The sequence below is a fragment of the Triticum aestivum genome, chromosome 6D (assembly GCF_018294505.1).
Source record: "Triticum aestivum cultivar Chinese Spring chromosome 6D, IWGSC CS RefSeq v2.1, whole genome shotgun sequence".
NCBI classification, from domain to species: domain Eukaryota; kingdom Viridiplantae; phylum Streptophyta; class Magnoliopsida; order Poales; family Poaceae; genus Triticum; species Triticum aestivum.
Window position 1 is genome coordinate 313,421,576 of NC_057811.1, and position 72,089 is coordinate 313,493,664.

The window sequence follows — 72,089 nt, forward strand, 5'->3', positions numbered from 1 at the left end:
CTTTATATGAATCATGGAAGAACATCATGATACGGAATACAAAGTTAACAATTGTGGACAACTTTCAAAGCAATTGGTTTTGCATTTGGTTGCACTGAGGGTTCTTGTTTTTCCAACGTTCATTTCATTTTCTTTTTCGTAGTACGATTTGTGGGCATTCAATGAAGTCAGACCGTTTATCTAAAAAGAAAGGTGAAGAAAAGTTGGTAATTATGCAATCCTACTGACCTTACATGCTAGAATGAGTATTTTTTTAAGAATAAAGTACATATGCAGAAGCTTACAAACACGTACATACACTCATGACACATCTCTTTGGACACATGCAAACATATCGAGAGGCTGAGTCGGCAAGTGTTCAGATTGACGAAGTCACTACAGACGCCTTGCTAACGATGAAAACATCGCCTCCCACTGAAAAAATGTTCCGCCTTTATTAAACAACAAAGCGTCAAACCCGAGGTTTAATTTTTTGTGGACTAGGGGCACTACTGCCCTCCTAACCATCCAAAGCACATCCGATGAAGAATTGCGCACATGAATACAATTATATTGAGTTGCCAGTTACAGAACATATACTGAGAAATGGCATGGCACTAATGTTCATTTTTTCTGTCAGCTCATACAGTAATGTACCTCCGGCAACACCAATGACCGATTAACCATAGTTCGACCGGGTTGCTATTTTAATGAACGAACAGCGCCCGTTTAGCTTAAGCACGGAATGGTACATTCCATCGTTTCGAAAAAAAGGAATGCACCACTACATTCTGTGGACGCTACGGTGAGTTACTGGCTCAGAAGGATAAAGCTTAACCCTTCAGAAAACTACTCACTAAACTACACAAACTACACAGGCACACAGCACACACCAAAGCAACCTATTTCGACTGCAGTGGTTGCGACGCCCCTTTCGTGCCCCGCCTAGCCCGAGCCGTATCCGCATGTTCTCCGGCACGGCACCACACCATTATTGTCGAATAATTGATTTCCCCTTCGAGCTTTGTAAGCGCATCCGATGATCCAAACAGTCAGGTCAGCCACCAGAGGACGTGCCAGGTACAGCACGCTCGTATCGTCCATGGTCTCGTGCCGAGCAAGGCCAAAACGCACAATGCACATGCGGACGTACGTGCTCTAGGACGCAACAGTGGTTTGTATCGTACCATCGTTCTTTTGCCGGCAGCTTGTGTAGGCACGAACAAAGCTCTCACGCGCACGTACGTCCGAGCTGTGTACCGCACTTTCCGTCACGTACCGCGCATCGGTTTGGCCATTCTACGGAGATTCATCCCGTGATCCAGCAATAGGGGAGATACTCCTTGTCCTTGGCAAGGTTGCGCGGCTCAGATGTATGCGATTCCAGTGGTGAGCGTAGTGACATGTAGTGCAGGTAATACGCTCACAAGGAGAGACAGATCCAGGGCGCATGTTAGGGCCGGTGCCAATCTTGTTGTCTCTGGTAGCTGGTACCAAGCCAAGTTGTCTCTTGTTTGGTCACTATTGGAAGGGTTGGACAGTTTTCACTGCATCGTTCGTGTTGTTAGAATTTCATAATTTTTGCTTGTTATTTGCTTTGCTGCGTGTGAAAGATATTTTTTATATAATGTTGTGTTTTGGTGGGCTTTTTTTACGGTGTGATCTATGTTATCTGCTAATCAATCCATAAGTATGTAGGGAAGTTTCTTGCGCTAATGTAAGAAATTAATGCGTTTTTACGGTGAGAGGATGCGCGAGATTAATGTGTTTTTACAGGTTGTGGTTGCTATCGCTTAATATAAGAAATCGTTGACTCAGTCAAAATCGTATATCAAATTCAAAGCTAACACCTCAACCGAATGAAAGAGCTCCTTGGAAATTCACTGACCTGATTAAAATTCTACCAAATCTAAAATTAAACACCTTAGTTTAATGAAAGGACTCTAAAATTAGGAAGCATAGTGAATTGAAAGATTGACACCGTGGAGATAAGAAAAGGAGTTCGACAAAGTATCATAATTCTATCTCTCTGTTCCAAGATATACGGTGCTTTTGATAATATTTCTAGTATTCATTGACGATTTCAACTGTATTTTTTTAAATTATAACACGTGTACATCTTTAGTAAAAGGATACATCTTAAAAGTATTTTTGCAGACAAAAGAGACAATAAAAGAAGTAGAAGGTATATTGACATGAGCTTTTCCAAGCTTGCCACTGATAAGAGAATAACGGTGGATCACGTTATCAACTAACCATGATACTTTCGTTCTTTTTTTTATTTTGTATATTTATTTTCCTAAGTCTAACTTTAAGGTTTGATCATGTTTCAAAATATGAATCTGCAATACCAAATTAATATAGTATGAAATATATATTCTCTGACGGGTCTAATGATATGAGTTTAGTATTGTGAATGTTGATAATTTTTTTTTGTAAATTTCATCAAACTTCAAGAAGTTTTCTTAAGACAAAACTAATATGCAAAATAGTTCTAGTAATGGGTGATTTTCTTTATATGAGCTTGCACCCTCGGTCGTTGCATCAGTAGTGCACATGCCTTGTGTACTAACTCTCAAAAGAAACCAGCTGGCTCCTCCCCCAAGAAAAGTTTAGGGTTTCTCTGTCTCTCGTCGGCGCCGCCGGCGGTCCGCCTCGTCTCCGGTGGCTTTAGGGCCATGACGACGCGGTGGATCCCAGCCCTTGCCGGCAGGAGGGCTTTAGATGTTCCGTCGAGTCTTGTTAGGGTTTGTCTCCTGCTCAGGAAGACGAGACGGCGGCAGCTCCATGAAGATAGAATAAGGTTCTCCCCGTCTAGCCTCTGTCTCGGTGGTATGTTTAGCATCGTCGGTGGATGTGTGGAGGTGTGTCTCCGACGGATTTGTCCTTGGTGGATTTGCTCGGATCCTGTCATAGTTCGCCGATGTTTGTATTTTTTAAGGTTGGATCCTTCCGATCTATGCTACTCTCCATCGGCGGGGGTTGCTGTTCTGCTGCGCTGGTCCTATGGGGCCTTAACATGTCGACTTCCCGACTGTGTACTACAACAAGTTTTGCCCGGCTCCAGCGAGGGAGGGGCGATGACAGCGGCGCACCTTCGGCTCGCTTCAGTGCTTGTATTCGTCGCTTGGTCTATAGATCTGGATGTATTATTTCAGGTGTTCATTGTACTCTCATGATTGAAGATGAATAGGTCAGAAGTTTTCTCGCAAAAAATAAGCAGGGAGATTAGTAGGGATGCATAATTTTGGGTCATAAGTACACTTTCTTTTTTGTTTAAAAAATTAGAAGTACCTTTCAAGTTTTCAAAAGTACATATAATCTAATTTGTGGTTTGTTTGGAAAGACAATAATAAGGGGCTCAAACAACTATTCCTTTTCCATCATTCTTTTTTTCTTCGCACAACACACAAAAATGCATGTCCAACTAATAAACACACACATAGAAACGAACATTTATCATACAAATGCACCATGTATGTCATGTTTTATATAGGTGTAAACGGTCTCAGGTTAATTGGTTCCTCTTAGTTGTTGACATGGTACCTCAAGTATCATTTTGGCTACTCTTTTGTGGTAACAATGAAAAAAGGAATTGTGAATAAGTACTCAAGTGTTAATTGAATTCCATCCATATGATTGTCCACTCATAAGGATAGATCGGCCTAACTTAGCTGTTCAAATCCGAGTACTTTTTCAAATAAAAAAATCAGAGTACTTTTTCCGGAGTAACCACCCGAGGGGCTATCCACACCAAAAAGCTAACAATGAACCATAAGAACACTCCAACGGGCCGATCCAAACAGATGCATGCTTTGTCCGCTTTTTATTTGTTTGGGTCGGCCGCGCTGACAACAATGTTCGATTTTTCATTTGGGTCGGCACATGCACCCAACACTGACCCAACCCATATTTTTTGAACGCTGACTAGAAAAAACAATCAATGTTCAAACTTAAACATAAATAAAGCAATAAAACCAGTCAGCCGCCGGCCAAAGTCCATATTTACATCAAACTTTAATTAAAAAGAAAATAAAAAAAGTCCGCGCCGCCATGCACGGTGCCCTAGGCGTCCTCGTCGTCCGAAGAAACGCCGGTAAGGTCGACCAGCTGCGGCACCGGGCCAGCCCACGGGAATGCCACCTCCCAGGCCAGGGCCACGTCGCCCTGTTGCGCCGGCTGCAACGCCTGCTAGACTGCTCCGGCGCGTGCACGACGCTCCTCCTCCTCTCCTCGCGCTCCCTCTGCATGAGACACTCGCCGTCGGCGCGCGCTGCCTCCAATGGTCGAGGTACGTGGCCTCCTGCGCCAGCTCGCGCCGAGCCAGATTTGGGGGGGGGAGGGGTGGACCCACTCGTGCAGCTCGCCTATCCAGACGTAGCGTTCGGTGGGCTCCTGCGTCGATGAGCCTCGCCGGCGACAACGGCACTATGCAGTCACTAGCCACAGAGAGGGCGAGGGCCTCCGTCAGCCTTGCCTGGTAGTCCGCCTCCGCCTTGCACTCCTCCTCGATGGAGGTTTCCAAGGGCGCTGCTAGCGCTGCCTGGTATGCAGCTGCTGGGAAACGTTGCATGGAAAACAAAAAAAATTCTACGCACACGCAAGATCTATCCATGGAGATGCATATCAACGAGAGGGGAGAGTGTGTCTATGTACCCTCGTAGACCATAAGCGGAAGCGTTTGACAACGCGGTTGATGTAGTCGAACTTCTTTCCGTTCCAACCGATCGAGCACCGAACGTATGGCACCTCCGCATTCAGCAAACGTTCAACTCGATGACGTCCTCCGCCTTCTTGATCCAGCAAGACGGCGAGGCAGTGGATGAGTTCCAGCAGCACGACGACATGGTGACAGTGATGGTGAAGTGATCTTTGCAGGGCTTCGCCTAAGCACTACGAAAATGAAGGAAATATGCCCTAGAGGCAATAATAAAGTTGTTATTTATATTTCCTTATATCATGATAAATGTTTATTATTCATGCTAGAATTGTATTAACCGGAAACTTAGTACATGTGTGAATACATAGACAAACAGAGTGTCCCTAGTATGCCTCTACTTGACTAGCTCGTTAATCAAAGATGGTTAAGTTTCCTGACCATAGACATGTGTTGTCATTTGATGAACAGGATCACATCATTAGAGAATGATGTGATGGACAAGACCCATCCGTTAGCTTAGCATAATGATCGTTTAGTTTTATTGCTATTGTTTTCTTCATGACTTATACATATTCCTCTGACTATGAGATTATGCAACTCCCGAATACCGGAGGAACACTTTGTGTGCTATCAAACGTCACAACATAACTGGGTGATTATAAAGATGCTCTACAGGTGTCTCCGAAGGTGTTTGTTGAGTTGGCATAGATGAATATTAGGATTTGTCACTCTGTGTATCGGAGAGGTATCTCTGGGCCCTCTCGGTAATGCACATCACTATAAGCCTTGCAAGCAATGTGACTAATGAGTTAGTTACGGGATGATGCATTACAGAACGAGTAAAGAGACTTGCCGGTAACGAGATTGAACTAGGTATGATAATACCGGCGATCGAATCTCGGGCAAGTAACATACAGATGACAAAGGGAATGACGTATGTTGTTATGCGGTTTTACCGGATCTTCATAGAATATGTAGGAGACAATATGAGGATCTAGGTTCCGCTATTGGTTATTGACCAGAGATATGTCTCGGTCATGTCTACATAGTTCTCGAACCCGTAGGGTCCGCACGCTTAACGTTCGATGACGATTTGTATTATGAGTTATGTGTTTTGGTGACCGAAGTTTGTTCGGAGTCCCGGATGAGATCACGGACATGACGAGGAGCCTCGAAATGGTCGAGAGGTAAAGATTGATATATTGGACGAAGGTATTCGGACACCGAAAAGGTTTCGGGACGTTTCAGATATTTATCGGGGAACCGAGGGGTTACCGGAACCCCCCGGGGAAGTTATGGGACTTGATGGGCCATAAGGGAGTAGGAGAGGGAAGGCCACAAGGTGGCGCGCCCCCCTCCCCAAGGCAGTCTGAATTGGACTAGGGGGAGGGGGTGCGGCCCCCTCTTTGCTTTCCCTCTCCCTCTCCTTCCCTCCTTCCCCCTCTTGGAATAGGAAAGGGAATCCAACTATGATTGGGAATCCTAGTTGGACTCCTCCATTGGCGCGCCCTCCTTGGCTGCCGGCCTCCTCCTCCCCCTCCTTTATATACGTGGCCAGGGGGCACCCCAAAGGCACAACAGTTGTTTCTTAGCCGTGTGCGGTGCCCCCTCCACAGTTTACCACCTCGGTCATATTGTCGTAGTGCTTAGGCGAAGCCCTGCGCGGATCACATCACCAACACCGTCGCCACGCCGTTGTGCTGACAGAACTCTCCCTTGACCCTTTATTGGATCAAGAGCTCTAGGGACGTCATCGTGCTGAACTTGTGCTGAACACGGAGGTGCCGTACGTTCGATACTTGGATCGGTTGGATCGTGAAGACGTTCGACTACATCAACCGCGTTATTAAACACTTCCGCTTTCGGTCTACGAGGGTACGTGGACACACTCTTCCATCTCATTGCTATGCTTCTCCTAGATAGATCTTGCGTGATCGTAGGATTTTTTTTGAATTACTACGTTCCCCAACAGTGGCATCCGAGCCAGGTCTATGCGTAGATGTTATATGCACGAGTAGAACACAAAGAGTTGTGGGCGATAATAGTCATACTGCTTACCACCAACGTCTTACTTGATTCGGCATTATTGTTGGATGAAGCAGCTCAGACCGACATTACATGACCGCGTTCATGAGACTGGTTCTACCGACGGGCTTCGCACACAGGTAGCTGGTGGGTGTCTGTTTCTCCAACTTTAGTTGAATCGAGTTTGACTACGGCCATTCCTTGTTGAAGGTTAAAACAACACACTTGACGAAAAATCATTGTGGTTTTGATGCGAACGGTTCTTGCTAGAAGCTTGTAGCAGCCACGTAAAACTTGCAACAACAAAGTAGAGGACGTCTAACTTGTTTTTGCAGGGCATGTTGTGATGTGATATGGTCAAGACGTGATGAGATATAAATTGTTGTATGAGATGATCATGTTTTGTAAAAGTAATCGTCAACTGGCAGGAGCCTTATGGTTGTCGCTTTATTGTATGAAATGCAATCGCCATGTAATTGCTTTACTTTATCACTAAGCGCTAGCGATAGTCGTGGAAGCAACAGTTGGAGAGACGACAATGACACTGCGATGGAGATCAAGGTGTCAAGCCGGTGACAATGGAGATCATGACGGTGCTTTGGAGATGGAGATCAAATGCACAAGATGATGATGGCCATATCATGTCACATATTTTTGATTGCATGTGATGTTTATCCTTTATGCATCTTATTTTTCTTAGTACGGCGGTAGCATTATAAGATGATCCCTCACTAAATTTCAAGGTACAAGTGTTCTCCATGAGTATGCACCGTTGCTACAGTTCGTCGTGCCGAGACTTTACGTGATGATCGGGTGTGATAAGCTCTACGTTCACATACAACGGGTGCAAGCCAGTTTTGCACGTGCAGAATACTCGGGTTAAACTTGACGAGCCTAGCATATGCAAATATGGCCTCGGAACACTGAGACCGAAAGGTCGAACGTGAATCATATAGTAGATATGATCAACATAGTGATGTTCACCATTGAAAACTACTCCATCTCACGTGATGATCGGACATGGTTTAATTGATATGGATCACGTGATCATTTAGATGACTAGAGGGATGTCAATCTAAGAGGGAGTTCTTAAGTAATATGATTAATTGAACTTAAATTTATCATGAACTTAGTACCTGATAGTTTTTGCATGTCTATGTTGTTGTAGATCAATGGCCCATGCTACCGTTCCCTTGAATTTTAATGCGTTCCTAGAGAAAGCTAAGTTGAAAGATGATGGTAGCAACTACACGGACTGGGTCCATAACTTGAGGATTATCCTCATTGCTGCACAGAAGAATTACGTCCTCGAAGCACCGATAGGTGCAATACTCGCTGCAGGAGCAACTCCGGACGTTATGAACGTCTGGCATTGCAAAGCTGATGACTACTCGATAGTTCAGTGTGCCATGCTTTATGGCTTAGAATCGGGACTTCAAAGACATTTTGAACGTCATGGAGCATATGAGATGTTCCAGGAGTTGAACTTAATATTTCAAGCAAATGCCCGAATTGAGAGATATGAAGTCTCCAGTAAGTTCTATAGCTGCAAAATGGAGGAGAATAGTTCTGTCAGTGGACATATACTCAGAATGTCTGGGTACCACAACCACTTGACTCAACTAGGAGTTAATCTTCCTGATGATAGTGTCATTGACAAAGTTCTTCAATCACTGCCACCAAGCTATAAAAGCTTTGTGATGAACTATAATATGCAAGGGATGGACAAGACAATTCCCGAGCTCTTCGCGATGCTAAAGGCTGCGAAGGTAGAAATCAAGAAGGAGCATCAAGTGTTGATGGTAAACAAGACCACTAGTTTCAAGAAAAAAGGGCAAAGGGAAGAAGGGGAACTTCAAGAAGAACGGCAAGCAAGTTGCTGCTCAAGTGAAGAAGCCCAAGTCTGGACCTAAGCCTGAGACTGAGTGTTTCTACTGCAAAGGGACTGGTCACTGGAAGCGGAACTGCCCCAAGTATTTGGCAGATAAGAAGGATGGCAAAGTGAAAGGTATATTTGATATACATGTTATTGATGTGTACCTTACTAATGCTCGTAGTAGCGCCTGGGTATTTGATACTAGTTCTATTGCTCATATTTGCAACTCGAAACAGGGGCTACGGATTAAACGAAGATTGGCTAAGGACGAGGTGACGATGCACGTGGGAAATGGTTCCAAAGTCGATGTGATCACCGTCAGCACGCTACCTCTACATCTACCGTCGGGATTAGTTTTAGACCTAAATAATTGTTATTTGGTGCCAGCGTTGAGCATGAACATTATATCTGGATCTTGTTTAATGCGAGACGGTTATTCATTTAAATCAGAGAATAATGGTTGTTCTATTTATATGAGTAATATCTTTTATGGTCATGCACCCTTGATGAGTGGTCTATTTTTGTTGAATCTCGATTGTAGTGATACACATATTCATAATATTGAAGTCAAAAGATGCAAAGTTAATAATGATAGTGCAACTTATTTGTGGCACTGCCGTTTAGGTCATATTGGTGTAAAGCGCATGAAGAAACTCCATGCTGATGGACTTTTGGAATCACTTGATTATGAATCACTTGATGCTTGTGAACCATGCCTCATGGCCAAGATGACTAAGACTCTGTTCTCCGGAACAATGGAGCGAGCCACTGACTTATTGGAAATAATACATACTAATGTATGCGGTCCAATGAGTGTTGAGGCTCACGGCGGGTATCGTTATTTTCTGACCTTCACAGATGATTTGAGCAGATATGGGTATATCTACTTAATGAAACATAAGTCTGAAACATTTGAAAAGTTCAAAGAATTTTAGAATGAAGTGAAAAATCATCGTAACAAGAAAATAAAGATCCTACGATCTGATCGTGGAGGTGAATATTTGAGTTATGAGTTTGGTCTTCATTTGAAACAATGTGGAATAGTTTCGCAACTCACGCCACCTGGAACACCATAGTGTAATGGTGTGTCCTAACGTCGTAACCATACTTAATTAAATATGGTGCGATCTATGATGTCTCTTACTGATTTACCGCCATCTTTTGGGGTTATGCTTTAGAGACGGCTACATTCACGTTAAATAGGGCACCATCTAAATCCGTTGAGACGACACCATATGAACTGTGGTTGGGCAAGAAACCTAAGCTGTCGTTTCTTAAAGTTTGGGGCTGCGATGCTTATGTGAAAAAGCTTCAACCTGATAAGCTCGAACCCAAATCGGAGAAATGTGTCTTCATAGGATATCCAAAGGAGACTGTTGGGTACACCTTCTATCACAGATCCGAAGGCAAGATATTCGTTGCTAAGAATGGATCCTTTCTAGAGAAGGAGTTTCTCTCGAAAGAAGTGAGTGGGAGGAAAGTAGAACTTGATGAGGTAATTGTACCTTCCCGAATTGGAAAGTAGTTCATCACAGAAGTCAGTTCCAGTGATTCCTACACCAATTACTGAGGAAGCTAATGATGATGATCATGAAACTTCAGACCAAGTTACTACCGAACCTCGTATGTCAACCAGAGTATGATCCACACCAGAGTGGTACGGTAATCCTGTTCTGGAGGTCATGTTACTTGACCATGACGAACCTACGACCTATGAGGAAGCGATGATGAGCCCAGATTCCGCAAAATGGCTTGAGGCCATGAAATCTGAGATGGGATCCATGTATGAGAACAAAGTGTGGACTTTGGTTGACTTGCCCGATGATCGGCAAGCCATAGAGAATAAATGGATCTTCAAGAAGAAGACTGACGCTGACGGTAATGTTACTGTCTACAAAGCTCGACTTGTTGCGGAAGGTTTTCGACAAGTTCAAGGAGTTGACTACGATGAGACCTTCTCACCCGTAGCGATGCTTAAGTCTGTCCGAATCATGTTAGCAATTGCCGCATTTTATGATTATGAAATTTGGCAAATGGATGTCAAAACTGCATTCCTTAATGGATATCTTAAAGAGGAGTTGTATATGATGCAACCAGAAGGTTTTGTCGATCCTAAAGGTGCTAACAAAGTGTGCAAGCTCCAGCGATCCATTTATGGACTGGTGCAAGCCTCTCAGAGTTGGAATATACGCTTTGATAGTGTGATCAAAGCATATGGTTTTATACAGACTTTTGGAGAAGCCTGTATTTACAAGGAAGTGAGTGGGAGCTCTATGGATGACATATTGTTGATTGGAAATAATACAGAATTTCTGGATAGCATAAAAGGATACTTGAATAAGAATTTTTCAATGAAAGACCTCGGTGAAGCTGCTTATATATTGGGCATCAAGATCTATAGAGATAGATCAAGACGCTTAATTGGACTTTCACAAAGCACATACCCTGATAAAGTTTTGAAGAAGTTCAAACGGATCAATCAAAGAAAGGGTTCTTGCCTGTGTTACAAGGTGTGAAGTTGAGTCAGACTCAATGCTCGACCAATGCAGAAGATAGAGAGAAAATGAAAGTCGTTCCCTATGCCTCAGCCATAGGTTCTATCATGTATGCAATACTGTGTACCGGACCAATGTGTGCCTTGCTATAAATTTAGCAAGGAGGTACCAAAGTAATCCAGGAGTGGATCACTGGACAGCGGTCAAGAACATCCTGAAATACCTGAAAAGGACTAATGATATGTTTCTCATTTATGGAGGTGAAAAAAAGCTTGTCGTAAATGGTTACGTCGATGCAAGCTTTGACACCGATCTGGATGACTCTAAGTCACAAACCAGATACGTGTTTATATTCAATGGTGGAGCTGTTAGTTGGTGCAGTTCCAAGCAGAGCGTCGTGGCAGGATCTACGTGTGAAGCGGAGTACATAGCTGCTTCGTAAGTAGCAAATGAAGGAGTCTGGATGAAGGAGTTCATATCCGATCTAGGTGTAATACCTAGTGCATCGGGTCCAATGAAAATATTTTGTGACAATACTGGAGCAATAGCCTTGGCGAAGGAATCCAGATTTCACAAGAGAACCAAACACATCAAGAGACGCTTCAATTCCATCCGCGATCAAGTCAAGGAGGGAGACATAGAGATTTGCAAAATACATATGGATCTGAATGTTGCAGACCCGTTGACTAAGCCTCTTCCACGAGCAAAACATGATCAGCATCAAGACTCCATGGGTGCACTACTGCAGGATGCTGCTAACGCGACACTACGATTAGAGACCCTTCGATGAAACTGTGTGCGATGCCATAATCGCAAATGGTGGTGTAAAAAACCGTCAAAAAAGGTGCAAAACGTTTGTGATGGAGGATGCATCAAACACGGTTCAGATTTTAGTTGCATGTGCGATTCAGGGCATATGGTTCAGTTCAATTAACCATTTTCGATGAGGAGGAACAAAAGAAACGGGCAGCCAGATGAAGGTGTGTGTGCGATGTACAACATACAATTCACTCAAATGAACTGTTTGTGATTAGGCAACACAAAAGAAACGGTCAGCCAGATCAAGGTGTGTGCGATGTACACCATACGGTTCACTCGGATGAACTATTTGTGATTAGGCAACACAAAAGAAATGGTCAGCCAGATCAAGGTGTGTGCGATATACGACATGCTGTTCACTCGGATGAACTGTTTGCGTAGAGACAAGAGAACAAAAATGGTTCAATATAACAAATACCATAAATATTGCAAGGTTCAAATTCAAAGATTACAACGCCCAAATTTAAACATTGCACACTTCTTCATTTCTGAAAGGGGATCAGCCGGTGACAAGTCATGTATGAGTTTGACACAATGACTTCCAATTTCTTTGCCATATGGTCTTCCAATACGAAGTTTGGCATTTTTGGAGGCTCTTCCTTTCCGCAGTACCTGTCGGCTCTGATAATCATACCATTCATCTTTCCTAATTAAATGCGTGTTCAACCTCAGTACCCTCAGCACCTTTGCTCTGGCAAGAAAGAACCTGGCGAGTGTAATCTCCGGTAAGGTCCCTTGGTAGGAGTTCAAAGTAATATTTGAGAGATGCAGATCCACGCATTCGATGTGATTGTCGTTATAAACATTATCCACCTCCGGGCCTATTATTATCCGCAAAAGAAGAGAACGTGTTAGTGCCTGCATGCAGTTTTGAACACTGCTACACACCCATTTGGTTTGCAGGATTTGTAAATGCACCAACGTGCCATCTTCGACCTGGCATGATTAACATGGGCATTTGATTACAATCTAGAAACATGTAGGCTTCTTCACAAGAGGTTGGATTGGATGAAAAATTCCCTAAGAAAACTAGTACAGATGAATCCAAAGGAGAAATGCTTATGGACGATTGTAACCATATGAATGAAGCAACCAATATGGGGTGGGGGTGTATGTCCTAAAATCCTCCAAAGTTCCTTCAGAAATCGTAGTACATTGTCATTGTAAACCTGGGAAAAGGTGCAAAAAAATTGAACTCCCTTATGGTTAACATTTAACAGGAAAGGAACATCACCTCGATATACAGCTTCTTCAGGCACGGAAAGCATCTCAGGCAACTGACAACTTGGTCTAGGTTGGGGCCGACAGATTCTAGTGCCAAGACCTTCACTGTGCCCAGAGTCTGGCTGAAGCTTCGCTGGATGACAGATGAACATACATCTTCAAAACTAGAAATAACGTTGATATCAAGGAGAGGTATAAGGCGACTGTTGTACCTGAAAGTTGTAGTATTTGACAGACGAGTATCCCACCACTTTCAATTTCGGCGCAGAAATGACATTGATTCTTGTTGGACCTTGTTGATCAACTACATGTAATCTCTCAAGTGAAGGTGTGTCCTGGATGACCATATTGTGGTCCACCTTTCGTGATCTCTCATTGCAGCACCAGCAACACACATAAATAGTCCGGAGAGTCCCGGAGGTGATGTGCATGGTACTCGACCAATTCATCGCCTGAAGACGAAGGAACTCGAGTGTAGTACAGCACGGAGCAGGCGCTCCATGTCATCCTTTGGGATGCGGACGGTGACGAGCACGAGGTGCTTCAGTTGTGGTAGAAAAAGAGCGGGCATGTCATTAGGGGGGATGGCAGTTCATGAACTTGGTGAGGCGCAGCATGGGCGCGAAGCGAAGTGCGGACGTTGGCAGCAAGCACATATGCCCATCATTAAAACTGAGCTTCTCGAGCTGACCTATGGCGGGCGATCGGAACCACTCGTCAAGCTTGGCTCGGTCCTTGCCATTGGAACGGAACTTGCCCGTGATAAGGCCTTTGATTGGGCCACGGTGACTGCCGAGGATCTGGGAGAACACATCCAAGCTTTGGCGATAGCCATGGCAGAGCTTGTGGGCGTCGAGGAGGTTGAAAGGGGTGAGGAGCCATAGGGGGCGCCACCGCCGGGAAAGGGCGGCTGTCCTCGCCCGATATTTGATTGGGAGGAGGGATATGATGACTATCAACATATCATTGGGGAGGTTGTTGATGAAGTCTAGGCCTATAGGAGTCGCTTGCGGTTCTTTCTCGACCCGCCTCCGCTTGTTGGCAGCCTCGTTCTCCACCTCGTTGGCGGCGACGGAAACCTCTGTCTCCATATTCACGCCGTGCTCCGGTGCTTCAGCAGCCCCGGCTTCGCCACTCCCTCTGATGGGGCGCTTCGGCGGCATCCTTGTACACTGACGGCTTTGAGGACTCAGAGCGGCGTCGAGGATGCGGGCGAAGAGAGAGGAATTGTGTGTGTAGCGAGGATGGGGGGTGCGGCCGCTCGGCGGCGCCATTAATATAGACCAATGGGAGCGAGGCGGGCGGCGGTCCAAGGCTGTGTCTCGCTTCCCGGTGAGAACGACTGCTTAATCTCTAGTATGAATGAAATCTATGCTTAATTACTGAATTTAGTTGCAAAAAATAGATAGTGCTATTGATTTTTAGCTGCATATTTTGAAAAATCGCAGTGTCTCTTGGCTTAGCGCCGAAGTCTGGCTTTAATTTGCATACCGTAATCTGAACCGTTTGCGTTGAAGGGATGCACAGATCCTGCGTTGAACAACTTGTACGCTTCCCGGTGAGCCTGCGCACCGGACTGCGCTCGCACGCCTCCCGTTCAGTCAAACAGCTGTCCACACGGCACCTCCTATAGCCATTAAAGTCAAGACACGTGGCGTCACGTGAATGGTTAACAGAACACACACGTTTTGAATTATACAAACATTTGAGATATTAAAGTGGCAACTATTTTTTCAAAATGCCTTTGTTAGCTGTCATTATTCGAGTGCGCCTTCTCTCAAAATGGACACGAAAAATACCACAACACGTCGGGTGCCATTCCATGATAGCATGCAAAGTTTCATGAATTCCAGACAAGTTTTAGATTTACTAGAATTTAAAAACAAAGTATCTCAACATTTTGCCGGCAATCAACGGTGCCCTGGTGTTTGAAATTCATTCCCATTTCTTGCATGGGACCTAAGCATGCACCCAAGGACACATACTTGATTTCTTAACCAATTTATATGCACTGGAGCATGTGCATGTAGTTCAAATTTGAATTATGCACATAAATGCATTGATAACTATGTTAATGCATAAAAATGTCCAAACGAACCCCGAGAAATCACGAAAATTGACACAACACTCCTGTTGTTCTATGTTGACACGATAAAATATTTGAAAGCAATAAGAGGCAATGGATATCATTTCGTCCCCAAAGGTGGGACGTTCCCTATCGAAACCATTATGCTAGTTGTAAGGAGCTCTGGTTTGTGGGAAGCATATACCCAAACGTACCCCAAATGGGACAAAAAATTTACCACGACATGTTGAAGCCGCTCCATGATACCATGCCAAGTTTCATGAATTTCACACGAGTTTTGGATTTACTAGAATTTAAAAACCAGGTATCTCAACGTTTTGCGGGCAATCAACGGTGCCCTGGTGTTTGAAATTCATTCCCATTTCTTGCATGGGACCTAAGCATGCACCCAAGGATACAGATTTGATTTTTCAACCAATTTATATGCACTGGAGCATGTGCATGTAGTTCAAATTTGAATTATGCACATAAATGCATTGAAAACTCAGTTAATGCATAAAAATGTCCAAACGAACCCCGAAAAATCACAAAAATTGACACAACACTCCTGCTGTTCTATGTTGACACGTGAAAAAATTTGAAAGCAATAAGAGGCAATGTATATCATTTCATCCCCAAAGGTGGGACGTTCCCTATCGAAACCATCATGCTTGTTGTGAGGAGCTCTGGTTTGTGAGAAGCATATACCCAAACCTGCCCCAAATGGACAAATTTTTACCATGGCATGTTGATGCCGCTCCATGATAGCATGCCAAGTTCCATGAATTTCAGACGAGTTTTGGATTTACTAGAATTTAAAAACCAGGTATCTCAACGTTTTGCCGGCAATCAACGGTGCCCTGGTGTTTGAAATTCATTCCCATTTCTTGCATGGGACCTAAGCATGCACACAAGGACACATATTTGATTTTTCAACCAATTTATATGCACTGGAGCATGTGCATGTAGTTCAAATTTAAATTATGCACATAAATGCATTGAAAACCCAGTTAATACATAAAAATGTCCAAACGAACCCCGAAAAATCACAAAAATTGACACAACACTCCTGTTGTTCTATGTTGACACGAGAAAAAATTTGAAAGCAATAAGAGGCAATGGATTTCGTTTTGTCCCCAAAGGTGGGACGTTCCCTATCAAAACCATCATGCTTGTTGTGAGGACCTCTGGTTTGTGAGAAGCATATACCAAACCTGCCCCAAATGGGACAAATTTTTTACCACGGCATGTTGAAGCCGCTCCATGATACCATGCCAAGTTTCATGAATTTTAGACGAGTTTTGGATTTACTAGAATTTAAAAACCAGGTATCTCAACGTTTTGCTGGCAATCAACTGTGCCCTGGTGTTTGAAATTCATTCTCATTTCTTGCATGGGACCTAAGCATGCACCCAAGGACACAGATTTGATTTTTCAACCAATTTATATGCACTGGAGCATGTGCATGTAGCTCAAATTTGAATTATGCACATAAATGCATTGAAAACTCATTTAATGCATAAAAATGTCCAAATGAACCCCGAAAAATCACAAAAATTGACACAACAATCCTGTTTTTCTATGTTGACACGAGAAAAATTTGAAAGCAATAAGAGGCAATGGATATCGTTTCGTCCCCAAAGGTGGGCGTTCCCTATCGAAACCATCATGTTTGTTGTGAGAAGCTCTGGTTTGTGAGAATCTTATACCCAATCCTGCCCCAAATGGGATAATTTTTTTACCACGGCATGTTGATGCCGCTCCATGATACCATGCCAAGTTTTATGAATTTCAGACGAGTTTTGGATTTACTAGAATTTAAAAACCAGGTATCTCAACGTTTTGCCGGCAATCAACGGTGCCCTGGTGTTTGAAATTCATTCCCATTTCTTGCATGGGATGTAAGCATGCACCCAAGGACACATATTTGTTTTTTCAACCAATTATATGCAATGGAGCATGTGCATGTAGTTCAAATTTGAATTATGCACATAAATGCATTGAAAACTCAGTTAATAAATAAAAATGTCCAAACGAACCCCGAAAAATCAAAAAAATTGACACAACACTCCTGTTGTTCTATGTTGACACGAGAAAAAAAATTGAAAGCAATAAGAGGCAGTGGATATCGTTTCGTCCACAAAGGTGGGACGTTCCTTATCGAAACCATCATGCTTATTGTGAGAAGCTCTGGTTTGTGAGAAGCTTATACCCAAACCTGCCCCAAATGGGACAATTTTTTTACCAGAACATGTTGATGCCGCTCCATGATACCATGCCAAGTTTCATGAATTTCAGACGAGTTTTGGATTTACTAGAATTTAAATACCATGCATCTCAACGTTTTGCCGGCAATCAATGGTGCCCTGGTGTTCGAAATTCATTCCCATTTCTTGCATGGGACCTAAGCATGCACCCAAGGACATAGATTTGATTTTTCAACCAATTTATATGCACTAGAGCATGTGCATGTAGTTCAAATTTGATTTATGCACATAAATGCATTGAAAACGCAGTTAATGCATAAAAATGTCCAAACGAACCCCGAAAATCCACAAAAACTGACACAACACTCCTGTTGTTTTATGTTGACACGAGAAAAAATTTGAAAGCAATAAGAGGCAATGGATATCATTTCATTCCCAAATGTGGGACATTCCCTATCAAAACCATCATGCTTGTTGTGAGAAGCTCTGGTTGTGAGAAGCTTATACCCAAACCTGCCCCAAATGGGACAAATTTTTTACCACGGTATGTTGATGCCGCTCCATTGCCCCAAATTCCAATTCTTTTACAACACACATATAGTTGCATGTTCATTGCAGATAAAAGGTCTAGCAATTCAAACAACGTCCATTGCCGTTGTGACCCCATTATGTTATTCAAATCAAGTAGAGCTCACACAGTTTGTTATCACCAACCGTGTGAGATGTAGTACAAAATATCTTGGAGCACCGTCGGTGTATAGTACGCCTATGGCTTACGCGAGAAGGTGCGTCGGCTGCAGTCCACAGCCAGTGTGTCAAGCACACTAGCTCGCTCCCCAAATACTCCCGCCTCTGCATCCCTCGCAATCTCGAAAATATTACTGCCTCGTAATCTCGAAAATATCTACCGCTTGGAAGGTTTTAATGTTTGATAGCACACGATTAGTATGTGCGGACCGTGTGCGATGTCTGTTACTCCTGCTCTACTTCAGTCCCTTGATTCAAATTTTCAGTAGCCCCGGTATTTTACTCCCGCCTCTGCATCCCTCGCAATCTCAAAAATATCTGCTCACCCTTGATCCAAATTTTCAGTAGCCCCGCCTTGTTACTCCCACCTAGTAAAATTTTCAGTTGCCGCAGTATTTCCTCAAACACAACCTTGCCCCCCGCCCCCCTCCACACACACCCCAAAACCTCTGCTCACACAGACACACACAACCCTCGAAACCATTGGTAGGTCGCCGCCATCGCCTCCATCCTCAACCTCTGCCTGTGTGCCAGGGAGCTCGAGGAGCCAATGGCCAAAAAGAGGTTTATAGCGGCCTTTTTGCCCAATGCTGGCGAGGTGGCCGCCGAGGTGTCCCCGTCGTCCTCCGCGGGCCCGATCCGCCGTCGCCGGTCCCCCGATCCGCCCGCCGTCGTGCCCATACACTGGTTCGAGGACTTCCCCGTCCTCCCTCGGACCTGGCAGCCGACGAGGTCCTACCTCGGGGTCCGGCAGCGGCGGTGGGGGACGTGGGTTGCCGAGATTATAGATCAAGAGACCCACACCCGCCGGTGGCTCGGTAGCTTCCACACGGCCGAGCTCGCGGCCATGGAGTACGACCACTGGCAGGTCCGCTACCACGGCGTGGCGGCTAGGCTCAATTTCCCCTTCGACACACGTCCGGTCGACCTCGTTCCTACGGAGCCTGGGGTCGTGAGCTCGGCTATGGCGTGGGAGGACCGCTAGGCGTGGGAGCGCCTCGAGGCCGAGGCCGCCGACGAGGCCTACATGCAAGAGCTCCGCCGGCAGCACCCGAAGCTCGTGGAGGCGGAGCGGGCGATCTTTGCCGGCGCGGAGGGCGGCGAGGTTATCGCGCTCTCCTCCGATGACGAGGTCGAAGGCGGCGAGGATGACGGCGCGGAGGGCGGCGAGGTTATCGCGCTCTCCTCCGATGACGAGGTCGAAGGCGGCGGCGACGGTGGCGCGGAGGGCGTCGAGGACGAGGAGATCGACATCGACGAGTGGAGGTGTGCCTTCCCAACGACCCCGACGACGGTACCGGCCCGGACCCGGCTCGCGGCACACCGTACATGACGAGGAAGGATTGGCTCAACCTCTACTTCGACCGAAAGTAGTTTAGCTTAGTTTAAATTTATGTTTTATGTTCGTTTATGCAAAACTATCTATGTTTATGTTTTATGTTCGGTTATGCTTGATGCAGTTAACACACGTTTCCACTTCTTGTTTTGCTTAAGTAGCGTGCTTAAGCCTGCACACTAAAGCTATCATTTGTAGATTATGTTGTCTACCATGGATATATTTGGTTGATGTTTAGCCTGTTGTGCTTAACATGCCTTTATATGTACTCATGCAGGACAATATTGAGAACAATGTTGTTTTCCATCGAGGTTAGTTTCATCGCATTGCTTATATGTACTCACTGTTCAGGATATCGGTAGCTGGTACCATATAGCCTGGGGCTGATAAGGGATTAATCGTCGAATCGGATATTTCACTGAATATATCTGTAACCCATTTATCAGTAGGTTAACTAGGGCCATATTTAATATATCTGAGGCTACATAGCAACATGCATTGTACTGAATGACTAAATATGCAATCCCAGGCTACATAGGAACAAGGAAGAGTGTTACCTTAATGTTCTGATGATGTCTAGATATACATGTAATAAAATCTTATATAATGGGATGGAGGGAGTGTTGTACTACATCATTTTTCAATTGTTGTTTGGCTTCTAATACTAACTTGGTGCTTTTAGGTACATATATCATTGCCGAAGATCCACACTTCGACCCTTTCTGCGTATGGGGCAATGAGATATTCATGAACCAGCATCAAGGGAGGAAACTAATAAAGATTGTTATTAAAATGGGTCAAAAGTGTCAATTGCACTATTTGTTTACACTTATGCAAGACAACAGTGAACTGCAGGATGGTAAGTAAGAACCCTATAGCCTTCTTTTTACTGCCCGTAATGAGTTATGTTAGATGAAAATATCTGAATCTTTTTTCTTTTGCACTGGATCCTGAAGCAGTTTACTCAAGATTACCTCTCAAACTACATGATTGGCGGCCGGCCATCACAAGGGGTTGGACTAGAGTCCTGCATGCCTTCTGCATCCAGGAGAGCACAATAGGGCCATTCCGCTTCACCTTGTTCAGCAACCGGAATGTATGTCGCCTCTTTCTTTACCATCTGTAATAGTACAAGTATAGAACCCTGGTTCATCATTCTTTATTTGGTGCTTATGTAATTCTTAAACATATGTACCTGTGAATCGAATAATGCATTGGTTGTTTGAACCTGATGGATATGAATAAAGCTATATCCTACTTTCAATTTTAAATTAGGTACAATTTTAAATAGCAGCAATTAAATTAGGGCGAAATTACATTGTGCAGGTCATTACGGCACACACGGTTGGTAAAACACAAACGTTTGCGATATACACCATAATCCGAGACGTTCATAGAGAGGAAACTGTTGGAAATATGCCCTAGAGGCAATAATAAATGGTTATTATTATATTTCTTTGTTCATGGTAATTGTCTATTATTCATGCTATAATTGTATTGTCCGGAAATCGTAATACATGTGTGAATACATAGACCACAACGTGTCCCTAGTAAGCCTCTAGTTGACTAGCTCGTTGATCAACAGATAGTCATGGTTTCCTGACTATGGACATCGGATGTCACTGATAACGGGATCACATCATTAGGAGAATGATGTGATGGACAAGACCCAATCCTAAGCATAGCATAAAAGATCATGTAGTTTCGTTTGCTAGAGCTTTTCCAATGTCAAGTATCTTTTCCTTAAGACCATGAGATCGTGCAACTCTCGGATACCGTAGGAGTGCTTTGGGTGTGCCAAACGTCACAACGTAACTGGGTGACTATAAAGGTGCACTACGGGTATCTCCGAAAGTGTCTGTTGGGTTGGCACGGATCGAGACTGGGATTTGTCACTCCGTGTGACGGAGAGGTATCTCTGGGCCCACTCGGTAATGCATCATCATAATGAGCTCTATGTGACTAAGGCGTTAGTCACGGGATCATGCATTGCGGTACGAGTAAAGAGACTTGCCGGTAACGAGATTGAACAAGGTATTGGGATACCGACGATCGAATCTCGGGCAAGTAACATACCGATTGACAAAGGGAATTGCATACGGGATTGATTGAATCCTCGACACCGTGGTTCATCCGATGAGATCATCGTGGAACATGTGGGAGCCAACATGGGTATCCAGATCCCGCTGTTGGTTATTGACCGGAGAGGCGTCTCGGTCATGTCTGCATGTCTCCCGAACCCGTAGGGTCTACACACTTAAGGTTCGGTGACGCTAGGGTTGTAGAGATATATGTATGCGGAAACCCGAAAGTTGTTCGGAGTCCCGGATGAGATCCCGGACGTCACGAGAGGTTCCGGAATGGTCCGGAGGTGAAGAATTATATATAGGAAGTCAAGTTTCGGCCACCGGGAAAGTTTCGGGGGTTACCGGTATTGTACCGGGACCACCGGAAGGGTCCCGGGGGTCCACCGGGTGGGGCCACCTATCCCGGAGGGCCCCGTGGGCTGAAAGTGGAAGGGAACCAGCCCCTAGTGGGCTGGGCGCCCCCCTGGGCCTCCCCCCATGCGCCTAGGGTTGGGAACCCTAGGGTGGGGGGCTTCCCCCTTGCCTTGGGGGGCAAGGCAACCCCTTCCCCCCCTTTGGCCGCCGCCCCCCCTTGAGATCCCATCTCTAGGGCCGGCGCCCCCCCAGGGGGCCTATATAAAGGGGGGGAGGGAGGGCAGCAACAACAGCCTTGGGCGCCTCCCTCCTCCCCTGCAACACCTCTCTCTCTCTCTCGCAGAAGCTCGGCGAAGCCCTGCCGGAGACCCGCTACATCCACCACCACGCCGTCGTGCTGCTGGATCTCCATCAACCTCTCCTTCCCCCTTGCTGGATCAAGAAGGAGGAGACGTCGCTGCACCGTACGTGTGTTGAACGCGGAGGTGCCGTCCGTTCGGCACTCGGTCATCGGTGATTTGGATCACGGCGAGTACGACTCCGTCATCCACGTTCATTGGAACGCTTCCGCTCGCGATCTACAAGGGTATGTAGATGCACTCCTTTCCCCTCGTTGCTAGTATACTCCATAGATGCATCTTGGTGAGCGTAGGAAAATTTTAAAATTATGCTACGATTCCCAACAGTGGCATCATGAGCCAGGCCTATGCGTAGTTACTATGCACGAGTAGAACACAAAGCAGTTGTGGGCGTTGAGTTTGCCAATTCTTCTTGCCGCTACTAGTCTTTTCTTGTTTCGGCGGCATTGTAGGATGAAGCGGCCCGGACCGACCTTACACGTACGCTTACGTGAGACAGGTTCCACCGACTGACATGCACTAGTTGCATAAGGTGGCTAGCGGGTGTCTGTCTCTCCTACTTTAGTCGGAACGGATTCGATGAAAAGGGTCCTTATGAAGGGTAAATAGAAATTGGCAAATCACGTTGTGGTCATACGTAGGTAAGAAAACGTTCTTGCTAGAAACCTACAAACCACGTAAAAACTTGCAACAACAATTAGAGGACGTCTAACTTGTTTTTGCAGCAAGTGCTATGTGATGTGATATGGCCAGAAGATGTGATGAATGATATATGTGATGTATGAGATTGATCATATTCTTGTAATAGGAATCACGACTTGCATGTCGATGAGTATGACAACCGGCAGGAGCCATAGGAGTTGTCTTTATTATTTTGCATGACCTGCGTGTCATTGAATAACGCCATGTAAATTACTTTACTTTGTTGCTAAACGCGTTAGCCATAGAAGTAGAAGTAATCGTTGGCGTGACGACTTCATGAAGACACAATGATGGAGATCATGATGATGGAGATCATGGTGTCATGCCGGTGACGAAGATGATCATGGTGCCCCGAAGATGGAGATCAAAGGAGCATAATGATATTGGCCATATCATGTCACTATTTGATTGCATGTGATGTTTATCATGTTTTTGCATCTTATTTGCTTAGAACGACGGTAGTAAGTAAGATGATCCCTTATAATAATTTCAAGAAAGTGTTCACCCTAACTGTGCACCGTTGCGAAGGTTCGTTGTTTCGAAGCACCACGTGATGATCGGGTGTGATAGATTCTAACGTTCGAATACAACGGGTGTTGACGAGCCTAGCATGTACAGACATGGCCTCGGAACACACGCAATACACTTAGGTTGACTTGACGAGCCTAGCATGTACAGACATGGCCTCGGAACACGGAGGACCGAAAGGTCGAGCATGAGTCGTATAGAAGATACGATCAACATGGAGATGTTCACCGATCTTGACTAGTCCGTCTCACGTGATGATCGGACACGGCCTAGTTAAACTCGGATCATGTTTCACTTAGATGACGAGAGGGATGTCTATCTGAGTGGGAGTTCATTAAATAATTTGATTAGATGAACTTAATTATCATGAACTTAGTCTAAAATCTTTACACTATGTCTTGTAGATCAAATGGCCAACGTTGTCCTCAATTTCAACGCGTTCCTAGAGAAAACCAAGCTGAAAGATGATGGCAGCAACTATACGGACTGGGTCCGGAACCTGAGGATCATCCTCATAGTAGCCAAGAAAGATTATGTCTTAGAAGCACCGCTAGGTGATGCACCAATCCCTGAGAACCAAGACGTTATGAACGCTTGGCAGCAGCGTGCTGATGATTACTCCCTCGTTCAGTGCGGCATGCTTTACAGCCTAGAACCGGGTCTCCAAAAGCGTTTTGAGAAACATGGAGCATATGAGATGTTCGAGGAGCTGAAATTGGTTTTCCAAGCTCATGCCCGGGTCGAGAGATATGATGTCTCCGACAAGTTCTTCAGCTGTAAAATGGAGGAGAACAGTTCTGTTAGTGAGCACATACTCAGAATGTCTGGGTTGCATAACCGCTTGTCTCAGCTGGGAGTTAATCTCCCGGATGACGCGGTCATTGACAGAATCCTCCAGTCGCTTCCACCAAGCTTCAAGAGCTTTGTGATGAACTACAATATGCAGGGGATGGAAAAGACCATTCCTGAGGTATATTCAATGCTGAAATCAGCGGAAGGGGAGATCAGAAAAGAACATCAAGTGTTGATGGTGAATAAAACCACTAAGTTCAAGAAGGGCAAGGGTAAGAAGAACTTCAAGAAGGACGGCAAGGGAGTTGCCGCGCCCGGTAAGCCAGTTACTGGGAAGAAGTCAAAGAATGGACCCAAGCCCGAGACTGAGTGCTTTTATTGCAAGGGAAGTGGTCACTGGAAGCGGAACTGCCCCAAATACTTAGCGGACAAGAAGAAGGCCGGCAACACCAAAGGTATATGTGATATACATGTAATTGATGTGTACCTTACCAGTACTCGTAGTAGCTCCTGGGTATTTGATACCGGTGCGGTTGCTCATATTTGTAACTCAAAACAGGAACTACGGAATAAACGGAGACTGGCGAAGGACGAGGTGACGATGCGCGTCGGGAATGGTTCCAAGGTCGATGTGATCGCCGTCGGCACGCTACCTCTGCATCTACCCACGGGATTAGTTTTAAACCTCAATAATTGTTATTTAGTGCCAGCTTTGAGCATGAACATTGTATCTGGATCTCGTTTAATTCGAGATGGCTACTCATTTAAATCCGAGAATAATGGTTGTTCTATTTATTTGAGAGATATGTTTTATGGTCATGCCCCGCTGGTCAATGGTTTATTTTTGATGAATCTCGAACGTGATGTTACACATGTTCATAGTGTGAATACCAAAAGATGTAAAGTTGATAACGATAGTCCCACATACTTGTGGCACTGCCGCCTTGGTCACATTGGTGTCAAGCGCATGAAGAAGCTCCATGCAGATGGACTTTTGGAGTCTCTTGATTACGAATCATTTGACACGTGCGAACCATGCCTCATGGGTAAGATGACCAAGACTCCGTTCTCCGGAACAATGGAGCGAGCAACCAACTTATTGGAAATCATACATACCGATGTGTGCGGTCCAATGAGTGTTGAGGCTCGCGGAGGATATCGTTATGTTCTCACTCTCACTGATGACTTAAGTAGATATGGGTATGTCTACCTAATGAAACACAAGTCTGAAACCTTTGAAAAGTTCAAGGAATTTCAGAGTGAAGTTGAGAATCAACGTGACAGGAAAATAAAATTCTTACGATCAGATCGTGGTGGAGAATATTTAAGTCACGAATTTGGTACACACTTAAGGAAATGTGGAATAGTTTCACAACTCACGCCGCCTGGAACACCTCAGAGAAATGGTGTGTCCGAACGTCGTAATCGCACTCTATTGGATATGGTGCGATCTATGATGTCTCTTACCGATTTACCGCTCTCATTTTGGGGCTATGCTTTAGAGACTGCCGCATTCACTTTAAATAGGGCTCCGTCGAAATCCGTTGAGACGACACCGTATGAATTATGGTTTGGGAAGAAACCTAAGCTGTCGTTTCTAAAAGTTTGGGGATGCGATGCTTATGTCAAGAAACTTCAACCTGAAAAGCTCGAACCCAAGTCGGAAAAATGCGTCTTCATAGGATACCCTAAGGAAACCATTGGGTATACCTTCTACCTCAGATCCGAAGGCAAGATCTTCGTTGCCAAGAACGGGTCCTTTCTAGAGAAGGAGTTTCTCTCGAAAGAATTGAGTGGGAGGAAAGTGGAACTTGATGAGGTGATAGTCACCCCTTCCGAACCGGAAAGTAGCGCAGCGCGGGAAAATGTTCCTGTGGTGCCTACACCGACTGGGGAGGAAGTTAATGATGATGATCATGAAGCTTCGGATCAAGTTACTGAACTTCGTAGGTCCACAAGGACACGTTCCGCACCAGAGTGGTACGGCAACCCTGTCCTGGAAATCATGTTGTTAGACAACGGTGAACCTTCGAACTATGAAGAAGCGATGGCGGGCCCGGATTCCGACAAATGGCTAGAAGCCATGAAATCCGAGATAGGATCCATGTATGAAAACGAAGTATGGACTTTGACTGACTTGCCCGATGATCGGCGAGCCATAGAAAACAAATGGATCTTTAAGAAGAAGACGGACGCGGATGGTAATGTGACCATCTACAAAGCTCGACTTGTCGCTAAGGGTTATCGACAAGTTCAAGGGGTTGACTACGATGAGACTTTCTCACCCGTAGCGAAGCTGAAGTCCGTCCGAATCATGTTAGCAATTGCCGCATACTATGATTATGAGATATGGCAGATGGACGTCAAAACGGCATTCCTTAACGGCTTCCTTAAGGAAGAGTTGTATATGATGCAGCCGGAAGGTTTTGTCGATCCTAAGAATGCTAACAAAGTATGCAAGCTCCAGCGCTCAATCTATGGGCTGGTGCAAGCATCTCGGAGTTGGAACATTCGCTTTGATGAGATGATCAAAGCGTTTGGGTTTACACAGACTTATGGAGAAGCCTGTGTTTACAAGAAAGTGAGTGGGAGCTCTGTAGCATTTCTCATATTATATGTGGATGACATACTATTGATGGGAAATGATATAGAATTCTTGGAAAGTATAAAGGCCTATTTGAATAAGTGTTTTTCAATGAAGGACCTTGGAGAAGCTGCTTATATATTAGGCATCAAGATCTATAGAGATAGATCAAGACGCCTCATTGGTCTTTCACAGAGTACATACCTTGACAAGATATTGAAGAAGTTCAATATGGATCAGTCCAAGAAGGGGTTCTTGCCTGTATTGCAAGGTGTGCAATTGAGCACGGCTCAATGCCCGACCACGGCAGAAGATATAGAAAAGATGAGTGTCATCCCCTATGCCTCGGCCATAGGGTCTATTATGTATGCCATGCTGTGTACCAGACCTGATGTAAACCTTGCCGTAAGTTTGGTAGGAAGGTACCAAAGTAATCCCGGCATGGAACACTGGACAGCGGTCAAGAATATCCTGAAGTACCTGAAAAGGACTAAGGATATGTTTCTCGTTTATGGAGGTGACGAAGAGCTCGTCGTAAAGGGTTACGTCGACGCTAGCTTCGACACAGATCTGGATGACTCTAAGTCACAAACCGGATACGTGTATATTTTGAATGGAGGAGCAGTAAGCTGGTGCAGTTGCAAGCAAAGCGTCGTGGCGGGATCTACATGTGAAGCGGAGTACATGGCAGCCTCGGAGGCAGCACAGGAAGCAGTCTGGATGAAGGAGTTCATTACCGACCTAGGGGTGATTCCCAATGCGTCGGGCCCGATGACTCTCTTCTGTGACAACACTGGAGCCATTGCCCTTGCGAAGGAGCCCAGGTTTCACAGGAAGACCAGGCATATCAAGCGTCGCTTCAACTCCATTCGTGAAAGTGTTCAAAATGGAGACATAGATATTTGTAAAGTACATACGGACCTGAATGTAGCAGATCCGTTGACTAAACCTCTCCCTAGGGCAAAACATGATCAACACCAGGACGCAATGGGTGTTCGATTCATCACAATGTAACTAGATTATTGACTCTAGTGCAAGTGGGAGACTGTTGGAAATATGCCCTAGAGGCAATAATAAATGGTTATTATTATATTTCTTTGTTCATGGTAATTGTCTATTATTCATGCTATAATTGTATTGTCCGGAAATCGTAATACATGTGTGAATACATAGACCACAACGTGTCCCTAGTAAGCCTCTAGTTGACTAGCTCGTTGATCAATAGATAGTCATGGTTTCCTGACTATGGACATCGGATGTCATTGATAACGGGATCACATCATTAGGAGAATGATGTGATGGACAAGACCCAATCCTAAGCATAGCATAAAAGATCGTGTAGTTTCGTTTGCTAGAGCTTTTCCAATGTCAAGTATCTTTTCCTTAGACCATGAGATCGTGCAACTCCTGGATACCGTAGGAGTGCTTTGGGTGTGCCAAACGTCACAACGTAACTGGGTGACTATAAAGGTGCACTACGGGTATCTCCGAAAGTGTCTGTTGGGTTGGCACGGATCGAGACTGGGATTTGTCACTCCGTGTGACGGAGAGGTATCTCTGGGCCCACTCGGTAATGCATCATCATAATGAGCTCTATGTGACTAAGGCGTTAGTCACGGGATCATGCATTATGGTACGAGTAAAGAGACTTGCCGGTAACGAGATTGAACAAGGTATTGGGATACCGACGATCGAATCTCGGGCAAGTAACATACCGATTGACAAAGGGAATTGCATACGGGATTGATTGAATCCTCGACACCGTGGTTCATCCGATGAGATCATCGTGGAACATGTGGGAGCCAACATGGGTATCCAGATCCCGCTGTTGGTTATTGACCGGAGAGGCGTCTCGGTCATGTCTGCATGTCTCCCGAACCCGTAGGGTCTACACACTTAAGGTTCGGTGACGCTAGGGTTGTAGAGATATATGTATGCGGAAACCCGAAAGTTGTTCGGAGTCCCGGATGAGATCCCGGACGTCACGAGAGGTTCCGGAATGGTCCGGAGGTGAAGAATTATATATAGGAAGTCAAGTTTCGGCCACCGGGAAAGTTTCGGGGGTTACCGGTATTGTACCGGGACCACCGGAAGGGTCCCGGGGGTCCACCGGGTGGGATCACCTATCCCGGAGGGCCCCGTGGGCTGAAAGTGGAAGGGAACCAGCCCCTAGTGGGCTGGGCGCCCCCCTTGGGCCTCCCCCCATGCGCCTAGGGTTGGGAACCCTAGGGTGGGGGGCTTCCCCCTTGCCTTGGGGGGCAAGGCAACCCCTTCCCCCCCTTTGGCCGGCCCCCCCTTTGGATCTCATCTCCAGGGCCGGTGCCCCCCCAGGGGGCCTATATAAAGGGGGGGGGGGAGGGAGGGCAGCAACAACAGAGCCTTGGGCGCCTCCCTCCTCCCCTGCAACACCTCTCTCTCTCTCGCAGAAGCTCGGCGAAGCCCTGCCGGAGACCCGCTACATCCACCACCATGCCGTCGTGCTGCTGGATCTCCATCAACCTCTCCTTCCCCCTTGCTGGATCAAGAAGGAGGAGACGTCGCTGCACCGTACGTGTGTTGAATGCGGAGGTGCCGTCCGTTCGGCACTCGGTCATCGGTGATTTGGATCACGGCGAGTACGACTCTGTCATCCACGTTCATTGGAACGCTTCCGCTCGCGATCTACAAGGGTATGTAGATGCACTCCTTTCCCCTCGTTGCTAGTATACTCCATAGATGCATCTTGGTGAGCGTAGGAAAATTTTAAAATTATGCTACGATTCCCAACAAAAACGTGTGCAAGCATGCACACAGTTGCCGTATGCAAAGCATGTGTGATGTCAGACACTATCACATACGATGCGGGAAAACTAAATGTGTGTGATTGTCTACCTCTTGTACACGGTTTGTAATCATGAACTGTTTGTGATGTGCCAGGCATCGTAAAACTCCCATGCCTGGAATCTGCCTGGAAAGCTCCCGTGCCTGGAATCTGCCTGGTTTTAGGTAAAACCAGAAAACTCTGACTGCGATGGCAATGCGAGCACAAACGAGTAGCAAGGTTGAAGCGTTTGGGATATTCGAGATATCAGAAACGGTTATATAGGGACAACTATATGCATCAAGGCTCCCTATCCCCGACGGTTTCTGGGTCGTGTGGGAAGGACCCCCCTATCGCCCACACTCACTTGGCGACGGTTCCAAATGCCGTCGCGGAAAGGGGTTAAAAACTGTTTGTATTGCACCGACGCGCACCAGTGGTGCTAGAATCATTACTATGTAGTCTAGATTATTGACTCTAGTGTAAGTGGGAGACTGAAGGAAATATGCCCTAGAGGCAATAATAAAGTTGTTATTTATATTTCCTTATATCATGATAAATGTTTATTATTCATGCTAGAATTGTATTAACCGGAAACTTAGTACATGTGTGAATACATAGACAAACAGAGTGTCCCTAGTATGCCTCTACTTGACTAGCTCGTTAATCAAAGATGGTTAAGTTTCCTGACCATAGACATGTGTTGTCATTTGATGAACGGGATCACATCATTAGAGAATGATGTGATGGACAAGACCCATCCATTAGCTTAGCATAATAATCGTTTAGTTTTATTGCTATTGCTTTCTTCATGACTTATACATATTCCTCTGACTATGAGATTATGCAACTCCCGAATACTGGAGGAACACTTTCTGTGCTATCAAACGTCACAGCGTAACTGGGTGATTATAAAGATGCTCTATAGGTGTCTCCGAAGGTGTTTGTTGAGTTGGCATAGATCAAGATTAGGATTTGTCACTCCGTGTATCGGAGAGGTATCTCTAGGCCCTCTCGGTAATGCACTTCACTATAAGCCTTGCAAGCAATGTGACTAATGAGTTATTTACGGGATGATGCATTACGGAACGAGTAAAGAGACTTGCCAGTAACGAGATTGAACCAGGTATGATGATACCGACGATCGAATCTCGGGTAAGTAACATACCGATGACAAAGGGAATGACGTATGTTGTTATGCGGTTTGACCGATAAAGATCTTCGTAGAATATGTAGGAGCCAATATGAGCATCCAGGTTCCACTATTGGTTATTGACCAGAGATGTGTATCGGTCATGTCTATATAGTTCTCGAACCCGTAGGGTCCGCACGCTTAATGTTTGATGACGATTTGTATTATGAGTTATGTGTTTTGGTGACCGAATTTTGTTCGGAGTCCCGGATGAGATCGCGGACATGACGAGGAGTCTCGAAATGGTCGAGAGGTAAAGATTGATATATTGGACGAAGGTATTCGGACACCGGAAAGGTTTCGGGACGTTTCAGATATTTATCGGGGAACCGAGGGGTTACCGGAACCCCCCGGGGAAGTTATGGGCCTTGATGGGCCATAAGGGAGTAGGAGAGGGAAGCCCACAAGGTGGCGCGCGCCCCTCCCCGAGGCAGTCCGAATTGGACTAGGGGGAGGGGGCGCAACCCCCTCTTTCCTTTCCCCCTCCCTCTCCTTCCCTCCTTCTCCCTCTTGGAAATCCTAGTTGGACTCCCCCCTTGGCACACCTTCCTTCACTGCCGGCCTCCTCCTCCCCCCTCCTTTATATACATGGCCAGGGGGCACCCCAAAGGCTCAACAGTTGTTTCTTAGCCGTGTGCGGTGCCCCCCTCCACAGTTTACCACCTCGGTCATATTGTCGTAGTGCTTAGGCGAAGCCCTGCACGGATCACATCACCAACACCGTTGCCACACCGTCGTGCTGACGGAACTCTCCCTCGACCCTCTGATGTCTACTACACAACCTTCTCCTTGTAGACGTTGTTGGGCCTCCAAGTGCAGAGGTTTGTAGGACAGTAGCAAATTTTCCTCAAGTGGATGACCTAAGGTTTATCAATCCGTGGCAGGCGTAGGATGAAGATGGTCTCTCTCAAACAACCCTGCAACCAAATAACAAAGAGTCTCTTGTGTCCCCAACACACCTAATACAATGGTAAATTGTATACGTGCACTAGTTCGGCGAAGAGATGATGATACAAGTGCAATATGGATGGTAGATATAGGTTTTTGTAATCTGAAAATATAAAAACAGCAAGGTAACTAACGATAAAAGTGAGCACAAACGGTATTGCAATGCTAGGAAACAAGGCCTAGGGTTCATACTTTCACTAGTGCAAGTTCCCTCAACAATAATAACATAATTGGATCATATAACTATCCCTCAACATGCAACAAAGAGTCACTCCAAAGTCACTAATAGCGGAGAACAAACGAAGAGATTATTGTAGGGTACGAAACCACCTCAAAGTTATTCTTTCGAATCGATCTATTCAAGAGTTCGTACTAGAATAACACCTTAAGATACAAATCAACCAAAGCCCTAATGTCACCTAGATACTCCAATGTCACCTCAAGTATCCGTGGGTATGATTATACGATATGCATCACACAATCTCAGATTCATCTATTCAACCAACACAAAGAACTTCAAAGAGTGCCCCAAAGTTTCTACCGGAGAGCCAAGACGAAAACGTGTGCCAACCCCTATGCATAAGTTCACAAACGGAACCCGCAAGTTGATCACCAAAACATACATCAAGTGGATCACGTGAATATCCCATTGTCACCACAGATAAGCACATGCAAGACATACATCAAGTGTTCTCAAATCCTTAAAGACTCAATCCGATAAGATAACTTCAAAGGGAAAACTCAATCCATTACAAGAGAGTAGAGGGGGAGAAACATCATAAGATCCAACTATAATAGCAAAGCTCGTGATACATCAAGATTGTATCACCTCAAGAACACGAGAGAGAGAGATCAAACACATAGCTACTGGTACTTAACCTCAGCCCCGAGGGTGAACTACTCCCTCCTCGTCATGGAGAGCGCCGGGATGATGAAGATGGCCACTGGTGAGGGATCTCCCCTCCGGCAGGGTGCCGGAACAGGGTCCCGATTGGTTTTTGGTGGCTACAGAGGCTTGCGGCGGCGGAACTTACGATCTATTGTGTTCCCCGATGTTTTTAGGGTATATGGACATATATAGGTGAAAGAAGTCGGTCAGGGGAGCCACGAGGGGCCCACAAGGGTGGGGGTGCGCCCAGGGGGGTAGGGCACGCCTCCCTGCCTCGTGGCTTCCTCGAAGCTTCCCTGACGTCTACTCCAAGTCTACCGGATTGCTTCCGTTCCAAAAATAACTCTCCTGAAGGTTTCATTCCGTTTGGACTCCGTTTGATATCCCTTTTCTTCGAAACACTGAAATAGGCAAGAAAACAGCAATTTGGGCTGGGCCTCCGGTTAATAGGTTAGTCCCAAAAATAATATAGAAGTGTTTAGTAAAGCCCATAAACATCCAAAACAGATAATATAATAGCATGAATACTTCATAAATTATAGATACGTTGGAGACGTATCACCCTCTACTGGGTCAAGAGCTCGAGGGACGTCATCGTGCTGAACGTGTGCTGAACACGGAGGTGCCGCACGTTCAGTACTTGGATCGGTTGGATCGTGAAGACATTCGACAAGCATCGCACGATCCTTCTCCAGGTGGTGGTACCGGCACGAGCCATGCTGGTGCTTCACCTCCGTGATGACGGTAAGTTTTCTCTAGTTTTTTGCTTAACAAATGCATAAAGACCTAGACTTAGCTTTATTTCCTCGAAAATGCTTACCATAATGATCTAGACTTAGTTTATGTCTGCTATGAAATTGCCCTGTGAAAATATATATCATATATTTTGCTGTGAAATTGCTTGGATATAAGAAAAAAACAGAAAAAGAGGCAATGCAGCCTCTTTGCTGTCTCCCACAGACGGCAAAGGGCTCTTTGCCGTCTGCCACAGACGGCAAAGAGGCCACGTGGCAGCAACCTGTGCAACCTCGGAGCTATACCATTTGGTTACTTTGCCGTCTGTGGCAGACGGCAAAAGATGTGGGCTTTTGCCGTCCGCTGGCAGACGACAAAGGCTGCCGTTAGCCACCTAACGTGGCTAACACCTGCTATTTGCCGTCCATGTTATTTGCTGTCTGCCACCGACAGCAAAGGTTCTTTGCCATACGCTTCCAAGAAGCAGACGGCAAAGAACCTGTTTACCATCAGGTTCTTTGCTGGGCAGCTTTGCCGTCGGTCGCAGATGGCAAAGAGGTTTGCCGTTCGCTTTTGGTACCTTTGCCGTCTGCCATGGCAGACGGCAAAGAAGCTAATTCCTATACTATTTGTTGTTGCAAGTTTTACGTGGCTGCTACGGGCTTCTAGCAAGAACCGTTTTTACCTACGGCAAAAAACCACAACGGTGATTCATCAAGTTTGTTGTTTTAACCTTCTTCAAGGACCGGCCGTAGTCAAATTCAATTCAACTAAAGTAGGAGAAACAAACACCCGCCAGCCACCTTTATGCAAAACTAGTTGGATGTCTGTCTGTGGAACGGTCTCATGTGCGTGGACATGTAAGGTTGGTCCAGGCCGCTTCATCCCACAATACCGCTGAATCAAAATAAGACATTGGTGGTAAGCAGTATGACTATCACCGCCCACAACTCTTTGTGTTCTACTCGTGCATACCATCTACGCATAGACCTGGCTCAGATGCCACTATTGGGAAACGTTGCATGGAAAACAAATTTTTTTCTACGCACACGCAAGATCTATCCATGGAGATACATAGAAATAAGAGGGGAGAGTGTGTCTACGTACCCGAGTAGACCGTAAGCGAAAGCGTTTGACAACGCGGTTGATGTAGTCGAACTTCTTCGCGTTCCAACCGATCGAGCACCGAACGTACGACACCTCCGCGTTCAACACACGTTCAACTCGATGACGTCCTCGGCCTTCTTGATCCAGCAAGACGATGAGGTAGTGGATGAGTTCCGGCAGCACGGCGACGTGGTGACGGTGATGGTGAAGTGATCTCTGCAGGGCTTCACCTAAGCACTAAGAAAATATGACCGGGGGTGTAACCGGTGGAGGGGGCGCCGCACATGGCTAAGACCATGTTGTCGTCTGCTAGGCGCCCCCCCTTCCCAGATATATATAGGTGGGGTGGAGGGAGCAGCCAGGAGGCGCCCCCAAGTAGGCTGAATCCTACTTGGGGTCCTCCCCAAAGTGGCGCCCCTTTCCTTGTATAAGTGTGGGAGGAAGGAAGGATGAGGTGCCCCCCTCCTTTCCTTTCTCCTCTGAGGAGGGAAAGGTAGGAGGGGCCACCCCTTATCCTTTCCTTCCCCTAGGGCCGGCCAACCAAGGAATGGGGCGCACCATCCCCTTTGTGGGTTGGTCTGCCCCCTCATTTGGCCCATAAGGCCCATACACTTGCCGGGGGTGCCCGGAACCCCTTCCGGTGACCCGATGAGCACCCAATGCACTCCGAAACACTTCCGGTGTCTGAATACTATTGTCCTATATATCAATCTTTATCTCTCAACCATTTAGGGACTCCTGTCATGTTCGTGATCTCATCCGCGACTCCGAACAACATTCGGTCACTAAAGCATATAACTCATACAACACTATATCGTCAACGAACATTAAGTGTGCGGACCCTACGGGTTCGAGAACTATGTAGACATGACCGAGACAAATCTCCGGTCAATAACCAGTAGCGGAATCTGGATGCCCATGTTGGCTCCTACATATTCTATGAAGATCTTTATCGGTCGAACCTTATGACAACATACGTAATTCCCTTTGTCCATCGGTACGTTACTTGCCCGAGATTCGATCGTCGGTATCTGCATACCTAGTTCAATCTCGTTTCTGGAAAGTCTCTTTACTCGTTCTGTAATACATCATCTTGCAACTAACTCATTAGTCACTTTGCTTGCAAGGCTTCTTATGATGTGTATTACCGAGAGGGCCCGGAGATACCTCTCCGATACTCAGAGTGAAAAATCCTAATCTCGATCTATGCCAACTCAACAAACACCTTCAGAGATACCTGTAGAGCATCTTTATGATCACCCGGTTACATTGTGAAGTTTGATAGCACACAAGGCATTCCTTCGGTATCCGGGAGTTGCATAATCTCATAGTCGAAGGAACATGTATTTGACATTAAGAAAGCAATAGCAATAAACTAAACGATCAATATGCTAAGCTAACGGATGGGTCTTGTCCATCACATCATTCTCCTAATGATGTGATCCTGTTATCAAATGACAACACATGTCTATGGTTAGGAAACCTTAACCATGTTTGATCAATGAGCTAGTCTAGTAGAGGCTCACTAGGGACACGGTATTTGTTTATGTATCCACACATGTATTTAAGTTTCCGATCAGTATAATTATAGCATGAATAATAAACCTTTATCATGATTTAGGAAATATAATAATAACCATTTTATTATTGCCTCTAGGGCATATTTCCATCAGCAGCCTCCTCGTCCTCCCCTGGCTTGACGACGGGGTGGTGGAGGGGGGTTGGTGTGGTGCTCCTGGACGCCAAGGCGGCTTTGCTCCTCCTGCTCGAGGGCAAACCACATCTCCCAGTTGGGAGAGTCCGAAGCGTACGCCGACATCCGACGTTGCTCTGGTGTGAGGAACTCCCGCCGCCTGCGCACCTCCTCGGCGTGCGCCCGCTGCGTCAACGGGGTCTGTTGCGGATCTAGATGTCAGTCATGCGGCAGCATGACATCCGGGTACAGCAGCGGCTGCCTGTACAGTCAGTGCCAGCGCGCCTGATGCACCAGAATGTCCAGGCGCTGCCGCACGGGGTGGGCATGGTGCCGACGGCGGCAGAGGAGGAAGCACGCACGAGGAGGATGCGCCGGGGGTGAACTTCCTCTTGCACTTGCCGGGGCCGTTGAAGAAACCCATGGCTAGGGTTTGGTGATCGCCGACGAGGGAGCAGGCGGGGGGGGGGGATGTGGACGGTCAATGGAAGTGGATGAGCCCCCCCCCCACGCGTGGATTAAAAAGGACGGGCCCCCGTAGCTTCCATTCGCTGACGCGTGGACCCGCGGTAAGTGGTCGTGTTGAATACGACCGCGTCTGGTGGGCCCCAACGGACACCGAGGGGCCGCGCGGCGCGTCCACTTCGTGTCCGCGCCGACGCATTTCAGGCCTAAATTTGGGCCTGAAACGGGTCGGTTGGACTCGAAGTGGACCCATTTTGGGTTTGGGTCGGCGTGTTGGGCCGGTGTTTCTGTCCGCAGCGACCCAAACGGATATGGGAGGACGAAATGGGTCGCCCCGTTGGGGTTGCTCTAATATGTTCTAAATGCGTTAGTTAATATTTGTTTTTCTAGAGATTTAGAACTTGATCAAATATTCCGATAGCATCCATGGTGATGGTGTGGGATACATTAATTATTCGAAACTTGTTTGAAGTGGGCAAAACCAATTTGAGAGACAAAAGATCAAAGAATATAGCCACTTTGTTCCAAAGTATATTCAACATAACTTTGTTGGATTCTAAGCCATAGAAAATTCTCCTACGAGTCACTTTAGTTCTGAAAGTATGGGTGGACACATAAGAGCATCTCTAGCAGATCCGGCATAGTCTGCTACTGCAAAATCGTTTTAGGGAACTCGAAGTTCCCAGCAGAATAGATCCGCTATAGTTCGTACTTCAATTTAAAAACCAGTTCGCACTACAAAGTTCATCAACACAACTGGAGTTCATACATAACTAAACATATATCAAATTACAAATTAAACCTAGGGGAGGGCGGCTCAATCATCAATGCCGAGGTAGAACTTCTTCACCAACTTGCGGCACGTATTGGTGTAGATGTGGTCCTCCTTTGCGGCGGCGAGGCGGTCGGCGACGCCTTCTTTTTCGGCCGCTAGCGTGTGTTTCGCAGCAAGGAGCTCCACATCCGCCTCCCGGTACCTCACGGTGTGCGGGAAAAGGGTGTCGTGGAGCTCGTCAAAGCAGGCCCACGGGCTTCGCTGGCCGCGGTCGCGGGCCTGCTATGACCGCCATGGCTTCACGGGGAACCGGCTGGAGCTGTCGGCCTCACGCCGCCACGCTCGCGAGCAGATCCGCCCGTGTGGGAGAAGGAAAAACGGCAGATTCAAGCGGGATTTGACTCCGGAGGCCGGGATGGCTAGCGACGGGGTGGGCGATTTTGCGGTGGAGGGATAAGATTTGCTAACCCTAATCCCGGCCGGAAGCCTAGATATATTTATGAGCCGGTGAACTTTTGCAAGATCTGCTAGAAATGTTCTAAATGCGCCAAGCCGCGAGTACTACGTAAAATTCTTCATTTAATAATATTTTTATATTTGAAATACAGTGAGCAATGTTAGAATGAAAAATCAAAGACGCTCAATTACGTGGTGCAGGCCACACCGGACCACGTTCACCATCAGCGGAACCTCCGTGGAAGCCACGGCGTTTATCGCGGACCTTTCGTCCATATCGAAAAGATAAACGTTTACTTGACCCGCTAATCCATCCAAAAAGACCGTGAATCGAACCATAACCACACGTTACGTTGTGAAGCACCATCCAAGAAAGACCTAGGGGCTGTTTGGTTCTAGGCCTAGCATTGCCATATTTTGTCATACATTTTTGCCAACCTTGTCTAAGCTTAGTTCATTAAAATGAGAGCCACAAGTTGGCAAGCCTAAGAAAATCTTGTCACACTTTTTGTGTGTATACCATGTGGAGCTCAAGTGTGGCTTACCTAAGGTATGACTTGAACCAAACACTCACCTAAATTAGTCTAACTTGCCTAACCTTAGATGTGGCAACCTTTGGCAAAGTTAGTCACAAACCAAACAGCCTCCTAGAATCGAACCATAACCGCTCAACATGCTGATGTTTGTCAGCATCGAAACCGCTCGAGAGAGGTCGCACGTCAAGGCGGAAGATCTCTGTCAGGGTCCGGTCGAAAAGTATATTGGCTGGACAATGGGTAGAGCTGTGGGATTCGAGCCCATACATGCCGCAACAACCTTGTCCAGCTCAAACAACGACAACATTGGTGGGCGACAAGATGTGAAAAGTAGCGTTTACTGGAAACTTTGACGGATTCCAGGTCTTCGCTGTAGCTGCGGTCAAGCTAAGATAAGGCGTTGGAATTTGAGGTGAGATGCATTTTTTTTTTTGAGACAAGTTAGATGCATTTTTTTTGAGGTGAGATGCATGTGTGTGGATGTGAGGCCGCTGTAATTGTGTTTTTAAACACCTGGGCCATGAGCCAGCTGAGCATCCAACTCACGCTTCACAGCCCACACACCACCATCCGGCAAAACAAACCACGCAGAAGCGCTTGTTCTGCTCTCCGGACAGACGTGCGCTTTCTCTGTCCTTAATAATCTCTTTTGGCTTGTGTCTTCCTGTCAGACTTGTGGCTGAAATGTAACGTACAAATAACGGACAGCTAGTCCTTGATGTTAGCACAAGCATCCACACGTATTGCTTGATCATGCTGCTCATAGCATGGGCGCAACGTACATCCGCTAGTTAACATGCAGATGCAATTCATAGCATCATGTCAGCAAGTTTATGATTTACATTTTGTAGGCGGCCAGTGCCTGATGCGTTCTCCCAAGCAACCGGCGAAGCTCACCATGCTTTTACTGTTGGCGTTGCTGCTGTTCTGTTATGGAGTCGGCAACGTGCATTGCTCGACGATCCACGAGAACAGGGTCGATCTGCAGGCGCTGCTGGACTTCCAGCAGGGCATCGCTAGCGACCCTCAAGGAGCCTTGAGTAACTGGAACACCACAACCCACTTCTGCCACTGGAATGGTGTCAACTGCACCACGACACCACCATTCCGCGTCACACAGCTCAAACTCAGCGGCTGGAACTTAGCAGGCCAAATCACCTCCTCTCTTGGGAACCTAACTTTCCTCGCATATCTTGACCTTTCGGGGAATAACTTCGTTGGCCCCTTACCTGTCATTGGGCATCTCCAACAACTCAGACACTTTCTCTGAACAACAACAATTTGAATGGGATAATTCCTGATTCACTTACCAACTGTTCCAGCTTGGACACTTTAGATCTCTCTGTAAACTTCCTAGTGGGTCCAATTCCTCCAAATCTGGACCTGCTTCCAAATCTCACTTACTTAGATCTCTCTAGTAACATGCTAGTGGGTCAAATTCCTCCAAAGTTAGGCTTTCTTTCAGAATTACGGTACATCGATTTTAGATCAAACAAACTCGAGGGCAACATTCCTAATGAGCTTGGGCAATTGCTAAGTTTACAAGTCTTGCCCCTGGGAGACAATTATCTTTCAGGTGAATTCCCACATTCCATCTTGAATCTTGCCGGTTCTCTCCAATATCTAAGCTTGGAGGTGAATATGCTAGACAAGGCATTGCCACCTAATATAGATGACCTTCGGGGTCTCATAGAGCTTATCATGAGTGGCAACATTTTTGAAGGGCGCATCCCGGCTTCCCTGGGCAACGCCACAGGATTAGAAGTGATAGACTTATCAGCTAATAATTTCACTGGGCAAATCCCTAACATCTTCTGGAAGCTTCCAAATTTGAGTAACCTAAACCTTCAACATAACCAGCTTGAAACAAGCGACTGGGAATTCTTAAATGCATTGACGAACTGTCGTTCTCTAAAATCACTCGGACTGGCTTACAACCAGCTACTGGGATCTATACCGCAGTTTGTCGGTAACCTATCCAACAAACTAGAAAGACTTACTTTGACTGAAAATAGCTTATTAGGACAAGTACCCCAGAGCATCGGAAACCTTAGTGCATTAAATCAACTGGCACTAGGTATAAACAACTTAAGTGGCACAATAGAAGGATGGCTTGAAAACCTAAAAGGCCTTCAAATATTAAATCTCTGCTCAAACCGCTTCACCGGCCAAATCCCACCCTCTATTAGCAATCTTAGTCGGATGATAAATCTTTATCTGTATGATAATGAATTCGAAGGCCTGATACCGCCCAGCTTGGGAAAACTCCCACTCTTAGTGCTAGTCCTTAGCTCTAACAATCTTGAAGGCCTCATACCACCGAACTTAGGAAGCCTCCAACAGCTTACATTTTTTAATCTTAGCCACAATAATCTCCAAGGTGAGATACCTCAGATTAGCGCCCTTAAACAACTCACTACTTTAGATCTTTCTTCAAATAAGCTCACAGGGCATATTCCAGATTCTTTGGGCCAATGTTCCGGCTTAGTGAGTCTACAAATGGACCAAAACTTTCTGTCAGGAAACATCCCAATAACTTTTGGTAAACTGTTGTCTCTGAGTATGCTAAATCTTTCACACAACAACTTGTCAGGCACCATCCCGTTAGCTCTAAGCAAACTAGAGTACCTCGTCAATCTTGACCTTTCATATAATCATCTTGAAGGAGAATTACCGAGGAATGGAGTATTCGAAAATTCTACAGCTGTTTCACTTGTGGGTAATTGGAGGCTTTGTGGAGGTGCCATGGATCTTCATATGCCCATGTGTCCTGCTGTTTCTCAGAGGCCAGAGACACAATACTATTTGGTCAGAGTGTTGATTCCATTATTTGGCTTCGCGTCACTTGTAATGCTGACTTACATTATATTCTTTGGGAAGAAGACGTCAAGAAGAACATACTCAATTTTGCTTTCTTTTGGCAAGAAATTCCCTAGAGTTGCTTATAATGATCTAGCTCGAGCTACAGGGAAGTTCTCAGAGTTAAACCTTGTCGGAAGAGGAAGCTATAGTTCAGTCTACAGAGGAAAGTTAACTCAAGCTAAAATACAAGTGGCTATTAAGGTTTTTGACCTTGGTATGAAATGTGCAGACAGAAGTTTTGTAACAGAATGCGAGGTTTTGAGTAGAATTCGGCACAGGAACCTTGTACCTATCCTAACTGCATGTTCGACAATAGACAATAGTGGTGACGCTTTCAAAGCTCTAGTTTACAAATTCATGGCTAATGGGAATTTGGACACATGGTTGCACAACACATACTCGGGTAGTTCTTCGAAATGTTTGAGCTTAGCTCAAAGAGTAAACATAGCCATCGATATAGCCGATGCACTGGCTTATTTACACAATGGTTGTGAAAGGCAGATTATACATTGTGATCTGAAGCCAACAAATATCCTACTTGACGATGATATGAATGCTTATTTGGGAGACTTCGGCATTTCAAGCCTCATCGGACATTCAAGCTTAGTCACCTCAATTGGGCTGAAGGGAACGATAGGGTACATAGCTCCAGGTATAGTAATTCCAGTGACTTCCGTTTTTGATGGCCATGTATTATTTACAGTATATTAATTACTAATTTTATCTCTTGACAGAGTATGCTCAAAGTGGCCAGGCATCAATCCGTGGGGATGTTTACAGTTTTGGAATAGTACTCCTGGAGATGCTCATTGGCAAAAGACCGACAGACCCTATGTTTGAGAACGAACTCAACATGGTTAACTTTGTGGAGAGGAACTATCCAGATAAGATAATACATATTATTGATGCACGCCTGCGTGGAGAATGCAAGGGCTATATCCAAGCGAACATTGGAACAGAAAATGCGGCATATGGATGCCAGTTGTCACTCATGCAAGTCGCTCTTTCCTGTACATGTCAAATCCCAAGGGAACGCATGAACATAAGAGAAGTAACCAATACGTTGCATTCAATCAGAACATCATACATTAGAGCAACCAAGCAAGAGCAAGTAATGCTTCGCTAGAGTGGTTTACAATGGGTCATCCATGATCTCATGTTATAGCGGGTTGAGTTTATCCCTCAAATTGAGTATTGACAGTAGCATATATAATAGAAGAAGCGAAATGAGCCACGAGTACACGGAGTAACTTGCAGAATTTGGGGTTACTAATGTATGCTGCTAAGAGCTGACTCATAGGAGTACTAACATTTTTTCTTTGACAGCTAGAGGTACTAAGACTTTGGTTCAGCATGGTTTATATATCCGCGTCTCAGATTACTTGGTGAAACACCACCTGTAACACACATTGATTAACTCTGTACCACAACTGCAAGTTAATTAGCAAACGCTTGGTCTTGAATCCAAGCTGCAAACTACTGGGTCTTCTCACTTGTATACTATTGTACCAGAAGGATACTTGGCGTGTTACTGCAGGAAACTAAATAAAATACTGTTGACTAATAGTGCTCTCTGTTAGATATGTATAGTTCTTTGTGTACATCCCCGTTGTATAAGGGGCCTTTCTGCACTTTACCACATCTGTATATGTACTGGTCTTTGGCCCTCAGTAAATCTAGTTGCTGATTATCCAACATGGTATCAGATGCTAGGGTAGCCCCTTCCTCCCGCACGATGCAACTCCGTGCACTTCGTACCTAGCCTCCGGCCGCAGTCTCCGGCAGCCCCGCAGCTGTCCCTGGCCACCTCCTCTCCTTCCTCTGGCGCAGCTTTGCTCCGCCCCGACTCGGTCACTGCTTCGCGCCGTGCTTTGCCCCGGTCGTGGCAGTCCGGATCCGCCCCAACTGCCGCCGATCTGCGCCGTCCCCGACCACCGCAGCTCGGATCCGCCGGCCGCTGCGGCTCTACTCCGCCCCGGCGGAGCCACTCCTGCTCTGCCCCGGCCGTCGCTGCTCTGCGCCACTTCCGGCCGCCGCCGCTCGGATCTACCAGCTGTTGCAGCTCTGCTCCGCCCCGGCGCCGCCGCCGTGTCTTCGTCCCGGTCAGGTTGGCTCCCGACCCCCGCAGCCGCCCGCTCGCTCGCTCGTTGACTTCCGTTTCGTGAACAAGGGCTGCGAGCAGTTTGGGTCTCCAGACTCTGTTCGGGCCTCTCTCTCTCTGCGGATTCAGTTCGGGCCTCTCCGTCCGGATTCAGTTCGGGCCTTCTGTAAAAAAAACAGAGTGACTTCCTGATGTCCTCTCCGGGCTACGTCGCTGTTCCTCGTTGTTCCGTGATCTTCGGTGGCACCAACTATGCTGAGTTTGTGGGCTTCATGCACATCCATATGCGTGGACTTCTTCTGTGGGGTGTTCTGTCTGGCGAGGTCCCTTGTCCGCCATGTCCTGCTGCGCCAGTGGTCCCAATTCCACCAGTGCCGCCAGTCCTTGCTGCTGATGCTTCTCAGGCTGACCGGGATGCCGCCAAGGCCCTAGATGATGTTGCGGTTGATGCTTATGATCAGCAGGTCTCTGCTTATTCAGATGCTCTTTCTGTGTAATGTGATGACCTGTCTGCTTACACTCAGTGGTGCAATGATGATGCTCGTGCTGCTGCTGTTCTCACTGCGAGTGTCCTCCCTCAGTTTGCTTCGGAGTTCATGGGACTTCGCACAGTTGCAGCGATGTGGTCTTACCTCTGTCAGCGCTATCAGCCCTCTGGTGATGCTCTCTACCTCTCTGTGGTGCGTCAGGAGGACGCCCTCCAGCAAGGTGATTCTTCTGTTGACGAGTTCTATTCATAGTGCTCTGCCATCTGGCGCCAACTTGACTCTCTTCGGACAGTTGTTTGTGGAACCTGCCGTTGTTGTCAGACTACTCGGTCTGATCTGGAGTTTTAGAGGGCTCATGAGTTCTTATCTCATCTCCGGTCTGAGTTTGAGCCTCGACGGGCGCACCTGCTTGCTCGTGGCCGTGTTCCTATCTCGGAGGTCCTTGCCGAGCTTCGTTCTGAGGAGACCCGCCTTCGCTCTGCTGGGTTGCTTCTGGTTCCGTCAGTATTGGCCGCCCGAGCTCCTGTGTCATCTGCGCGCCTTACTGCTCCGCCGCTCCTGCCTACTCCTCCAGGGGGTGAGCCGTCCTCCTTATGCTGAGAAGGGCACGTCGCGCCGTGACACTTTCTGTGGTTACTGCTCCCGGCCAGGTCACCCAGAGTCTGATTGTCGCCAGAAGAAGCGAGATCAGAGGCGCTCCTCTTCCAGTGGGACTCTTGTGTCTTCCTCGACTGCGTCACTCACTGACCAGGATATTGTACGCCTCAAGCGTCTACTTGCTTCCTCTGGCTCCTCGTTGACTGGTTCCGTTGCAGCTGTGACTGCCTCCCCTTCTCCACCACTGTCGGCATCTTCACAGTCAGGTACATCTTCGTGGGTTCTGGATTCTGGAGTTTCCTTTCATATGTCTTCTGATTCTTCCGCGCTGTCTTCTCTCCGACCTCTTGATTCGCCTGTTAATGTTCTTACCGCCGATAGCACACCTCTTCCTGTTGCTAGTCGTGGTATTCTTTCCACTCCATCTTTTTTCGTTCCGAGTGTTTCACATGTTCCTCGCCTTACCATGAATCTTTTTTCCGCTGCCCAACTTACTGATTCTGGTTGTCGTGTCATTCTTGATACCGACTCTTGCTCCATTCAGGATCGTCGCACCAAGGCTTTGGTTGGTGCTGGCCCCCGGCGCCGTGAGTCAGAGGGCCTTTGGGAGGTTGACTGGCTGTGTGTTCCTTCCACTGCCACCACTTCTGCCAGCTCTCATGCTCTTGCTGCCTCTTCGTCTGCGTCCTTCCAACAGTGGCATCATCGCCTTGGTCACATTTGTGGCTCTTGCTTGTCTTCTTTAGTTCGTCAGGGCCTCTTAGGGTCTGTATCTGGAGATGTCTTTACATTGTAATGGTTGCAGACTTGGCAAACAGACTCAGTTACCTTACCCTACCAGTGAGTCGGTATCTCAGCGTCCTTGCTCCCTTTGATTCGAAAGGTGGTCATCGCTATTATGTTTTGTTCATTGATGATTTCTCTTGCTACACTTGGCTCTACTTCATGAAATCTCATAGCGAGGTTCTCCCTATATACAAACGATTTGCTGCCATGGTTCACACCCAGTTTTCCACGCCCATTCGTACCTTTCATGCTGACTCTGCTGACGAGTATATCTCTCAGCTGTTGCGTGGTTTTCTCGCGGAACAGGGTACTCTTGCCCAGTTCTCTTGTCCTGGTGCTCATGCTCAGAATGGCGTTGCCGAACATAAGCATCGTCATTTGCTTGAGACGGCTCGTGCACTGATGATTGCTGCTTCCCTTCCACCCCATTTTTGGGCTGAGGCTGTTTCTGCATCCACCTGTCTCATCAACATTCAGCCATCGACTGCTTTGCAGGGTGGTATTCCTATGGAGTGTCTCACTGGTCGCTCTCCTGACTACTCTGCTCTTCGTATGTTTGGATGTGTGTGCTATGTCCTTCTTGCCCCACGAGAGCGCACCAAACTGACTGCTCAGTCGGTTGAATGTGTTTTCCTTGGCTACAGTGATGAGCACAAGGGCTATCGCTCTTGGGACCCTATTGGTCGTCGCTTGCGCATTTCGCGTGACGTGACCTTTGACGAGTCTCGCTCTTACTACCCACGTCCTTCTTCCTCGACCTTCTCTGTGGACGATATTTCCTTTCTTCTCCTTCCCGATACACCTGGCTATGTGCCTCACGTTTCACCTCTTCCTCCTACACCTCTCATTCATTCTCATTCACCACCGACACCATCTTCTCCATCCTCCTCCTCCACCTCTACACCACCATCTCCCGTCCATCACCCTCTCTCACCGTTTCATCTCCACTATACTCGTCGCCCTCGTACTGAGGATGCTTCCCCTGACGGTGCACCTCCGTTCACGCCTACCCCGTTTCATAACCTCCGTGCCCGGCCTTGCCCACCGCCTGATCGCTATTCTCCTGATCGGTACGGTCTCTCTGTTATTGCTGAGCCCACTTCCTATCGTACTGCCATGACTCAGCCTGAATGGCAGCTTGCGATGGCCGAAGAGCTTGCTGCCCTTGAGCGCTCTGGCACATGGGATCTGGTTTCCCTCCCTTCCTGTGTTCGTCCCATTACCTGCAAGTGGGTCTACAAGATCAAGACTCGCTCCGATGGTTCTCTTGAGCGTTACAAAGCCCGTCTTGTGGCCCGTGGCTTTCAGCAGGAGCAGGGACGCGATTATGATGAGACATTCACTCCTGTGGCCCATATGACCACTGTCCGCACTCTCCTTGCTGTGGCTTCTGTTCGTCATTGGTCCATCTCTGAACTTGATGTCCAGAACGCTTTCCTCAATGGCGAGTTACGTGAGGAGGTTTATATGCAGCCACCACCGGGGTACTATGCTCCTGATGGCATGGTCTGTAGACTTCGTCGCTCCCTCTATGGTCTTAAACAGGCCCCTCGCGTCAGGTTTGAGCGTTTTGCCTCTGTGGTGACTGCCGCTGGTTTCTTGCCCAGTGATCATGATCCCGCGTTGTTTGTCCACACGTCTCCTCGTGGTCGAACTCTTCTTCTTCTCTGTGTTGATGACATGATCATCACTGGTGACAACTCTGAGTACATTGCCTTTGTTAAGGCTCGCCTTCGAGACCAGTTCCTCATGACTGATCTTGGTCCTCTTCGCTATTTTCTTGGGATTGAGATCTCCTCGGCCTCTGATGGCTTCTACATCTCCCAAGAAAAATATATTCAGGATCTTCTTGCTCGTGCTGCTCTCGGTGATGAACGCACAGCTATGACTCCTATGGAGCTCAACGTTCAGCTTCATGCCTCTGATGGTGACCCTCTTCCTAATCCCACTCGCTATCGTCACCTCGTTGGCAGCCTTGTCTATCTTGCTGTTACGCGTCCTGACATCTCCTATCCTGTCCACATCCTGAGTCAGTTTGTTTCAGCCCCCACCTCTGTCCACTATAGTCACCTTCTCCGTGTTCTACGATATCTTCGTGGCACGATCTCTCAACGCCTTTTCTTAACCCGCTCCAGCTCTCTTGAGGTCCAGGCCTACTCTGATGCTACCTGGGCTAGTGATCCCTCTGATCGACGCTCGCTGTCTGCTTACTGTGTCTTTCTTGGTGGCTCTCTTATTGCCTGGAAGACAAAGAAACAGACTGCAGTTTCTCGCTCGAGTACAGAGGCTGAGTTGCGAGCCATGGCTATGTTGACGGCTGAGGTGATCTGGTTACGGTGGTTGCTTGAGGATTTTGGTGTGTCTGCTACTACCTACACTCCCCTACTGTCTGACAGTACCGGTGCTATCAGTATTGCGCATGACCCTGTGAAGCATGAGCTCACCAAGCACATCGGTGTGGATGCCCACTTTGTGCGTGCTGCTGTGCAGGATCAGACTCTCGCTCTTCACTATGTGCCCTCTGAGTTACAGTTGGCTGACTTCTTCACGAAGGCACAGACTCGAGCACAACATGGTTTTTTCCTCTCCAAACTCAGTGTTGTTGATCCACCATGAGTTGGGGGGGGGGGTGTTAGATGTGTATAGTTTCTTGTGTACATCCCCGTTGTATAAGGGACCTTTCTGCACTTTACCACATCTGTATATGTACTGGCCTTTGGCCCTCAGTAAAGCTAGTTGCTGATTATCCAACACTCTCAATATGCCAAGCAATTAAAAAAAACTAAAAGAGAGCAACTGAATGCACTGAACAGTTAATTTCTTTTTGTCCCCAAGAACATACTGTCAAAATTTGGTGTGTTTCGCATTTTACCAAATATTTTCAGATAAACACCCTTTTCCTGTAACATATAATCCAAAATGATATGCCATAGAGGAAACAATTCCTTGTAGGCCAACAAAATATAGGAAACAAATGACACAATCTTTTGGGAGATGAGAGCCAGATCTACGGATGAAAAATATTAAGAATTACTATGAGGGAAACAAATCATATGACTAAACATTCAATGAACTCAAAGGAATAATTTTTTTAATACCGTGTGTGGATACCTATGCGAAGAAAAGTGCTCCAACTATGACCCCGTATTTCTATACATGCACGATAAGGGCATCTCTAGCCGATCCTTTAAAAAAATTTAGAGGAGCAAAATGAACAGCTAACAGCTAACGCCACTTCTCGGGATAATTTTGACGAGTTGGGTAGCGGTGCCACCTCTACCTGCCACCGCTACCCAACCTTGCCATCGTCGGCACCACTACCCTTGATTCCGTACGGAACGGAACCGGAAGGCAACTCCGCTACCCAGCTAGCCACTGCTACCGGCTCGACGTCGTCGGAATCGATCTCTGCGTCGCCGCCTATGCCAAGGAAAAGGTTGGGGATGAAAAGCTTGCTCCGGACCGCCGTGCCGTCAAAGGCCGGCAACAAGGCCCCAGCGGCTGCGATGATGCCCAGTTGCCCTCATGGTGCTCCGACCAGCGACAAGTGGGCGAGGAAGCCGACAGAGGCGATGGATGCGCTCACCGAGGCAGCAATGAAGAAGAAGATTGATGATGGTTTGCAGCTGTGGGGTTTGAGATTGTTATTGTTGATTGTAGTGTGAAGGAGGGGGGTTGGGATGGGGGGGGAGGTGTGTGTTTTGCAACCTTAATGTCTTAATTGCATTCGTCACACATCCAATGTCTCGACGATCTAGATTATGAATGCAAGTATGAACCATGATTTTTTAATGGATAACACACAAATATCTACTGGAATAGATGTATAGCAAGTCATGTTGTAAATGTTAAAATGAAAATTCAAAGACCCTGAATGAACTATTACGTGGTGCACGCCGCAAGAGATTTCTTCCTGTATCCGACCATGTCCACCCTCAACATAACCTCCGTGGAAGCTACGGCATCCGTATCGTGGCTCTTTCGTCCATATCGAACAGATACACGTTTACTTGACCCGCCAGTCCATCCAAATGACCGAGAAATCGAACCATATCCACACAATACGTTCGCCACTGTAAAGAACCAACCACAATTTTCTTTTGACGAAAAAAAAACGTAACTGAAAAACGGGGACCTCAGACCAGTAAACCGTTCCACATGCTGATGTTTGTCAGCATCGTAACCGCTGGAGAGAGGTCGCACGTCAGTGCAGAAAATCTCTGTCTGTTTCCGGTCGAAAATTATATAACTGGACAATGTGCAGACCTGTGGGATTCAGAGGCTGGATATGTCGCAACAACCTTGTCCAGCTCAAACAGCGACCACACCGGTGGACGACAAAAAGGTGAAAAGTAGCGGTTACTGGAAAGTTTGACCGATTCCAGGTCTTCGATGTAGCAGCGGTCAAGCTAAGATAAGGCGTTGGAATTTCAGATGAGATGCATGTGTGTGGATGTGAGGATGCTGTAAATGTGTTTTTAAACACCTGGGCCATGAGCCAGCTGAGCATCTAGCACACAGTTCACAGCTCGCACACCACCACCCGGCAAAACCAAGCAGAAACGGTGCCCGTACTGTTCTGCTCGCCCGACCGAGCAGAGGTGCGTTTTCTCTCTCTTTGATTATCTCTTTTGGCTTGTATCTTGCTGTCAGACTTGTGGGTGACATGTACTCATTTGCTAAAGTTACTCGACTATGCTTCAAATAACTGAGCGCTAGTCCTCGATGTTAGCATACGTATTGTTCGTTCATAGCTGCTCACAGCATGGGCGCAACGTTCATCCGCTAGTAAACATGCAGTTCATAACTTGCTACCAAGTTTATGATTTAAATTTTGCAGGTGAGCAGGGCCTGATGCGTTCTCCCAAGCAACCGGCGAAGCTCGCCATGCTTTTACTGTTGGCACTGCTGCTGCTTTGTAACGGAGTTGGCAACGTCCATTGCGCAAGGATCCACGAGAGCAGCGTCGATCTGCACGCGCTGCTAGACTTCAAGCAGGGCATCAACAATCCTCAGGAAGCCTTGAGTAGCTGGAACATCACAACCCATTTCTGCCACTGGCATGGTGTCAACTGCACCACGGCACCACCGTTCCGCGTCTCGTCGCTTAAGCTCACTGATTTGGACTTAGCAGGCCAAATCAGCTCCTCTCTTGGAAACTTAACCTTCCTTGGAACGCTTGACCTTTCTTATAATACCTTCGTTGGTCCCTTACCTGTCCTTGGCCATCTCCAACAACTCCAGACACTTTCTCTGAACAACAACAGGTTAAATGGGATGATTCCTGATTCACTTACCAACTGTTCCAGCTTGGACACTTTAGATCTCTCTGTTAACTCGCTAGTGGGTCCAATTCCTCCGAATCTAGACTTTCTTTCAAACCTCACTTACTTAGATCTCTCTAGTAACATGCTAGAGGGTCAAATTCCGCCGAAACTAGTTTCCCTATCAAAGCTGGACACATTAGATCTCTCTAGTAACATGCTAGTGGGTCAAATCCCTCCAAATCTGGATTTGCTTTCATCTCTGACTTACTTAAGTCTCTCTAGTAACATGCTAGTGGGTCAAATTCCTTCGAAACTAGATTCTTTATCAAAGCTGGCCACATTTGATCTCTCCAAGAACAGGCTAGTGGGTCAAATTCCTCCGAAACTAGATTCTTTATCCATGCTGGACACATTAGATCTCTCCCATAACATGCTAGTGGGTCAAATTCCACCGAAGTTAGGCTTTCTTTCAGAATTACGGTACATCGATTTTAGATCAAACAAACTCGAGGGCAACATTCCTAATGAGCTTGGGCAATTGCTAAGTTTACAAGTCTTGCTCCTGGGAGACAATTATCTTTCAGGTGAATTCCCACATTCCATCTTGAATAATTCTACTTCTCTTCAATATCTAAGCTTGGAGATTAATTTGCTAGGCAAGGCATTGCCACCTAATATAGGTGACCTTCGGGGTCTCATAGAGCTTACCATGAGTGGCAACATTTTTGAAGGGCACATCCCAGCTTCCCTGGGCAACGCCACAGGATTAGAAGTGATAGATTTATCAGCTAATAATTTTACTGGGCAAATTCCTAACATCTTCGGAAAGCTTCCAAATCTAACTAATCTAAACCTTCAGCATAACCATCTTGAAACAAAGGACTGGGAATTCTTCAATGCATTGACGAACTGTCGTTCTCTAAAATCACTCGGACTGGCTTACAACCAGCTGCAGGGATCTATACCGCACTCTGTCGGTAACCTATCCAACAAACTAGAAAAACTTCACTTCACGAAAAATAGCTTATTAGAACAAGTACCCCAGAGCATAGGAAACCTTAGTGCATTAAATCAACTGGCACTAGGTAGAAACAACTTAAGTGGCACAATAGAAGGATGGCTTGGAAACCTAAATGGCCTTCAACTTTTAAATCTCCGCTCAAACCGCTTCATCGGCCAAATCCCACCCTCTATTAGCAATCTTACTCGGTTGTTAAATCTTTATCTTGATGATAATGAATTTGAGGGCGTCATACCGCCCAGCTTGGCAAACCTCCCACTCTTAGTGCTAGTACTTAGCTCTAACAATCTTGAAGGCCTCATACCACCCAACATAGGAAGCCTCCAACAGCTTACAGTTTTAAATTTTAGCCACAATAATCTCCAAGGTGAGATACCTCAGATTAGCGCCCTTAAACAACTCACTACTTTAGATCTTTCTTCAAATAAGGTCACAGGGCATATTCCAGATTCTTTGGGCCAATGTTCCGGCTTAGTGAGTCTACAAATGGACCAAAACTTTCTGTCAGGAAACATCCCAACAACTTTTGGGAAACTGTTGTCTCTGAGTATGCTAAATCTTTCACACAACAACTTGTCAGGCGCCATCCCGTTAGCTCTAAGCAAACTAGAGTACCTCGTCAATCTTGACCTTTCATATAATGATCTTGAAGGAGAATTACCAAGGAATGGAGTATTTGGAAATGCTACAGCTGTTTCAGTTGAGGGTAATTGCGGGCTTTGTGGAGGTGCGGTGGGTCTTCACATGCCCATGTGTCGTGTTGTTTCTTGGAGGTCAGAGGCACAATACTATTTAGTCAGAGCACTGATTCCATTATTTGGATTCACGTCAGTTGTAATGCTAACTTACATTATATTCTTTGGGAAGAAGACATCAAGAAGAACATACTCAATTTTGCTTTCTTTTGGCAAGAAATTTCCTAGAGTTGCTTACAATGATCTAGCTCGAGCTACAGGGAATTTCTCTGAGTTAAACGTTGTTGGAAGAGGAAGTTATGGTTCCGTGTACAGAGGAAAGTTAACTCAAGCTAAAATACAGGTGGCTATTAAGGTTTTTGACCTTGATATGAAATGTGCAGACAAAAGTTTTGTAACGGAATGCGAGGTTCTGAGTAGAATTCGGCACCGGAACCTTGTACCTATCCTCACTGCATGTTTGACAATAGACAATAATGGTGATGCTTTCAAAGCTCTAATTTACGAATTCATGCCTAACGGGAATTTGGACACATGGCTGCATAATATATATTCCGGCAGTTCATCGAAATGTTTGAGCTTAGCTCAAAGAGCAAGCATAGCTACCAATATAGCCGATGCATTGGCTTATTTACACAACGATTGTGAAAGGCAGATTGTACATTGTGATCTGAAGCCAACTAATATCCTTCTTGACGATGATATGAATGCTTATTTGGGAGACTTCGGCATTGCAAGCCTCATCGGACATTCAAGCTTAGTCACCTCAAGTGGGCTGAAGGGAACAATAGGGTACATAGCTCCAGGTACATTAATTCCCGCACTTTCATTTTTGATGATCATCTATTACTTATAGTGTATTAATTGCCAATTTTATCTCTTCGCAGAGTATGCTCAAAGTGGCCATGCATCAATCCGTGGGGATGTTTATAGTTTTGGAATAGTACTCCTGGAGATGCTCATTGGCAAAAGACCAACAGACCCTATGTTTGAGAACGAACTCAACATGGTCAACTTTGTGGAGAGGAACTATCCAGATAAGATACTAGATATTATTGATGTGTGCTTGCGTGGGGAATGCAAGGGCTATATCCAAGCGAACATTGGAACAGAAAATGTGACATATGGATGCTTGTTATCACTCATGCAAGTTGCTCTTTCCTGTACATGTCAGATCCCAGGGGAACGCATGAATATAAGAGAAGCAACCAATAAGTTGCATTCAATTAGAACATCGTACATTAGAGCAACCAAGTGAGAGCAAGTCATGCTTCACTAGAGTGGTTTACAATGGGTCATGATTTCATGTTTGAGTTTATCCCTTGTATTGAGAGTAGGCATAAATAGGAGAAGAAGTGAAATCAGCCACGAGTACACGGAGTAACTTGCAGAATTTAGGGTTACTTTTTTAATACAGAATTTAGAGTTACTAATGGATGCATGTTGTTGCTAAGTGCTGACGCATAGGAGTACTAGTAGTAACATTTTTTCTTCGATAGCTAGAGGCGGGTTTGGTTCAGGTTATATCTCTTCGCCTCAGATTACGTGGTGAAACACCACCTATAACACACATTAATTTAGCAAACGCTTGGTCTTAAATCCAAACTGCAAACTACCGAGCCTTAGGCCAACTCCAACGCGGGTGACCCATTTGGTCCGACATGTTCGTTCAGGCCAAAACAAATAGAAACAATAGCCCAACGTGCCAACGCATCCGCAAATTGCATATGCTCGATGTCCGTCTGGACACATTTCCGGCTCAAATTTGTGTCAATTTGCGTCCACGCGGACACGAGACATACCCCTGCCCGTCCCCTAGGTGTCCACCGCGGGACCGTGCTTTGATCGTCCACCTACCACCGCCCTGTCGTATTAAATGGAGATGCATGCGCCTTGGCCCGCACACCAACATTAGCTTGAGGTCCTTTTTTATCCAAGGTGGGAGGCGCCCGGGGCAGCCCACTTCTTCTCCCACAGTTTCGTCTTCACTTGCCCCCCATTCGCCCGAGAAGTAAGAAATACCTAGCCGCTGATAGGGTTCTTCGGCAAGCTCGGCCGCGGCGGCAAGCACAGCGGCGAGGCGGCATCGCCGTCGTCAGGAAGGCATGTGCCGCCAGCTTCACCATCGCGTCGGCGCAGCCGAGGGAGGGGGGACACCAGCCTCATTGTCCGTGCATGCGGCTATACCTCCCAATCCACCGGTGTGTCTACCACTAGCAGCACCGCATCTCGGCACCGCGGCCGGATGTGAACCTGCCGTACGGCTGGCACCTCAACCGCGGTAGGGTGCCGGTGCCAGTGGTGCCACGCCCGGCCCGCGCGCGGATGGAGGATATCCGCCACCGCGTGCTGCCCTCCCTGCTAATCTGCGCGGACACCTGGACTACGCGGTGCATCCCTCCTATTGGGACGCATGGTTTGCCAGCGAACACGAGGCCGTCGCCGCCAAGGCTTGATTCCACTGGCTGCAGTGACCCCTCCACCACCACCGCTGGTGGTGAAGGAGGAGCAGCAGGAGAGGTCGTGTACTTGGTTGCCCTCGAGGAGGCCAACTGGCGGCAATATGAGGAGTGTCCACGCTTTAGAACGAGAAGCGGTGGCCTGGCCTCACGCAGGCGCTGGTGGAAAGCACGGCTAGCGTGGCCGGTGTGGAGGCCAACACATGTGAAAGCACATTTGCTCCCTTGGTCGTTTTGATAATTCATGTCAATATACGTGTTGTTGGACTAACATTTTCATCTAGTATATTTTAGCAAGAGTTCACATTGGCTTAAATGGATGGAGATGTGGACCCCTCAAACTACAAAGGATAAGCATTGCCAAAAACTTCAAGACTCTACATTTTTGGTTAAGTGATCAAAGATCACATTGAGTCCATAGGAAAACCAATACTATTAATAGGAGATGAGGTTTTGATCATGAGTCATTTGCTCAAGTGCTCAAAGATATTGGTCAAAAACCCTCAAGCACTTTCCCACATTCCAAACTGTCCAAACCCTAAGACCAATCTCGGTCCCACCAAAATGCTCGTATCTGGACCCACAGAGATACACCAGACAGTGCCATAAGCCAAAACCTAGAAACTTGGTTATACCGAGATGACATTGTATTGCCGCAGGATGGTCCTAACACGACACATGTATAGGAGACCAATCGACCAAACTGTGTGCAATGCATGAATCGCAAATGGTATCGTAACAAAACCGTCACCAATAAAATGAATTGTGTGTGATGACGGAGACATCAAGCACTATTCAGATTAGAGCTGTGTGTGCGATACGTGGCATACAGTTGATCATACGAACTATTTGTGATTAGCCAAAATAGAAACAGTCAGCCAAATCAAGGTGTGTGCGATAGAAGGCATACAGTTCGCTCAGATGAACTGTTTGCGATGAGCCAAAACAACAGAAACGGTCAGCCAGATCAAGGTGTTTGCGATAGACGGCATACCGTTCACTTGGATGAACTGTTTGCGGCGAGCCAAAACAAACACAAATGATTCAGCTTAACAAGATGTGTGTGATACGCGGCAAACATGTAAGTAATCAAAATTGTGTGGGAGGACCGATAATAACACAGACGATTCCTGCTAATAAGCCGTGTGTGTTGTGGACAAACATTTGCTGGTATAAAATTGTTAGTGATTGATGAAATCATCACCGGCAAGTTTCGTAGTTTAGTCCATGTGCGATGTGATTTGCTGTGTCCGCACAGCATCTATGCTTTTTCTACAGAATAACAACATATATACTTATCAGAACATGATTGCATAATCAAATAAAACACCCAATTACATAAGTGACTACACACATAACAAAATTCTAATTTCGAGGCTTTAGGGTTAGGATGCTCTTATCAAAATCCATTGATTATTTTTCCATGTGTGCTCTCATTGTAGTGAACTACGAGAGCATGAACGGAAAAATATGATCACATAGAAATATATTGCATTATGTACGAGTTAATAAAAAAATGTCTTCAAGCCGATAGGTGGTCAACAAGAAAGTTTGTTTCATTTTACGAAACGAATACCTTTGCCTTTTGGATCATCTCAATCCCATGTCATGCGGACGCCGTCCGCTTGCATCCGTAGTCGGACAATACTCCACATGTATAACAACATGACATTTCAAAGAAAAAAGAAAACAATGCCATTTCAAACATTATATCACAAATACCAGAAATATTGCAAGGTTCAAATTCATCTTCTTCAGAATCTGGGTCATGCATTATTTCTGCGAAAGGAACAGCCACTGAGAAGTCATCTATCGGCTTGATACCATGACTTCCTAATAATCTGTCATATGAAGTTCCAAACTGAAATTCAACTTCTGCAGAGCCTTTTCCATTCAGTTGTAGACGTCTACGCTGATTAGCAAACCATTCACTTCTGCGCACTAAATATAGGGCAAACCTCATTACCTTGAGCACACTTGCTTTCTAAACAAAGAACCTGGCAAATTTAATCTTTGGTGTGGTGCTTCGGTACTCATTCAAAATACTTTCTGTGAGATGAAGATCAAGGCATTCAATGTGATTGTTATATTGCACCACATTTTTCACTTTCGGGCATGCTTGTATATGCAAACAAAGACAACATATTAGTGTCTAGCTGCAGTTTTGAACACTACGGACCTCTTTGATTTGCAAGGCTAATAAAATACACGAATAGAGTGACATGACATCTTCAATCATTCATGATTCACATTTGGAATATATATATTAAAATCCTCGAAATTTCCTTTAAAAATCATACTATAGTTGTCATTGTATTCATGGGTAAGAGTAACAACAAATTAAACCCCCTTATGGTTAACAATTAACAGGAAAGGAGCATCACCTCGATGTATAGCTTCTTCGTGCACAGAAAGCATGTAAGGAATCTAACAACTTCATCCAGATCAGGGCCGATAGATTGTAGTGTCAAGATCTTCACTGTGCGCAGATATGGTGTCAAGTTTGTGGGAATCATTTTCTGGATGACAGCCGAACATAGATCAATAAAAAATAGATAAAATGTGATGTCCAATAAGAAGAAGAAGAAGAAGAAGAAGAAGAAGAAGAAGAAGAAGACTGTTTTACCTGAACGAACAAGTTGGGAGACATCACAAGAATAGTCTAACACTGTCAATTTCGATATGGTGGACCTTTATTGCAAAACATGGCTCAAGGATTTTGGATGCATAAGAAGAATGCATGCTTATTATAAGGGAAGGCTAGCAATTGACTGGAAAGCGACCAACTAGACAACACAAAGATGATAATCATGCTTGGTGAATAGGTAACAATTAAGTGGTAACATGAGCGGGATACTAACACTCCAAAGTTATAATACCATCAAGGCCGAGTTGGAATTTCATAACATCTGTAAGCATGTGCCAAGTCTAATCACTTGAAACCTACAAAGGGACATATCATGCTAACATACCGCATTTTGATTCAGTTTGAATGCATGTTCATATTGAAGATTACACATTGTACCATTCTAGTTAATGAAGAATTAGCATGGCAAATCTTGAATCACTAAATTTGTATTATGCACAAGATTACTAACACAATATGTTATAACGAGAACATGTCAATAAATATTTGTACATTTTTTCCTTCTGAAAAGGAGGTTCAAAATCCGTCATCTGCATCATTGTAAAATGGAGTCCGACGAGCAGCCGGAGCCGCGGGCGGTGGCCAACGATTGGGAGGCCGGTCTGTCCGGCACTGCCGACACACAGCTCATCTACAAGATGATGATTTATCTATGTAATATGTAGTAGTACATAACTTTTGGGTGTTGCATGGTGTAGTATGGGTTTGAGGATTACTGTTTGAGGTATGTTGTTGCAACTGAAAAAAAAGAGAGGTGACCGGTGTCGGCGTTCTGGGAACCAGGGTACCCAGACTTGCCTGCCTGTGGCCCACGACGTGGCTCCATCTACGGCATGGTACGACCCATCTACAACACCTCCAAGACAAGACCCTCGCGAGGTGGACGACATCTAGATCTCTGGAGGGAGCGGCCTCACCAGGCTGGCTCCCGAGGAGCGGAGTTCTCTATGCAGGTGCCCACCTCATGAGATTGAGGTGACGCAAGCCATGACGACCAGGGCCAGGCGGGCGCCAGCAGGCGCAGAGCAGCAGGTTTCCTATTTGGTGCTAAGGAGGCAAGTGCGGGCGCGGGGTCCCGAGGAATCACCCAAAGGTTTCCATTCCAGTGCAACGAGACCAAGACCGCCAGGACGGCAGGGCGGATGTCATCATCGAGCACACCGCTGCGTCACAACCAGAGGATTTGCATGCGAAGACCACCTTTTGTCAGGATAAGATGTACTACTTGTACCCTTTCAAATTGGCCACTGTGGGATCCCTTCCCGCTTTCGTTCTCGAGGAAGAGGACCGAGACCACTATAAATATAGGCTAGCCACCACCAAGAGGGGGGATCCGATCCAAACCCTCATGAACTCATCCCCTTATCAGAGCAGGCATCGCGAGGTTGTTCTTCCCCTCTACTAGTTCATCGAGCCAAAAGCAGGAGTAGGGTCTTACACCGCAATGCGGCCCGAACCTGGGTAAACTGCTGTGTCCATTTTCTTCCTTGTTCATCAAGGTAGGCTGTGGGGTTGACGAACTGATTGGCTGGAGAGGTTGAGTTCTTTGCACATACCCTAGAGTTCAAACCTTCTTTGGGTCTGCGGAGCCCTGACTTCGACATTTGGCGCGCCAGGTAGTGATTGCTCTCTGACTATGGCGCCAGAAAAGCTCATGTCTGCTAGGACTACGTCGGTATTTCCCCAAAGAGGAAGGGATGATGCAGCACAACGACGGTAAGTATTTCCCTCCGTGATGAAACCAAGGTTATCGAACCAGTAGGAGAACCAAGCAACACAACGTAAACAACTCCTGCACACAAACAACAAATACTCGCAACCCGACGTGTTAAAGGGGTTGTCAATCCCTTTCGGGTAACGATGCCAAAAATTGCGTGATGACGAGAGAAAGATTTAATAGATTGAAATAATAGATCGCAAATAAAATAAAGTGCAACAAAGTATTTTTATATGTTTGGTTTAATAGATCTGAATAAAAATGCAAAAGAAAAGTAGATCGCAAGCAAATATATGAGAAAGAAGACCCGGGGGCCGTAGGTTTCACTAGTGGCTTCTCTCAAGAAAAATAGCAAATGGTGGGTAAACAAATTACTGTTGGGCAATTGATAGAACCTCAAATAATTATGACGATATCCAGGCAATGATCATTACATAGGCATCACGTCCAAGATTAGTAGACCGACTCCTGCCTGCATCTATTACTATTACTCCACACATCGACCGCTATCCAACATGCATCTAGTGTATTAAGTTCATGGAAAAACGGAGTAATGCAATAAGAACGCTGACATGATGTAGACAAGATCCGTTTATCTATTGCGTAGATATAGATCCCATCTTTTTATCCTTAGTAGCAACGATACATACGTGTCGTTTCCCTTTCTGTCACTGGGATCAAGCACCGTAAGATCGAACCCACTACCGGGCACCTCTTCCCATTGCAAGATACATAGATCAAGTTGGCCAAAAAAAACCCAAATATTGAAGAAGAAATACGAGGCTATAAGAGATCAAAGAAACTCAAATAACTTTCATGGATATAAAAAGATATGACTGATCATAAACTCAAAGTCATCAGATCCCAACAAACACACCGCAAAAAGAGTTACATCATATGGATCCCTAAGAGACCATTGTATTGAGAATTCAGCGAGAGAGAGGAAGCCATCTAGCTACTAACTACGGACCCGAAGGTCTACAAAGAACTACTCACGCATCATTGGAGAGGCACCAATGAAGGTGGTGAACCACATCCGAGATGGTGTCTAGATTGGATCTGGTGGTTCTGGACTCTGTGGCGGCTGGATGAATATTTCATCGACTCCGCTAGGGTTTCTGGAATATTGGGATATTTATAGAGCAAAGAGGTGATCCGGGGGGCACCCGAGGTGGGCACAACCCACCAGGGCGCGCCCTGGTGGGTTGTCCCCTCCTCGGGACTCCCCCAGGTGCAACCAGGGCCCGTTGTGTTCCTTCTGGCCCATAAAAAATCATCGTGGAGTTTCTTGGCATTTGGACTCCGTATGATATTGATTTCCTGTGATGTAAAAAACATGGAAAAAACAGCAGCTAGCACTTGGCACTATGTCAATAGGTTAGTACCAAAAAATGATATAAAATGATTATAAAACATCCAAGATTGATAATGAAACAATAAAAATAGATACGTTGGAGACGTATCAGCATCCCAAAGCTTAACTCCTGCTCGGCCTCGAGTAGGTAAGTGATAAAAACAGAATTTTTGATGTGGAGTGCTGTTTATCATGTCATATCACATTCTTTTCTTTGTAGCATGGGCATTTGGACTTTTATGTGATTCAAAGCAATAGTCTAGTTTTGATATAATAATTTAGATACTCAAGCATATCAACAAGCAACCATGTGTTTCAAAATATCAACGCTAAATAAGGTATCCCTAGCCCATCATGCTCAAACATTGATCCATTCATGAAACACACTCGAATATTAGCTACACCCAATACTTAAGCATGATCATATTGCCTCTAAGTTGGTGCTTTTGTAAGAGAAGATGGAGACTCAAATAAAAAATAAAAATTGCATAAAGTAAAAGAAAGGCCCTTCGCAGAGGGAAGTAGGGATTTGTAGAGGTGCCAGAGCTCAAAGCGAAAAAATAGAGATAAAAACATTTTGGGAGGTGTATCCTTCCTACCAACGAAAACGACTTAGAGTTCCGAACACTTTCCATGCTAGATATGCCATAGGCGGTTCCCAAATAGAAAATAAAGTTTATTCCTTTTTCCACCATTCTTTCACTTTCCATGGCTAGCCGTATCCACGGTTGCCCTCCATACCAACACTTTCCAAGGAATTTATTATTTGACAACATAAAGTAAATTCATTTTTGCATTTCGGGACTAGGCATCCCTAGAACCTTTGCCTTACTCTCGTGCAATGACAAGTGAATAAACACTCATCGTGAGAATAACACATCCAGCATGGAAAATATTAGCCACCCGTTACCGTTCCGCGAGCGAAACAAACACACAAAAGAGAAGTTTATTTTGAAAATTAGAGATGGCACATGCAAATTTGCTTAGAACGGCAAAAGAATAGCGCATATAGGTATGTATAGTGGACTCATATGGCAAAACTGGTTTAAAGGATTTTGGATGCACAAGTAGAGGTCATACTTGGTGCAAAATGAAGGCTAGCAAAAAGATTGGGAAGCGACCAACCAATAAACGAATAATCTCATAAGCAAGCATTAAGCATAATTAACACCGAATAATGCACCATAAGTAGGATATAATTTTCATTGCATGACTATTGACTTTCGTGCATGCATAGGGAATCACAAACCTTAACGCCAATATTCTTACTAAAGCATAATTACTCATCAACATAACTCACATATCACATCATTATATCTCAAAACTATTACTAAGAATCAAGTTTATTTTGTCCAATGATCTTAATGACATATTTTTACTTTATCCTTCTTGGATATCTATCACTTTGGGACTAATTTTCATGTGTTTCTTTTCATAAGCTCAAACAAATATAAGTGAAGATCATGAGCATAAAAAGTTTCTTTCTTTCTCTCAAAATAATTTAAGTGAAGCAAGAGAGAATCTCTTCAAAAAAATTACTAACTCTCAAACAAATCTAAGTGAAGCAAGAGAGAATTTCTTCAAAAATACTAAGCACACCGTGCTCAAAAAGATATAAGTGAAGCACTAGAGCAAGTCCTAGCTCATAAAAGATTTAAGTGAAGCACAGAGAGCAATTCTAACAGGTCTGATATAATTTTGGCTCTCAAATAGGTGTGTCCAGAAAGGATTAATGACTTAAAACACAAACTAAACAAGCAAAGACTCATATCATACAAGACGCTCCAAGCAAAACACATATCATGTGACGAATAAAAATATAGTTTCGAGTAAAATGCCGATATTTGTTGGAAGAAAGAGGGGATGCCACTCGGGGGCATCCCCAAGCTTAGTTGGTTGCTCATTTTCGGATAAAAGCTTGGGATGCCGGGGCATCCCCAAGCTTAGGCTCTTCTATCCTTCTTTCATCCATCGTAAGATAACCCAAAACTTGAAAACTTCAATCACACAAAACTCAACAAAACCTTCGTGAGATCCGTTAGTATAAGAAAGCAAACCACTACTATAAGTACTGTATCAAACCAATTCATATTTTTTTTTGTATTATATATACTGTATTCCAACTTTTCTATGGCAAAAACTCATCAAAGAAAACCATAGAGCCATCAAAATAAGCACACAACACAAAGAAAACAGAATCTGTCAAAACAGAACAGTCTGTAGTAATCTGACTTGTGCGAATACTTCTGGAACTCCAAAAATTGTACAAAATTAGGAAGACCAGGGTAATTTGTATATTAATCTTATTAAAAAAGAATCAGGGCAAAAGCTCGCTTCTGTGATTTATGAAAATTATTTTCGTGAGCGCAAAGTTTCTGTCTTTTTCAGCAAGATCAAACAACTATCACCCAAGAAGATCCTAAAGGCTTTACTTGGCACAAACACTAATTAAAACACAAAAAAACACAATCATACCAGTAGCATAATTGTGCAAACACACAAAAACAGAAAGCAAAAAGAAAAAATAAATTTTATTCATTGGGTTGCCTCCCAACAAGTGCTATAGTTTTACGCCCTTAGCTAGGCATAAAGCAAGGATCTAAGTTTTGTCATCCTTCTTCTTCTTAATTTTCTTAGAGGTTTTTTCATCATGGGGTTTCGTAAACACAACATGAAACATATTATCCATGGAAACTTTAGCATTCCTTAGTTGGTTTTCATCATAACCCCTTTGATTTCCCGCAACAATCCAAGAGTAATGTTGATTAGCATTATTGAAAACTTGTTGGATTATATCTAGGACGGGGACTTCCTTTTTAAGATTCTCATCAAAGATCTTATTATCCCCAAGAAAATGCCTTAATGCATAATCACTATTGTAAAGAATTTCATCTATCACGGGGTTTTCACGATTCATACCATAAAAATCAAAGATTTCCCTAGCTTCCCGTATTATGTAGTCAAACTCATTCATAAGAGCGAGAGTGGCTAAGTTTTTAGCCCTAGGATTCTTTATCTCGGGAAGCTCAAAAAATAATCTTTACAAAGTAGGTGAGTGCGGATAAATTTACTTTCAAGTTTGAGAACTAGTGCTGAAATAGCATGCGCATAAGATCTAGTAGTTTAAGTAAAGGAGCATCATCAAGACTCAGATTTCCAACACAATTGAAAAATTCTTGGATACGTTCTTTCCCCATAATGTTCCCTTGCCCCAGGATAAATGTTTTAGCATCCAGATTGCCTGTAGGTCCAATCTTAGGAGTCAGGCCATCATCTGTTGGTGCCATACCAAAATCACTCATGATTGCAAGCAAAGAATAGATCTGACAAGAAAACGGCGAACAGAAAACGAGAGGCGAATAAAACGGCAAATTTTTGTGAAGTGGGGGAGAGGAAAACGAGAGGCAAATGGCAAATAATGTAAATTGCGAGGAGATGATATTTGTGATTAGGAACCTGGTTATGTTGAAGATCCTCCCCGGCAACGGCGCCAAAAATTCCTTTTGGTTGCTCTCTGACTATGGCGCCAGAAAAGCTCATGTCTGCTAGGACTACGTCGGTATTTCCCCAAAGAGGAAGGGATGATGCAGCTAAGCGACGGTAGGTATTTCCCTGAGTGATGAAACCAAGGTTATCGAACCAGTAGGAGAACCAAGCAACACAACGTAAACAGCTCCTGCACACAAACAACAAATACTCGCAACCCAACGTGTTAAAGGGGTTGTCAATCCCTTTCGGGTAATGATGCCAGAAATTTCATGATGAGGAGAGAAAGATTTAATAGATTGAAATAATAGATCACAAATAAACTAAAGTGCAGCAAAGTATGTTTGTATTTTTGGTTAATAGATCTGAATAAAAATGCAAAGGAAAAGTAGATCGCAAGAAAATATATGAGAAAGAAGACCCGGGGGCCGTAGGTTTCACTTGTGGCTTCTCTCGAGAAAATAGCAAACGGTGGGTAAACAAATTACTGTTGGGAAATTGATAGAACCTCAAATAATTATGACGATATCCAGGCAATGATCATTACATAGGCATCACGTCCAAGATTAGTAGACCGACTCCTGCCTGCATCTACTACTATTACTCCACACATCGACCGCTATCCAGCATGCATCTAGTGTATTAAGTTCATGGAAAAACGGAGTAATTCAATAAGAACGATGATATGATGTAGACAAGATCCGTTTATCTATTGCCTAGATATAGATCCCATCTTTTTATCCTTAGTAGCAACGATACATATGTGTCGTTTCCCTTTCTGTCGCTGGGATCAAGCACCGTAAGATCGAACCCACTACCGGGCACCTCTTCCCATTGCGAGATAAATAGATCAAGTTGGCCGAACAAAACCCAAATATCGGAGAAGAAATACGAGGCTATAAGAGATCATGCATATAAGAGATCAAAGAAACTCAAACAACTTTCATCGATATAAAAAGATATGACTGGTCATAAACTCAAAGTTCATCAGATCCCAACAAACACACCGCAAAAAGAGTTACATCATATGGATCTCCAAGAGACCATTGTATTGAGAATTCAGGGAGAGAGAGGAAGCCATCTAGCTACTAACTACGGACCCGAAGGTCTACAAAGAACTACTCACGCATCACCAGAGAGGCACCAACGGAGGTGGTGAACCCCATCCGAGATGGTGTCTAGATTGGATCTGGTGGTTCTGGACTCTGCGGCGGCTGGATGAATATTTCATCGACTCCCCTAGGGTTTCTGGAATATTGGGGTATTTATAGAGCAAAGAGGCGATCCGGGGGCAGCCGAGGTGGGCACAACCCACCAGGGCACGCCTGGGCCTCCTGGCGCGCCCTGGTGGGTTGTCCCCTCCTCGTGAATCCCCCGAGGTGCAACCAGGGCCTGTTGTGTTCCTTCTGGCCCACAAAAAATCATCATGGAGTTTCGTGGCATTTGGACTCCGTCTGATATTGATTTCCTGCGATGTAAAAAACATGGAAAAAACATCAACTGGCACTTGGCACTATGTCAATAGGTTAGTACCAAAAAATGATATAAAATGACTATGAAATGATTATAGATCATCCAAGATTGATAATAAAACAGCATGGAACATTAAAAAATTATAGATACGTTAGAGACGTATCAGGTAGGGGCGTGTCGAAGCCTCTCTTCCACCGTCTGTTCCACCGCCGTTCCGTCGTTCCCATGGCCGACGCTTGCCGTGTCCGTGCTGAGCGCCGGGCCGCTCGTGTTGCCCAGACGGCACGTGTGGTTAACCGCGCCCCTTCCCGCTCCGCCTCCCCGGTGGCTAATGCCGCCACCGACCCTGTTGCTCGCGAGCAACAAAACTCATTGCTGCCAACATCCGTGCGGCGCGACGGCCGCACCGCGACTCCATCACCCACTCCGGCCATGATGTCGTCTTCTCACGCTCATCGCGGGCTGGTGGGTGTGCAGCCTGCGTTGCTCATGGCGTGGGAACTCCTGCGTTACCGCCCTGCCAATGACCTCTATGACGACTGGCTAGCCCGCATCACCGAGCTCGTCAATGCCCGGCGAGGCCCTGGTGCCATCCCACATGCCTCGTCCTCCGCTGTCTCTGGCGGTCGACGTGGCTCACGGCACGCCTCCTCCCCCTCCTCTGCACGGCACGGGTCCCGAGCCAAGGAGTGAGGCATCCCAGCGCGACCCACCGCGCAAGATCCCAGCGCGTGATGAAGAAAGTTGCCAGGTGGTGTAGTGGCCCCAAGGGGAGGCGCGTGCGCTTCCAGCTCCACCACGTCAAGACCGTGTGCCACCAGAGGCGGTGGTGCACGGGCGTCAAGATCAGGCTCCCCCACTGCGGCTGGCCCCTGTGAGTGCGGCAGGTTGCCGCGCTTTGACTCCGGAGCTGTGGCGCGTCGTCTGGCCCAGCAAGTTCAAGCCGGATCTGCCTCCGCGCTACGACGGCACTCCTGACCCCGCTGAGTTCCTCTAGCTGTACGAGCTGAGTATCGAGGCGGCCAACGGCGATGAGAAGATCATGGCGAACTGGTTTTCCATGGCGCTCAAGTATGGTGCATGCTCGTGGCTCCTGAACCTTCCGGTGGGGTCGATCTCCTCTTGGGGCGAGCTGCGCGAGCGCTTCATTGCCAACTTCGAGCAGCAGCCGGGCGAAACCTTGCACAAGTACATACAACGCTTTACTAACGTTCGCCTCAAGATCCCAAAGGTGTCGGACGAGGCCATCATTTCGGCGTTTACTGATGGCGTCCGGGACGTCAAGATGAAGGAAGAGCTCGCCATACACGAAGACCTATGTTCGGCTCTGGAGATGTTCAACATGGCAACCAAGTCCGCGAGGGCAGAGGAAGGCCGCCTCTCCCTCCTTGAGCTCCCAGAGGCGGATCCCGAAGACAAGAAGGCCAAGGCTAAGGACGTGAAGCGTAAGTGCTCGTGGCTGAACTTGAGATGAAGCGCGGCTGCGACCACGCCGAACCCTCCAAGGGCAGCCGTCCGTTCTGTGTCTTCCACAACGTCCACGGCCACAACACCAACGACTGCCAGGAGCTCAGGGCAATCCGCGACGGGCACCTTGGCCACCGCCCCGAGCGCAATGACCATGGCTATGGCCGCGGAGGAGGCCGTGGTGGAGGCCGCTGGGACAACCGCGACCCCCGCCAGGACTGGCGCGATCAGCCCCGTGAGGACCGCTGGCAGGCCCAGCCTCGCGATGGCCCCTGGAGGGACCAGCCTCATGAGGACCGTCCTCAGGGCAACGCTGGCCTCCCTCCGCTGCCGCCGCCGCCAAGAAGGAATGACTACCACCGCCAAGATGATGGGGCTGGGGGCTTCCAAGAGCCTCGCACCATTGCTTGCATCCTGGGTGGCCCTCAGGCCCCCGCCTCCCATCGCGTCTTCAAGCAGTTCACTCGCGAAGTGAACGCGGCCCTCCCCAAGCTCGAGGCGTCACGTCCCCTCAGGTGGTCCAAGTACGCCATCACTTGTGACTCTACAGATCATCTCAAGTGTTCAGCCACCGCTGGTGCGCTCCCAATGCTCTGCTTGCTGACCATCAGCAACGTCCTCGTCACCAAGACACCCATCAACGATGGAGCGGGGCTCAACGTTCTCTCTGTTGAGATGTTTGAGACACTCCAGGTACCGTATGACCAGCTCCACCCCACCAAGCCTTTCTCAGGGGTGACCGACGGCTCCACCGTACCCATAGGGCAGATTTGTCTCACCGTCACCTTCGGCAAGCGCGACAACTACCGCACCGAGCTTATCGACTTCGACGTCGCTCACATTCACCTCCCGTACAACGCTATCCTCGGGTATCTGGCCCTCGCCAAGTTCATGGGAGTGACCCACCACGGCTACAATGTTCTCAAGATGCCAGAAAGCGGCGGCATCATCATGGTCACCTGCGATGAGAACGATGCGGTGTGCTCCCTCGAGCACGCCTACCAGGACGCAACGGTCGAAAACTCAGATGACGAGGGTGCCATCCGTCCTCCTGAGGCCGTCCCCAAGAAGAAGAAGCAGCTCCTCCTCAGAGGCCCTTAGGAGGCTGGGGTGTCTGACGATCGTGCCTCAGGCCCCGCGTCCACTGCTGGGGCGCCTTTCCCTCTCGCATTGGAAGGCGCGCCCAGCGCCTCTCTTAGGACGGGCTCGGGGCTCTCATCTATAGGGCCTCTGACCTGACCAGCGTCACGCGGGAGGAGTTCGGGCACCATGTGGAGGCGTGCTTCAACGCGCGCTTCCGTAAGCAGGGCGCCAGGCGCCAGGCGCTCAGGAGTTCATCACCAAGGCAATCAAAGAGCTTTAGGAGGCGCGAGCCATGCGTGGCGAGCGCCGCCCCGCACCGATCAGCATAGCAGCTGCCCCTGACGTGGGTAGCGAGCTGCGCGTCTGCGTCAACATCCCAGGCCTCAACAGGGCTGCTTCTTAGGAGCTCTTCTGGCCATCCTGCATCGGCCAGAGCACGGGCTGCCGCTGCAGTTATGTCCTCATGCTGTTCGGCCTGCTGAACATGGCTGCCACGCACCAGCGCTACATGCCGGGCATCCTGGCAGGTCATGAGGCCAGGCACCAGGCAGTCCTTGGCGGAGGAGGTGCTGGAACCTCCGGAGCCCCCCGAGAGTCAGGAGTTGGACGACTCGTGAGGAGCGACCTCTACAGCGCACATCTTCAGCTACCCCAACACTTCTTCAACGACGGTGTCAGGTGACTTTTTGGTTTGTTTAGTTGAGGGCGCCCCTCGGGCTGCATTAACCTCAAGCTGTATCGGTCCGTCCCTGCAACATGTATTATTTTGCGCATGTATCAGAACTGGCCTTACCCTTTCATGAGTTGCTTTATATTATCACCTGCATGTCCGATGCTTCGCCACCATGAATGTCGTGCACCCTCACAAACCCGCCCGCGACCGCCTCATGATTAAGGACTGGCACGACGTTTGTGCTCGGATCCGTCCCTGCAGCGTCGCCAAACCCAAGTGGCCGAGCTCTGTCTCGCAGGCCAGCTCCCGTGTACGTCACCTCCCGTGGTCCTTGGTGCCTTGTTCCCGCATGAGCTAATCGAGAGTGGATGAGTCAGGGCGCGCGACCCGGTGCCTCACCGCCGCGGGAGCCGCGTGCCGGTTGTCTTTCTTTAGGATTGTTGCATGAGAAGACTGGGCACAGCGTCTGTGCTCGGGTCTGTTCGCATCACCTCTTGGGGTCGTTGGTGTTTGGCCTTCTCATGTGGTGTCCTTCGGAGATTCACTCGGTGCAGGCCACCTAAACATCTCGCAGGGTCCTTACAAATATTTCGAATCAAAAATTCAGGCGCAACCCGCCTTGAGTCTCGCGCTGGCTCACGAGTGCCCATATACACCTCCTCCAGTCCTGCCATGCTAGCCACGTGCCAGGACGGGGCTGCACACGCCCTCGAGTCTCCCCCCAGCGGGAGCTCCCACCCAGGCACCAGTGGAAGCCCCATGCTCCGTGCTGGCGGACGACACGGTCGAGGAGCCGCTATGACCACGCAAGAGTGGAAGCACCATGCTCCGCGCTGGTGAATAAACAACTGAGGACACCCTAGCGGCTGCGGTAACCTTAGGAGGGCCACTAGGCTCGCTGACCGGCCTCACCGCACCACTTTCCCTACGGGAAGGCCGCGTGAGGGGGTTGGGCACGGGGGCTGTGCCCTGATACGTCTCCAACGTATCTATAATTTTTGATTGTTCCATGCTATTATATTATCTGTTTTGGATGTTTTATATGCATTAATATGCTATTATATATTAGTTTTGAGACCAACCTATTAACCTAGAGCCCAGCGTCAGTTTCTGTTTTTCCTTGTTTTTTAGCTTCGCGGAAAAGGAATACCAAACGGAGTCCAAACGGAATAAAACCTTTGCGATGATTTTTCTTGGACTAGAAGACACCCAGGAGACTTGGAGTTCAAGTCAGAGGACCCACGAGGCGCCCACAAGGGGGGAGGGCGCGCCCAGGGGGTAGGGTGCGCCCCTGCCTTGTGCCCCCCCCGTGACTCCATCGACCTATTTCTTTCGCCTATATATTCACATATATTCCCAAACCACTAGAAGCATCCACGAAAACACTTTTCCACCGCCGCAACCTTCTGTTCCCATGAGATCCCATCTTGGGGCCTTTTCCGACATCCTGCCGGAGGGGGATTCGATCACGGAGGGCTTCTACATCAACCCTATTGCCCTTCCGATGAAGCATGAGTAGTTTACCGCAGACCTACGGGTCCATAGCTAGTAGCTAGATGGCTTCTTCTCTCTCTTTGATTCTCAATACCATGTTCTCCTCGATGTTCTTGGAGATCTATCCGATGTAATATTCTTTTGCGGTGTGTTTGTCGAGATCCAATGAATTGTGGATTTATGATCAGCTTATCTATGAATATTATTTGAATCTTCTCTAAATTCTTATATGCATGATTTCATATCTTTGTAATTCTCTTCGAACTATCGGTTTGGTTTGGCCAACTAGATTGGTTTTCCTTGCAATGGGAGAAGTGCTTAGCTTTGGGTTCAATCTTGTGGTGTCCTTTCCCAGTGACAGTAGGGGCAGCAAGGCACGCATTGTATTGTTGCCATCGAGGATAAAAAGATGGGGTTTACATCATATTGCTTGAGTTTATTCCTCTACATCATGTCATCTTACTTAATGTGTTACTCTGTTCTTCATGAACTTAATACTCTAGATGCAGGCAGGAGTCGGTCGATGCGTGGAGTAATATTAGTAGATGCAGGATCGTTTCGGTCTACTTGACACGGACGTGATGCCTATATTTCATAATCATTGCCTTAGATATCGTCATAACTTTGCGCTTTTCTATTAATTGCTCGACAGTAATTTGTTCACCCACTGTATTATTTGCTATCTTGAGAGAAGCCTCTAGTGAAACCTATGGCCCCCGGGTCTATTTTCCATCATATAAGTTTCTGATTTACTATTTTGCAATCTTTTACTTTCCGATCTATAAACCAAAAATTCCAAAAATATTTACTTTATCGTTTGTTTAGTTTCATTTATCTCTATCAGATCTCACTTTTGCAAGTAACCATTAAGGGATTGACAACCCCTTTAGTGCATTGGGTGCAAGTTGTTTGATTGTTTGTGCAGGTATTGGTGATTTGTGCGTTGTCTCCTATTGGATTGATACCTTGGTTCTCTAACTGAGGGAAATACTTATCTCTACTTTGCTGCATCACCCTTTCCTCTTCAAGGGAAAAACAAACGCAAGCTCAAGAAGTAGCACGCCCAGGTCACGCCTAGCGCACGCCACCTCACTAAGTCTCTCACACCTGGTTTTCTCATGACCCTCCCAGGCAAAAGCTGGCGAGGAAAGGTATGGGGACTCCGGATTAACTCAGACGCTGCTTGCATTTCCTTCACGAGGGCCATTCGTACGTCAAGGGGGACCCCTGAGCATCGCGACTCAGAGGCCTCACTGGTCACGTAGCCCCTCACCCCCTGGCCTCGTCCTGGTGATCTGGACGCCCCAACGGCGGCTAAGGTATGTGTGGGTCCGGGTCCTACCAATGCAGAACACTAAGGCAAACAAGAGGGAAATCGAGCACGGAAAGGAAATGGTAGAGTCCCTACAGTAATTACAAAACATATTGTTCCATGAATTTAAGCATAAGTTCTCACGCCTCCGCGAGGCACGGTGGGTGTTGCGGGATCAAACTAGGAGGAAGCACCGCCGTTGCCTTGGTTGCCGCTGTCGCCTGCCTTGGGGAGCCCATCGTCGCTGACGCCTCCACCGTCTTCGCCGCCGGCTCCGGTCGTCGCAGCTGCGAGGTCGGGAATGCAGAGGAACTTCTCCAGTAGGGCTTCCACATGCTTATTCACGGCCTCGGCAACAACGTCGCTGGACTCAGGAGCCACCGGTTCGATCAGGGTGCTGAGGTCGAGGCTTGGTTCCCGGAGGTGGAGGTGGCTGAAGACGGGCGTCGCGGCCGCGGTGAAGAGCGCGCGACACTCCCTCCTCCACCATTGAGTCCACTCCAGCGACGATACCCTCAAGCGCCCAAGCGAGCTTGGGGAGAAGCCCAGCAAGGCCATCCTTCGGAGTCGCCAGCGGCTTCTCGTACCCTTCTCCGTAAAGGGAGTGCAGCGCCATGCGGGACCTCAACTCGAGGGAGACGAAGGCTTCACGCCCCGTGGCTGCCGCCTTCT

General features: G+C 46.6%; 1 protein-coding gene and 1 pseudogene across 2 annotated transcripts; both read left to right on the forward strand.

Moving 5' to 3' along the window:
• The first annotated feature begins 4,032 nt into the window (after positions 1-4,032).
• On the forward strand, positions 4,033-42,137 carry LOC123142600 (probable LRR receptor-like serine/threonine-protein kinase At3g47570; annotated as a pseudogene).
• Positions 42,138-49,575: 7,438 nt separating this feature from the next.
• LOC123144833 (receptor kinase-like protein Xa21) lies at positions 49,576-53,570 on the forward strand. 2 transcript variants are annotated; one of them, XM_044564077.1, is made up of 3 exons: positions 49,576-49,870; positions 50,110-53,058; positions 53,140-53,570. In XM_044564077.1, the coding sequence occupies exons 2-3, from the start codon at positions 50,124-50,126 to the stop codon at positions 53,508-53,510; spliced, it is 3,306 nt and encodes a 1,101-aa protein (XP_044420012.1). In that variant the 5' UTR covers positions 49,576-49,870; positions 50,110-50,123; the 3' UTR covers positions 53,511-53,570. The 2 variants fall into 2 exon arrangements, with proteins under 2 accessions (XP_044420012.1, XP_044420011.1); XM_044564076.1 differs by lacking the exon at positions 49,576-49,870 and having other exon boundaries at positions 49,877-53,058.
• The last annotated feature ends 18,519 nt before the right edge of the window (positions 53,571-72,089 follow it).

What these genes read in the sequence shown, in the direction of transcription:
- LOC123144833 (XM_044564076.1), top strand. Translation starts at nt 49,995, where the DNA reads ATGTTAGCATACGTATTGTTCGTTCATAGCTGCTCACAGCATGGGCGC. An exon ending in AATAGGGTACATAGCTCCAG is followed by an intron (nt 53,059 to 53,139) that starts GTACATTAATTC and finishes ATCTCTTCGCAG; the next exon opens with AGTATGCTCAAAGTGGCCAT.